This window comes from Pinus tabuliformis, chromosome 8 (genome assembly GCF_031772625.1).
Source record: "Pinus tabuliformis cultivar Carrire ecotype Pingquan chromosome 8, CPIR1, whole genome shotgun sequence".
Classification (NCBI taxonomy): Eukaryota; Viridiplantae; Streptophyta; class Pinopsida; order Pinales; family Pinaceae; genus Pinus; species Pinus tabuliformis.
Window position 1 is genome coordinate 2,037,224,363 of NC_142294.1, and position 72,089 is coordinate 2,037,296,451.

Below are 72,089 nucleotides of genomic sequence, written 5' to 3' on the forward strand. Positions count from 1 at the left end.
CTGCCCCATCGCTCAAAGTTGTTGGACTCAGATTGTCAGCCCAATGAAAATTGAAGAGACTTTTGATCAGCTATCCTCCCTTCAAAAAAACTGGGCAAAATGTTACCCCTATCCTAAGAAAGGTAAAAACATTATCACCCGTATGTGGAAATGCATCCCAGCTACCCTTAGTAGGCAAATCTGCTTAGCTAGGAAAAACTGTATTTTTAATGACAAGAAGCCCAACCTTGTCCGCATATTGGCAAAAACAATAGCGCTCATATCTGAAACAATAAGTGCAAACTTGGTAGCTCCTCCAGACCAATCAAGATGGCACAAAGAAGAGATGGAATGGTATAACAAATTCAGCATCAATCATAGCAAAAATCATCTAGCACACCCCAAAGCTAGCACGAGAAGAATAACCTGGAAGCTCAGAGGCACAAGGGAAGAAGTAAGTCAATGGATCCTTGATCAGAATCGCCCTACTTTGCATTTCGACAAGGCCTCCAAAAATAACCCGAGAGAAGCTGGAGCAGGGGGCATCATAAAGGACAGCCACGGCAAAACTCTGGTAAGCTATGAATGGGGTTTGGGCCAAATGTCCAATAACCTGGCTGAAGCCTACAGCCTCTACCTAGGTACCCTCATTCTGAACCGGCTGAGAATCAGGAATCCAATAATAGTGGGAGATTCAGCCATCGTCATTGCAGCCATGGTGGCGGGAACAAAATTTAAAAAAGAGGCTCTTAATAATGTAAAGCTCAGGACTGAGGATAATGTCAAAGAAATGGGAGACACGACTTTCAAACATGTTCTAAGAGACAACAACACTGAAGTAGACCATTACGCCACTAAGGCAACCAACAGATAGATCGGCCAAGTCAAAGAAAATGATCTCATATATGAAAATCCTGTTCCGTAGCTGGCTTAGTTGCCTCTCAAAATCTCCGACCAGTCATTCCAGCACCCTTTCGACCTCCTGTCTTATCACTCCCCACCCTCATTCTTGTGATCTCTGGCCTCAATCAGTCCCGTCGCACGCTGCTCGTCAGGCATTGAATTTCGATCCTCCCTTCTTCACTCCCACCACTCAACCTTCTTGGTCAGATCACAGGATCTTGAATCCCCAGCTCTCTCGTGACTATCCCATGCAGATTATAGGTAGAAGTCTTTTCATGATCTCCTTAGACTGCTGCAAAGATTTTAAGCTGGTGGCTAATCCTAGCCAAACCACAGAGCCTATGTTGCATCCTCGGCCCACTCATCCTCCCTCCGTGCTATATATATTCACCTACCCTCCCCTTTTCGAGCACATCATAAACTCGTTTCATTCTTCGCAGGAGAGTAATGGTTCTTTTCCAGGAATTCAACTCAGGAAGGTTAGCATCAAGAGAGGCCGCTATCAGTGCAGACTGGCTATGAGATCGTTCTCAAAAGCTCCGGGGACGTCAGCAATCCCAAAGATCGGAACTTTGCCTTCAGTTTAGCTGCTCCTTTCCTCCTCGACCGTTTGGTAAATCTCTGTGACTGGCTCCCTTCTTTATCAGTGTTTTCTTCCTTGCTCTGTTTCTCCTTCGTGGCATTTTACCTCAGTCGCGCAGGTCTCCTTCCTCTTTACCCCAGCTCCTTTTCCCTGTTCCCGCTCAGCATCCATATCAGTTCCCTCGAAATGGCAGAGACCCCAAAAAACAGAGAGCATACAGAGGCACAGGAAAACCGTGAGTTGCCCGAGAATCCTCTGGACAGAGTGCTTGGAAACGCCAACTGCACGTTGTGTAAAGCTCATTGCTTTATGATTGCAAGGTTTGTCAAACATTTCAACGAGCTCAAAGAGGACTTTCAGGCTGATAGCAGATCAAAGAGAAAGAAACTGGAAAAACACAAGGCAGAGATAGAAATCCTAAAGGAAAAATGCAAACACATGGAGGAGGCGGTCGCCCACATCAAAGCCATCACTCAAAGTATGCAAGCCGAGACTTCAACCAGAGCAAGCGTCAAGAAAGAACCCCAGATCGATGACTCTGTCAATCAGCTCTAGTAATCTAACTAATGACTAGCAAATTTTGTCTTCTCGCAGGTCTGTTTGTAAGGCTATATAGCCGTTTTCTCTTCCAATCTACACTACTCAAGTTTGTCTATAAGAAGTCAGGGTCTGCGAACCCATTTTGGACTTCTCTTTACCTACTTCCATCCACTTATGTAACTGGATTTGGCTTCAAGCAATTTTATAATATATAAGTATCCGATCATGTTAAAAAAAAAACAATCGTTCCTTGGGATAAGTTATGGAAGAGGCTAGAAGATATAATGGTTCATCTCGAGTTGAGGGTTGTTGTGATTAGGCTATACAAGAATGTTATTTCCAAGCTTGGTTGGTCAGAATAAATTACATGCAATATTGGAGTTAAGCAAGGATGCCCCTTATCCCCTACCTTTTTTGGCATTTACATTGATAAGATAGAAGAGTGTTTGGAAGCTGCAGGATGTGACAACCACAGGCTCACTAGTATGATCATTACTTTTCTCCTTTATGATGATGACATCGTTCTTTTAGCTAGGAGCCAAGAAAATATCGACAAGTAGCTCAGAATCCTCTAAGATTATTGCTCCAAGATGGGCATGGTTGTTAATACTAGCAACACTGAAGTCATGATAATTAAATCCAAAAAGATCAATTATGATAATTTCATTTATGATAATAAATACTCGGAGAAAGTTTCTTCATACAAATATTTGGGAATTGACATTCATCATCAGCTCAGTTGGAATTATAACATTGAGAAAAGGATTATTGGAGGTTGGAAAGTTTATTCTGGGCTTGAAAACAATTGTACATCAACAAATCTTTAGGCATGAAGTAAAAAGAAGTTCCTCATTGAGACTCTCGTCACCCATGTTATTTTATATGCATGTGAGATTTGGGGTTGCAGTATATCTAGAGAATCGTAGAGGAAGATTGAGCTTATTCAAAAGCAATTTATAACTGACAACCTCAAGATTAAAGAAAATACTCCCTACCCTATCCTTTTGATTGAAGCTAGCATTTCCCCCATTGAAAGTATGGCTACAACTAGGTATCTCATATATAAGAAGAAGCCATACAACATGGAAGTCAAGAGGTTTCCTAAAAGTGTTTCTAACTCTAGCCAAAATCCCCACCTCTAGCTCAAGCGAGGTTGTCATAAGGATGCTTAGTCTTGGCTAGACCATTGAGGGGTAAGGAGGAGATAATATTGAAGAATAAGGATAACATTAAAAATATTATTACTTCCAAATTTAAGGATAAATTGTGGGATGATAAGGAGTTAAAGGAAAAAAGAAGCTAGGGTATTATAAGGAGGTGATAAACCCCAATCTCGAAAACCTAACTTATCTTTATGTCTTTATCAATGCTAAGAAGAAAATGAATATTGTCAAGATAAGAACTAATTCTCACAAGCTTCAAAATGATATTGGGCGTTGGTCAATTCTCAAAACTCCTTGGGACAAAAGACTCTATCACCTTTGTGATACTAAGAGAGTTGAAGATGAAAAACATCTTCTCTTGGATTGCCTAGCTCTTACTCACGTCCATTCTAATTTTCCAAATCTTTGCCACTACCAACCTTCTTGACTTGTTAAGTCAGCAAAACCACGATGATCGAGGAATGATCCTCTCCTTTCTTTTTGATAATAGAAATTAAATGTTAAAGAATCTCAGTTAATCTTTTACTATCTTAAGATTAGATAAACCATATTAGTCTTATTAAATGTTAGTCATCATCATCATTTAAGTTCATCTTATATATTAGATACTTAATGATATCCATATTTTGAATATGGAAAAAAACTTTTTTAGATGAAGAAAATTAAATAAGATAGAATAGTAATATTTCAAAATTCATCATAAAATTATTCTTAAACTTAAATTTTATAAAATAAATAAATAAATATAACTCTATATTTCTTAAAAAAAATTAATTTCAATTATCCAAACTAAATTTAATTGACAAAAATATATTCAAAATTTTTAACAAATCTATTTTAATATTAAAAAGACTCAACTAATCTATATAATTATTAAAATTTATTAATCTACTGAATTGTTATGATTTCCATATTGGAACATAATATTAACCTTTCATTTATTATAAAATCGTTTATAAATTACGATTTCCATATTGGAAAATGATATTAAAATAAGTTTTAAATTTAAATTTTATATAAGAGTTTTCTTTTTTTTCTAAAGCAAGAGACTTTCCTTCTATTTCAAAAATCCAAAAGTAAATTTACAATAAGTACAAAAGGCCTAAAAAACTCAAGGCCTACGAAACCGAGGAGACCAAACAATCAAGGAAGTAACCCTCTAAACCAAAAAAGGAACAAACTAACAGATCAAAATGTCCCTGCGATTACAGTTTAACCCAAAGTCAAAGTCTGACAAACCCCCCATCCAAAACTCTCAAAGATTGAACAAGCTTGCTCCCTGCTCAAAGAATGAACAAGCCCGACCAGATCTAACCGTCAGTTGCCCCCGCCAAAAAGGATGGCGCAGAGAGATATCGAAGCGCCAAGATGCAAGGTATTTAAGTCACGATGAAGGGTGGTAAGGCAACCCCCCTGCCACGTGTTGAGAGCTGAGTGGAATCGCTCTCAACGGGCCAAAACCACTTACCGTTTGTGAGCCTAGCGATCAAAAGAAAACCGCTTAACACCTGGTTTTCTGAACCGCAAGTAATGTGCCGTGGAATTTCCTTTGGGGGATCACTCCAGCCTTTCAAACTGTTGACCCTGATAATGGAGCTCGCCGCCGAGGCATTCTGAAACTGTAAATGTAACCTTGAGTCGCCATACCTGACACAAAGGAGATAAGTTCCCTTACCCCAAAGGAAGTTATCGCCAAGCAGAGAAAGCCCTGTTTCAAAGAACCTACCATCGAAAAGAGAAAGAACAGTCATAAGAGAGCTTTAAACATGTCCTGCCTCTCGTGCCCAAAAGTCAAAAATTTCCTTGTCCTCTACGCCTTGAGCATCGTAGAGAGCTTTTAGCCTGCTTGGAGGCATATCCTGCCAATTCATTTCGATCCTGCAGTCTGGATTAATCACTCCCAGGTTGGCCAGTAGATCTGCAAGTTTGTTGGCCTTCCGCCGAACATGATTGAAGCTAACTGTTCGAATATTCTGGAGATGTTTTTGGATTCTCTGGTACACTTGTATAAGTCTCCAATGATTTGAGACCCTTTCAGGCGTTGTTCCAAAGATGATTTTCTTAACAGCATTTATAGAAATCTCGGAATCTGCTTCGATGAGAACATTTGAGCTGTGATTGAGTTTAAGAAGCTCCAGACATTGTTCCAGAGCCATTAACTCAGCCATGTTGTTGGTAGTTTTTCCTAAGTGACAGTGGAAAATGAAAATTATTTTCCCCTCTTCATCTCTTAACACCCCTCCATAACTTGCAGTCCCCGGGTTGCTTTTTGAAGCCCCATCAATGTTGCATTTCAAAAAACCTTTTGGTGGAGGATGCCGATACTCCTTTTCCCTTTCCAACACTCTTTCTTTTTTACTAAGACCCTTGAGGATGATCTCATGCATACCCAGCTGCTTGAGAGCTCTCAATTCAAGCGTAGAGGGAGGATTCGAGGGATAGTTGTGCACCGTGGTGGAGACAGTTTCCTTAATCTACCTTAAGATCAATTCCATCAGGCCGAGAGGAGTAGTTTTTCCATCCTTGAAAATCCTCTTATTCCTTTCCTTCCAAACATTCCAGATAATGAAGCTCAGTGCCAAGGTCTAGGCTAAATTAAGGATCTCATGCTCTGAAAAGCTTTTTCTCCACTTGTTCAGGGTGTTAATGATGCTTCCTTTGTCTCTGTCTGTTTGTTGAAAAATGATGTTGAAAGAATCCCATAACTAGGTGGTATAGGTGCAGCTGTTGAGAATATGCTCCATTGTCTCCTCTTGAGCCTCACATAATTGACATCTAGAAGGCCCGATCACCCCCCTCTTCTGAATGTTCTCCCAAGTTAATATTTTCTTGTGAAGAACTAACCACATAAACAGTTTGATCTTCATCCATCCTTGGTGGCTCCAAAGTTTATGCCAGGACTTAGCCAAAACGCAGGGTTCTAGGTTAAGGGTAATTCTTTTTGCTTCTTTGATATTAAAGATGCCTTCGTTGTTTTGGCCCCATCTTAACTGATCCTGCCCCTCTGTAGCCAAGATCTTCCTCTATTCTAATATTTTCATGACTTCTTCTGTTTTTGTTCTTATGGGGTTGTCCCCTCTGCATACTATTTTCCTCCAGCTTCTCCATTTCTCAGTGTCATGGGGGAGATTCCAGAAATCCCTAACTTTTATTAAACCATGGAAATTAGTTTCCTGCTTGATGCTCATAAAGTCCTCCCTTAACAATATTGGTTCTTGTTGCCATTTATCTTCCCAGAAGAGAGCTTGTTCTCCTGCTCTGATTTCCCAGAAGCTATTGTTTTGTACTAGGCTCCTGTTATCCCAGGCTTTATTCCAGATGTGAGAGCCTCTTATGTTTCCTGACATTCTGATAAGATCACTCATTTGCCAGGAGCTTGCATATTTTTCTTTCCAAGTTTTAGCCCAATGCGCCCCTGGTTCTTTAACCCATCTCCACCAGAGTTTGGCTCCTAAAACATTACTTAGAATCTCCTGATCGTCTAAGCCTAGGCCTCCATGACTTTTGGGTTTACAGATTTTATCCCAAGAAACCAGGGCCCATTTCTTTTTGGTTTCCTCCTTGCCCCAGAGAAAGTCGCTTTGAATGTTCCTGAATCGCTGTAAGACCCCTTTGGGAGCTGGCAGGGCTGATAAAAGGAAAATGGGGGTAGATTGAAGAACTGTCTTCATCAAAACCAGTCTACCAGCAAGGTTCAACGCTCTAAAGGTCCATATTTTAATCTTGTCTTGCATCTTGTTGAGCATCGGTTCCCAAATACTTTTGTGCATTGGTTTATCCGTAAGGGGGATTCCCAAATACTTAGAAGGGAGGACCTCCCTTTGGAATCCCAGAATTCTGGAGATGTTCCTTTGAATAGCAATGTAAGTGTTAAAGAAAAAAAAAATTGATTTGGAGAGGTTAATTTCCATACCTGAAGCCGAGGCAAAGTCATTTAAGATTTTTTTGTATGTTGTAGCTTCCTTGACTGTGGGGATACCCTGCAACATGGTGTCATCCACAAATTGTTGATGAGTCAAGGTTTGACTGTTCTCCGTTAGTTGAAGGCCCTTGATCTTTCCTGAGAATTTAGCATTATTAATGGTTCGACCCAATCCTTCCATCATGAGTATAAACAGAAAGTGAGAGAGTGGGTCTCCCTGCCTGAGGCCTCTGGAAGGAGTGAAGATCTCCGAGGGTGAGCCATTCACCAGAATTGAAAATCTGGTTGAAGTAACCAAAGCCATAACCCACCTGATCCAGTCATGGTAAAATCAAAAGCGGAAAGGACCTTTTTGATATAGATCCAGTTCACCTTGTCATACGCTTTTGCAATGTCTAGTTGCATGATCATGTCGGCCTACTTTTTTCTAGTGAGAGAGTGAACAACCTCATGGGCCTGAATAATATAATCTAGGATTTGCCTTCCTTCCACATAACCAGACTATTCCCCAGAAATCGGAGAAGGAAGAAGAGGTTTGAGTCTATTGGCCAACATCTTAGAAATAATTCTGTAAACAACATTGCATAAAGCAATGGGTCTGAACTTATCAGGAGTTAGGGCTGAGTCCTGTTTGGGGTTTAGGGAGATGAAGGAGGTGTTGAGGGCTTTCAGAATGGATCTACTTCTTCTAGAGTCCTCTACCACCTCCAAAATGTCTTGTTTGACAACATTCCAGCATGCTTTGAAAAAGTCCACATTAAAACCATCTGGACCAGGAGCTTGTTGGAAATAATACTGAGAGGGGGGGTGAATCAGTATTATCAAATTCTTTTCAATATACCATCCAGATTTATACTTTAAATTATTCTTCAAATATTGATGATTAACTTGTATGTCAATACCATTTAATAATGAGCAAGGACAATAAAAACAGATAGTCACACCAAAGAACACCGAATATAAGGTGGAAACCCAATGTGGGTGAAAACCACCTGCTGCAATATGTCTCTATCTTCTTTCAATTAGAAACTTCTTTTACAAGGATTTTGTACTGGCGCGGTCCTTTACCAGTACGTAGGCTGCAACCTGCAGAGAGCTATAACTCTCTCTCATTTTCCAGTCTCTCCTGGAAGGGAGCTACAACCCCCTTAGCTCTTTTACTTCTTTAAGGACCACGTTTCATTAATTTTCAGACTGGATCCAAGAAGGTCATATAATCATCAAGTACATGCAAAACACCCAATCTCCTTATATAATCAACCAATGAATCACCGAACTTCTCATAATGTTGTAAACAGAAAAGTAATACCAGAAATCTAAACCCAAAACTCTGCAGCAATAGATAAAGGAAAAACAACAAATGTTTCAAGATAGGTCCGCAACTTCACCAATAGAGGCCTGCGAATATCCGCAGCTCTTCTGTGTCCAAACTGCGTAGATCCGCACCTAGTCGGTCTACTACTATGCGTATCTCCGCACCACTCATTCTGCTGCCCTGCCTACCTCTGCTCAGATCTACACCTGCACTGCCCGCCTGACAGCGTACCTCCGCGACTTGTTCTTCTGTTTCCCTGCGTACCTCCGCACTGCACCTTCGCCTGCGCTGCGTACCTCGCACTGCGCCTTCTGCTGCACTGCGTACCCCCGCACTGCGCCTTCTCCTGCGTTGCGTACCCCCGCACTCACGCCGCGGATCACCTGCGAGCCTCTGATTAGGGCCAAATTAACAATCCTCCAATGTGCCACAGTCAGTCAGATCCACAGATCTGATCATGCGCCCGAGAGATCACGACTTATCAATAGATTCGCCTTAAATTTTCTCCTTGATTTATATCTAGCTTTTAAAACCAATCACCCAAACTTTCAGATCTTAAGATATTCAAATTTCACCAATGTATAGCCAAGTGATCTCCTCTCCTTTTTATAGGCAAGCCCTTATTCACACCATGGGAGAAAACCATCGAAAACCAATACAAGGGATCCAAACCGGGGTTCAATAATTTAGATCTTATACCACGGGCTAAAACCATAGGATCATGAACGAAGGGCTAAATACCAAGGGCCAAACATAAGAAACCCCACGCGAGTGCGCTTCTCTGCATTGGAGTGAGTGAACTGGGGGACCGCACCTTCTGAACGGATAACCTGCGGGTATGTCCGCACTTCCTGAACAGCGAACTTGCGGGTCCGCACCTTTTGAACGATGCACCTACGAACCTCTTATTTTCCATCATTTTGAGGGCCTAAACAGAGTTTTGCCACTTGAGTGAGTTGCCATCAAGTACAACACCTGTACCATAGAGCCAAACCAGAATCATAATGCTAACAATCTCCCCCTTTGGACTTGATGGAAACCTCAACGTCATTCTCCCCCTTTGACATCAAGGGCAAAGGGTTATGCTCCCCCTGAGAACATGCTTAGGCTTTTGCTTTGCTGATCATGCTCCCCCTGACTATAGATCAGATCTGCAAAAGAAAAATTTCTTCAAGAAGAACCATAATCCATCATACACCATAAATGACCGAGAAAGAGATAGAGACATATTGCAGCAAAATTCAGATCAGCATCCATGTTCTCCTTCTGTACTTCCTCCAAGATCTTCTACCGTAATGCCAACAATGCATTATTAGAAGAATATATGCTCCCCCTGAACCTGTGCCATTCGATCTTCGACCAATCCGCAACCCAGCAAATGTACGCGTATACCCCATATGAAACATGTGTACAACCAACAATCTCTGAAACAGATGAGATTCAACAACAAGATGATGCATCAACAACCCCCAGCTTTTGCCTGAGGTATTCAAAGGTCTCCCTGGGCAATGGTTTGGTGAGTATATCAGCAACTTGTTCCTTAGAAGGAACATACTCCAACTTGACCTTTTGTTCAAGCACTTGTTCCCTGAGAAAGTGATACTTGATCGGTATGTGCTTGGTCTTTGAATGCATGACTGGGTTCTTTGAAATGCTGATTGCACTTGTATTATCACATAATATGGAGATAGGTGGTGTACAAGTGATTTGAAAATCCTGCAAGGTCTGCATCATCCAAAGGAGTTGAGTGCAGCAAGATGCAGCAGCCACATATTCTGCTTCAGCTGTAGATAAAGCAATCAAACTCTGTTTCTTGCTGAACCAAGATACTAATCTGGAACCCATAAAGAATGCACCACCACTTGTGCTCTTCCTGTCATCCACGCTCCAGCCCAATCTGCATCTGTATAAGCATGAAGTGTGAGATCTGTATCTCTAGGATACCATAAGCCATAGTTTTGAGTTCCTTGAAGGTACTTGAAAATTCTCTTCACTGCCTGAAGATGAGTTTCCTTTGGATTTGCCTGAAATCTTCCAACTATTCCCACTGCATGCATGATATATGGTCGGGTACCTGTCAAATAAAGTAGACTTCCAATCATAGATCTGTAGGTTGGTTGATGCATTGCTGCTGATTCATCATTTGCACTGAGGCTACATCCTGTGACCATGGGGGTACATACACGTTTTGCATCTTCCATGCCATATTTCTTCAAAATCTGCTTGAGATACTTGGTTTGAGACAAGAAGATCCCGCCTTCATTTTGTTGGATTTGCAATCCAAGAAAATATGTCAGTTCTCCAAGAAAAGACATTTCAAATTCTTTCTGCATCACCAAGGCAAAGCTTTGACTCATAGCTTCTTCATTGCTGCCAAAGATAATATCATCCACATACACAACAAGTATTAGCAATTTTTCATTTTCAATTTTTATATAAAGATTGCTATCTGTTGATCCCTTTGAGAAACCTTGTTGATGAAGATATTTGTCCAAACGGTAGTACCAAGCCCTTGGAGCCTGTTTAAGACCATAGAGAGCCTTTTTTAGTCTGCATAGAAGATTTGGATCATTCCCAAGGATGAAACCATCTAGTTGCTCAATGTACACTTCTTCTTCTAAGTCTCCATTCAGAAAATCTGATTTTATGTCCATTTGAAATACTTTGAACTTTTGAAAGCTTGAGAGAGCAAGGAACATTTGGATGGCCTCAATTCTAGCAACGGGAGCAAATGTTTCTTCAAAGTCTATTCCTTCTTGTTGAGCATACCCTTTACACACAAGTCTGGCCTTGTTTCTAATTACTTCCCCATTCTCATTCAACTTATTTTTGAAGATCCATTTTGTCCCTATGACATTCTTATCTTTTGGTCTAGGAACCAACTCCCAAGTGTTGTTCTTTTCGATCTGCTCAAGTTCTTCATCCATTGCCTTGACCCAGCATTCATCTTTGCATGCCTCTCTTACATTTTTTGGTTCAGTGGAGGAGAGTAATGCCAAATAGCTCGAGGCTTCTGCAATTGTTCTTCTTGTTTGTACACCTGCCTCTTTCTGCCCCAAAATCTGAGATTTTGGATGATTCTTCTGAACGTACCTGGATGAAGTCTTCTCTTCTATCCTTATCTGTTCCTCTGGTGCCTCTTGAGGTTCTTCTTCATCATCAATCTGATTTGGAGAGTAGTCTTCATCTTCTTCGATATTTTCATAATTTACTTGCCTAGGAATGTATCCTTTTTCATCAACCACTACATCAATGCTGCCAACAATTCTTCCAAGTCTTTTATTGTAACACTTATATGCTTTGCTGTGGGGAGAATAACCAAGGAGAATTCCTTCATCTGCTCTAAGCTCAATTTTTCCAAGTTGTTCGTCATTATTCTTAATATAGCATTTGCTTCCAAAAATTTTGAAATGCTTTACTGAAGGAGTCTCACCATACCAGAGCTCATGAGGAGTTTGGGTGTTGTTCACTCAGACATTTGTTTTGTTGAGAATAACAACCGCAACAAAAGAAGCTTCACCCCAGAAGGTTGCGGGAGTCCCAGACTCATCAAGCATAGCACGAGCCATTTGTTGGACCGTTCTGTTCATCCTTTCCACCACTCCATTCTGCTGAGGAGTCCTAGCTGTAGATAATTCCCTTCTTATTCCATGTTCTTCACAGAAATCGAAAAATTCATTTGAGGTAAACTCCCCACCTCTGTCGGACCTGAGGCACTTAATTTTATGATCTGATTCGTTTTCAGCCAAGGCTTTGAAAGATTTGAAATTTTCGAATGCTTCGTCCTTGTGTTTCATAAGTCCCAACCAAACCATCCTGGAGAAGTCGTCAATGAATAATATAAAGTATTCTTCTCCTTGAGGTGACCTTGTCCTAAATGGACCACATACATCTGTATGGACTAGTTCAAGAGGCCTGCTGGCTGATCCTTCCTTCTCAGGGAAGTTAGTTCTGGTTTGCTTACCAAACTGACATGATTTGCATATGGTGTTGTCTGGAATTTTGATATCTGGAAGACCACGAACTGCCTGGTATTTGCATGCTTTCCTTATTTGTGAAAAGCTTAGATGCCCCAACCTCCGGTGCCATAACCAATGTTCATCATCTTTGCTCAAATAGCATTGTTTCTGTCCTTCTTCAAATATGTATAGATTATTTGGAGTTCTTCTGCCTTTGATCATTGTTTTTCCTGTATCAAGATCACGAACACTACATCCATTTGATCGAAATATTACCTCTATTCCTTAATCGCACATCTGATTGACACTTAGTAGATTATGCTTCAAGCCATCAACATACAATACATTTCCAACTTTGAACTTTCCTTTCAACTGAGCAATGCCTTTTCCTTTTATGGCTGCAGGGGTATCATTTCCATAAGAAACTTTCTTTCCCTTTTCTAAAGCAGTATATGATTCAAGTTTTTCTTTATCACCTGTCATATGCTTCGAACATCCGTTGTCGATGTACCATTGATTTTCCTGTCCTTCTGCATAAAAAGCTATCCCACATCTTTCTGGTTGTGGTTCCTTTATTCTCCATGTTCTGGTACTTGAGGCTTGTTCCTTTGTCTGCCAAAACCTGCTCCTGCATTCAGAATCTTCATGACCAAAGTTATTACAAATAGAACATTCAATTTCATTTTCAAGGGCCGAAAAGTTGTTATAAGTCCTTTTCATGATCCCATTCATATTTCTTTGTCTTTGAGCTTCTATAATCATGATTGTTTTATAGGCAACACATTGAGCTGCTTTGTGGCCAAATTTATGGCAAGAGAAACATTGGCCATTGAAGAAACTTCTATGATTATCAAATCTACCTGCCAAATGATTGTAGTTTCTATTGTCATCCATTCTTGAGGTAAATTGAGGAGATTTTACCTGTGGCTGGTTGTAGCTTTTGTTCATCCTTAAGGTGGATTTCCCCTTATTTACCTGGTAGTCTTTGTTTATTCTTGATGTAATTTGTCCCTGTTTTACCTGGTGATCTCCATTGGGCTTTTGCTCATTTCTCCTTGCTGCATCGAGATAACTCTTTGAGGTGGATGCTTGAGATGTTTCTCCATTATACCCCAGACCTGTCTTGATTAGTGGAGAATGTTGTACATTGATAATCTCATCCAAAGTTTCAGATCCTTTAACAAACTTAAGATTAAGAGCCTTTGTTTTCTCAATTTCTTTTCTAAGGCCAACAATTGCACATTCTAATTTTTCAAGAAATTTTTCTTTTTCATCAAGTTGAAATTGCAGAGTATCAATGATCACATTCTTTTCTTCTAAACATGTCTTGAGTCTAGAAATCTCTTCATAAAAGCTATCCACATCTATAGCATCCATGTAATCATCATCTTCAAAAGCCATTAAAAGTTTATAGTGATTACCTCGTTCATCTTCATCACTATTTGATAGACCATCACTATCTTCATGAGTGTAATAGCTTTTCTTATTTGCATTCCGTTTCTTGTTCCATCTAACAGGTTCCCTCCCTTTGTCAATCTTATCCTTATGAGGACATTTGGCAGCATAGTGACCTACTCTTCCACAGGCAAAACATTTGAAAGGTAACTTTCCTCTGAATCTTCCAGTACCCCGTTGAAGATTTCTGACAAAATTTGATTCTTCTTCTTCTTCTGACACGTGTCCTGACTCATAGTACTCTCCTTTGCCTGAAGCCTTGAAGATAGCTTCTCTCCTGTCTGATGGACCTCCTTTCCTCATTTCATAAGAAGTTAGAATTCCGTGCAGCGGTGACATTTTAAGGTTTTGTAGATTCTCCTTTTCTTCTATTGCAAAAACTTTAGATTCAAACCTAGGGGACAAAGATCTTAGAACTTTTTCAACCACAACAGCTTCTCTTATTTCTTCACCCAAATTTTTCATACAATTAACAATCTCATCTACACTCAGAAAATAGTTAGCCACACTTTCATCATTGTACATTTTGAGATTTTCATACTGAATTCTGAGGGTTTGAAGTTTTGCTCGTTTTACCTGATCATCTCCTTCATATCTCATAACAATCTTGTCCCATATTTCTTTTGCAGATTTATACTGCATAACTTTCACGAATTCTGATTGAGATAGACTGTTATGCTCTTAACCTGCAAAATGATACCCAAATACAGAATATGCGAAGAAAAGATACCTAGAACACAGAATAGCAATGATTTTATTATTCAGAGAGTAATGTTCACTTGCCTCTTCGAGGGGGCAACCTCCAATAGAGCAGAGCTCGACTACAAAATAAGACACGATGCTTCTCGCAGGGAGTCTCTATCCTTTATATATGACTCATACATGTAATACCACGGGCCAATACCGTGGGTTTTATTAATACCATCTATCTAATACTACGACCCATTTGCAACTAATAGTGGTTCCGGCATTAATTGCGGATTAACCACTTACAATTATTAATATGGGCTTTATTGACTCTTGACTATGACGTGATCCCATTACATAAATAAGGGGGTTAGGGTGGGACCCTAACATAGACATCCTAGAAGAGTATTGACCGCCTTTACATTTGTTTCATATTTCTTCTTCTCAGCTGGATCTGTAGGAGTGGCTGATGGAAAAGTATACCCTGTTTCTATGATGTCCCAGACTTCTGTACCCAAAGATTGAAGATAGGCAGTAACTCTTACCTTCCAATATACGAAGTTTGTCTCATCAAAAATCGGTGGCCTGATTGATGCTTCCCTCTCGTAGTTGCTCATGATGATAGATCTTCCTTCAAGCGATCAAGCTTCTTCAGAAGGACCTGCTCTGATACCAATTGTTGGAAATAATACTGAGAGGGGGGGTGAATCAGTATTACCAAATTCTTTTCAATATACCATCCAGATTTATACTTTAAATTATTCTTCAAATATTGATGATTAACTTGTATGTCAATACCATTTAATAATGAGCAAGGACAATAAAAACAGATAGTCACACCAAAGAACACCAGATATAAGGTGTGTTAGAGTCGGTCCTTACAGCCCTCCGTCAGAGATCTTTTCGCTTTTGCATATCATTTTTAGGTGTCTCGCTCGTTCCACTTCGTTGCATTTCGCTAGGTGTTATAGGGAAAAGTGTCTATATAGAACTGCTCTATCCCACTAAGTGTGACAGCTGCCTTAGAAACAAACAGATAAAAACTACTTTTGTTTTTCCTTTATGAATTATAGATAGAGAGGAACAGAAAGACCAACCTTTGTCTTGCGCTAATCTCCTGATTTGATCCCTCTCTTCTTTGATAGTCCTCAGCTACCTTCTCCCTTGCACGCCCAGCTTCACAAAGTACCTATAAGATCACAGAAGCATAGCACTATACAAAGACATGGATCTATAATCATAAACAATCTAGGATCATATGTAAATTGACCATACAAATGTAACAAGCATCAATGACACAAAAGCATGGAGAAAAACTCAAATAGCTTTTATTGATAAACAAGAAAAGAGCCGAGAGGAGTTACAACCAGTTGTTCTGACCCAGCATCAACCTCCCAGCAAAGAAGCCCCTCTTCACCTCAAACAAAGCTTAGATCACCCAACAATCTGATGTTTGTCTCAAGAAACCAACAACAATTCCTTACAATATGCAAAATTCCAGCCTTCAGATCTCTGGGATGAGGGATCCATATATAGATATCTGTAAGGGGGATGAGTCATCTTATGATTTGATTAGTGTCTTCTCTCTGATAGTTCTTGCTTCCACTTGGAGACTGGTGGCCTCTTACTCATCCTTGGTCGAATTCAGTGAGGCAAGTGTCACAAGAGAAGATTCTGGAAGCTTCCATTGCCTCTCCACCTCGCGGAATGACACTGCCATTTGTCATTTCTCGCCCATCGCACCCCACAGAAGGGAATTTTGAAATGCAACGCACCCTCACAGTGTATTTGGGTGAGATGCAACGCACTTAGCCAGTGGAGCAGCTGCAATGATCCTGTTTTGACCAATTCTGAGCAGTTTCTCATGGAGAACTTCTGGGAGAAGCTGTAATCTATTGACCTTGTTCCTTTAGGGGTTATAACAACACTTTTAGGGACTTAGGAGCCCTTGGTTTATGGACATTTCATGCTTGGGGTTGTAGGGCCCAAAAATGTCTATAACACTAGGGGCATGCCATTGACTGACGAGGGGGTCTGGTTGTCTTGTGTTTCCTCATGCTTGTCCCTGCAGGGTTAGTCAAAAATTTCTCAAAAATCACCAAAGTATATGATCATTGCATTCATCGTCATAAAAGGTTAGTTTCGTTAAAAAGTCTTTAGTCCTAGAGTCTAGGGTTTTCAGTCCTTTGCATACACATAATAAAAGCCCGCAGGCCATGAGGTTGGTTTCAAAAGATTCTCATTTAATATTTTTCTCAGAAAGCATTTAAAAACATTTTTAGTCCAAAACTCTGTTTTGGAACTAAAAATTGTTATTGTAAATAATTGTATTTGTTTTATCTCAAAAAAGTTTCAGAGCAAGCCTCTGATCTTCTCCAAAGCCAAAATGTCGGATCCCTGCAAAAATCAACAAAGTATTATCAGTCCAAACCTCAGAAAAAGCAAGAGAAAGTCAAAGAGCAGTATTGTATTAAAAGACCAAATGTCAAAGTGCCAAACATTATAAAAGTGGGTTAGCAAACAAATTTAAATCAAATCTGATTTGGTGGGATATTTTCTTCACATATAAAAGGGGCAAACAAGTTCATTTGTTCAAAAATCCCAAGGCAAAAATCGTGTTTGAGCTTTTGGAAGGCCAAAGCCGTGTTTGCATACCCGTGGACAGCGTTTGGAGGCATGCGCTACCCATACAGGCTGTGCGCTACGCATAGAGTGCGCGCTACGCATAGAGTGCGCGCTACGCACTGGGCCTCACTGGCCAGTGTAAAAAACCACAGGCGCTACGCACACAGCGTGCGCTACGCGTTGGGTTCAAGCGCTACACACTCAGTTACAGCACCCAGAAATTTTTGTTAATGCGACTAGATCTTGCCAAATCGACTCCAAAGCTTGCAAGTAGGTTTTCAATGGCTGCTCAGTCAATTTTAAAATGTTTGTAGTGTGTTTAAGGTGGGAAATTTGATGTGTTGGGTGTAGAAAAATGAAACCCTATGCTCATACCAAAATCATTCCTTAAGGGTTTTTAAAGGCATGTGGGTGGCTTTGTGAAGATTTTCCCATTCTCCATTGGTGAAATACAGTCCCATACTCATTTGTCAAGTTTTAGCCAACATTGCAAATGGTGCGCATTACACTTTGTTCATTTGTCAAAATTGTCCTTGTGATCAAAACAGTGACTGTTTTATGCCAATACACTGAAACAGAGTTATTACCATTATGGTTTGGTTCTTATGATGCTTTGGTAAACATATTTGGGTTTTGAGTATGCATTAAATTGTGATTTCACCACACCTATATCAACATACATATTGCAGACATCATGTTTTCAAAGCCATGTTAGACACAGATTCAGTTTATGAGCAGCAGTATGACAGTGATTCCACAACAGAAGGTAATGTGCCACGGAGGCCTCGCAGAGGTGGCAAAGATGGTAAGCATCTCAAGGAAGAGCCTACTTCTTTGGTTCAATTGCAGGCTTGCCCGCTTGCAATGGATTGTTTTCGTCATCAGTCATGCTATCACTATTGTGAGTTAATTTCACAAATCCAGCATCATCGTGAACTAGCTCGTTTGTTTGTTCTACATTTACATGATGGCCATGTAAACCTCGCCGAAGTTGATTTCATTTTGTCACCAGAGATTATTGCAGAGGCCACTGGGATACCAAATATTGGAGAAAAATGGAATAAGCGTCTGTAGTTAGAGAAATCCTACTATGAGCCATACATCAAACCTGGATATATGAGGCACCTGAGCAGGGTTTTTCCTTTCCAATACCTAAGTGATCAGTTTGCACCTTTGATGAAACTCATCATTCGGCATTTCAGTTGTGAGGGCAGATTTTCGCGTCTTTATGCATACCATGTCCGTTTGTTGATGCATTTTACAAGGGTACGTATGATGAACATTCCATACTTCATGTATCGCAACATAGAGAGGATGGTTGTTTTGGTACAAAAGAAGACCCCAGCACAGCAGCACAGAAGTATTTATCATTACGCGCTGATCAAGATTGTAGTGGTTCATCAGTTGGCACAACAGGGCATTACTTGGGAGGATTTTATTTCTCGTGACTTTTTCACAGCGCCACAGCCACCTCCAGAGATAGTTCATGATGAGGGAGAGCCTTCACATCAGTTTGACATTCCTGAGACTGAGCATGTCAATGCTCCAGTATATGTGACATATCAGCGAGGCCACAGGGCCTTATTTGCAACTACACGACGAGTACTATCTCCACATGGCGTGGAAGGGGTCTCGCCTTCTTCTTCAGTATAGGTACAGGTTCAGGACAGAGGCAAGAGGTCAATATATGAGGAGGGCCATTCAGGTGGTCATGATGTTGATGTTACATTGAGTGATGTGGATAGGAGCCCTCCTAGCTCGAAGTTGAAAGAGATCATCCAAGAGAAAAAGACTGAGATTGACAGCTTGAATGAGAAGTTATTGAAGGCAGAATGTCTAATCAAATATTTGGAGCAGCGCAATAAGCAGCTAGAGGATGAGCATACACTTATAGAGCTGCGATAGATCCGTGAAGACCGAAGGTTGGCCAGAAAAAGACCTGGTGATTTGACACCTGGTGATTTGACACCTGTTGAGCGGGAATTTTGGCTTGAGAAAGTCAATCGACATCTGGAAGAGTTGTTGGCAAAGGCCAATAGAGACAAAGACATGCTCCGTCACATGAAAAAACATTATTGGGCTCGCATGCATGTCGGCAAAGCAAAAATGAAGATTTTGAAAAGGAGGTTGAGCAAAGCACTAAAACGGCGAAAGAGGCTAAATCCACTCCGAGTTTTGGTCGAGGCTTCGCTGTCTGAGCATGACACATGATAGAGGGTCTTCGCTCCGAATTTGAGCAAATTTGGAGAAATTTTGTCATTTTGAAATTTTTGGTCCCAAAAACAGTTTTTTCAGCTGTACGAGTAGTGGCTCGCTTTTGATTGGGACACTTGTTGGAGGAAAACTTTGTATTTTTAGGTTTGTCATGGTAATTTATGCATGCTCAGTTATTTCCGAAGCATTTCATCAAGTTCTGGATGATCAAAAGGCCCAAAAACACCCTGAAAACCACCTTACTGCCACCTTTTGCAACAGCAGAAAGTACTTCTAGAAGAATGAAATTTTGAGGGGGCAAATGAGCTCAAAATTGGGAAATTCCACATGGGCTGGATAGTAGACATCCAGAGCTTTCCAACCAGCTACTGTGAGCTTGATTTCGATGTTGGGAAGTGCCCCAAAAATAGGCTGAAAGGTGCACTACGCATAGGGATCAGGGCACTACGCATAGAGGTTTTTGGTCAAGTTTTCATCCTCCAGCTTAGGAATTCGGCTAGTTTTCACCAGTTTCACTCCTTGATGTGATTTTTGACCTAGCATGATGTATTTTGATGTGTGTGAGGTAACTTGGCACTTATTTACCTTATTCTAGATGATTCATTCACAAAATAGCAAAAAATTAATGTAATGAATCAATTTCCTTCTTTTTAGAGGCAGGTTGTTTTGGTCACCTAGATTCTTGCTCCATGTTTAGAATTTGTTCAAACTGCTCCTAGAAGGAGGAGATCGACCCCTAGAGGTTAGGGAATGGGTTGGCTTGATCTATATATGTAAATTTTGAGTGAGTAGCACAAGTTGGACTCTTGGGAAGATTTTGGCACACTATTGTACATATTTTTCATATTTTGGCTAAGGAAAGATCAGAGGTTTTGCAGCACCTGTTGGGATTCTTGTGGCTTTCAGTTCTTGATGGTGTTATCTCTCAGTTATTGTAAGTTTATTCATGTTTATATATATGCCATTCCCTTCTTATGCTTCTAAAACTAAATGAATGAGTAAATGAGGTTGAATTCATTGTTTACATTGCTCTTCCTTTAAATTGTTTAGTTTTACATGTTTTCGCCAGTTTGGAGAGGATCCATGTTCTCCCTTGCCCTCTTCAGCTCCTTGTCATTCTGATCCATCCATACACCTGATCAAAGACATCAAGACTACTGCCTACCTTGCCCCAACTCGAAATCTGCAAAGATCTGGCCTTATCCCCGGACCCAAAATTGGTTTTCCCATTTCTCCAACAAAAAACTCAAAAATCTAAATCAAACTTTCATATCTATTTACTAGCCTAAGATCAGCATTCACTATAGGTCATCTTAGCCCTTTTGAAGACCTTTTGCCGAGATAGACCCGGAGAGAGCCCTCTCCTATCCTCATAGGGCTAGCTACGAGGCTGAGCGTGGTTTGATGTGGCCTCGAGTTTTGCCTTTCTCAGCTTGAGGCAGATTTGAGCGCTAACAAGGTGGAAACCCAATGTGGGTGAAAACCACCTGCTGCAATATGTCTCTATCTTCTTTCAATTAGAAACTTCTTTTACAAGGATTTTGTACTGGTGCAGTCCTTTACCAGTACGCAGGCTGCAACCTGCAGAGAGCTATAACTCTCTCTCGTTTTCTAGTCTCTTCTGGAAGGGAGCTACAACACCCTTAGCTCTTTTACTTCTTTAAGGACCACGTTTCATTAATTTTCAGACTAGATCCAAGAAGGTCACATAATCATCAAGTACATGCAAAACACCCAATCTCCTTATACAATCAACCAATGAATCACCCAACTTCTCAGAATGTTGTAAACAGAAAAGTAATACTAGAAATCTAAACCCAGAACTCTGCAGCAATAGATAAAGGACAGCCAACAAATGTTTCAAGATAGGTCCGCAACTTCACCAATAGAGGCCTGCGAATATCCGCAGCTCTTCTGTGTCCAAACTGCGTAGATCCGCACCTGGTCGGTCTACTGCTCTGCGTATCTCCGCACCACTCGTTCTGTTGCCTTGCATACCTCTACTTAGATCCGCACCTGCACTGCCCGCCTGACAGCGTACCTCTGCGACTTGTTCTTCTATTTCCCTGCGTACCTCCGCACTGCGGCTTCGCCTGCGCTGCGTACCTCACACTGCGCCTTCTGCTGCGTTGCATACCCTCGCATTGCGCCTTCTCCTGCGCTGCGTACCCCCGCACTCACGCCGCAGATTGCCTGCATGTAATGCCCCACTTAAAATCTTATCCTACAAATTTTGTTAATGTTTACATTATCTGAAAATATTGAGAAATATTGGTCTAATATAAAATTCATGATTTCCATTTCCCCGCTTACCTTCTCAAATTGAATATTAGGTAGGATATGGTCTCCTTCCATTATTTCAAAATATATGTATTCATTTCACATTACCCAATGTACCCTCACATTTACTTGGGAGAAGACATAGTCCTCTCCATCTTATTATCAATATATATATATATATATATATATATATATATATATATTCATTTCACATTCCCCAATGTACCCTCACATTTACTTGGGAGAAGACATAGTCCTCTCCATTTAATTATCAATATATATATTCACCTCACATTCCCAAATGTACTTTTCAAATTTACTTGGGAGAAGACATGATCCTTTCCCATTAAATTCTCAATTTTATATTCATGTCACATTTCCAAATGTACTCCTAGCTTACTTGGGAGAAGAGAAGTCAATTGTAAGGATGGATGAGAAGTTAATGACATTAATGAGAGGTGGTTGAGATGGAGAAGGGAAGGAGGGTATAAAAAGGGGAGGTTGGGGGGGGGTCTTGCTTATGATTGTGGGGGGGTTGGTTGTGATTGTTTGGACTTGTTATGATTTTGGGAGACCTTGGAAACCTATGGAGGTTTCTTGGGTTTGAGAGGAGGAAAGTATTATTATCTGGTTTTGCACATTCTTCTTGAGGACACACTATATCTGGTTGGACTTGGGCATGGAGGGCTAGGGAACCTGTGGAGGTTTCCTGGGCTAGGAATTTATTTCCTAGTTGGCTGGGAGGTAAATCCAGTTGGGTCGGTGATAAGGAGCATTCAGCTAGAGCTATAAGACAAAGGTATCATCATCAACCACCAGAACAGGTATTTTTCCATGGACTACTCTTGTTAAGTTGATATCAATGGAATGATCGCCTTAATTTATGTTGCTTATGATAAAGTGATAAGATGTTAAATGTTTAAAGCTATGTAAGAAGGTCAGTCAGCTCATCTTATTACTTTTAAATCAGCAGGAAAATAGATCTGTTAGTGTATAATAGATTGAGGCTCTAATAATAGGAATCAGGCCCTTACACTGCGAACCTCTGATTAGGGCCAAATTAACAGTCCTCCAATGTGCCACAGTCAGTCAAATCCACAGATTTGATCATGCGCCCGAGATATCACGACTTATCAATAGATTCGCCTTAAATTTTCTCCTTGATTTAGATCTAGCTTTTAAAACCAATCACCCAAACTTTTAGATCTTAAGATATTCAAATTTCACCAGTGTATAGCCAAGTGATCTCCTCTCCTTTTTATAGGCAAGCCCTTATTCACACCATGGGACAAAACCATCAAAAACCAATACAAGGGATCCAAACCGGGGTTCAATAAATTAGATCCTATACCACGGGCTAAAACCATAGGATCATGAACGACGGGATAAATACCAAGGGCCAAACATAAGAAACCCCACGTGAGCGCGCTTCTCTGCATTGGAGTGAGTGAACTGGGGAACCGCACCTTCTAAACGGATAACCTGCGGGTATGTTCGCACTTCCTGAACAACGAACCTGTGGGTCTGCACCTTTTGAACGATGCACCTGCGAACCTCTTATTTTCCATCATTTTGAGGGTCTGAACATAGTTTTGCCACTTGAGTGAGTTGCCATCAAGTACAACACCTATATCATAGAGCCAAACCAGAATCATAATGCCAACAGAGCTTTGCCATTCTGCATGTCTTTGATCACCGTGCTGACCTCTGCTTCAGTTATTGGTTTGTTCAGGTTAAAGTTATCTTCTCTAGACACCATCCTAGGAATATTCTTTATAATCTCCTTGATGTGTTGGTCTCTAACTAGATTATTTTCATTTGTGATGTCTCTGAAATGTTGAACCATCACAGCTTCAATATTCTTGTGAGTGTTCTGAAGCTCCCCATCTTTATTCAAAATTGAAGAGATTCTATTATGCGTCCTATTGACTATGGTGGAACGATGGAAAAAACGAGTGTTTCGTTCACCTTCTTTGAGCCATTGAACTCTAGACTTTTGTCTCCAAAAGATTTCCTCCTGTTTGCATAAATTCTCCCAATCAAGGTTGTATCTTTCAGCTTGCTCACTTTTTGTTTTATCAAAACCATCTGTGATCATTGCTTGATTGAGTTCCTGCATTTTGATCTCTACTGATTTTTTGTTTACAAAAATGTTACCAAAATCCTTCTTGTTCCATTCTTTGAGCTTGATTTTTATGTGCTTTAGTCTCTTGTGGAGGAGGAACATTTTGGAGCCCTGAACTTGTAGATCTTCGGACCACCATTTTTCAATGTTGCTGATGAAATTTGGGTGGGAGAGCCAGATATTCTCAAATCTGAAGGGTCTGTTCCTGGGAGCATCAATTCCCTTGATTTCTAATTGAATCGGCTAGTGGTCAGAGCCTCCAAAAGGGAGAACACTAGCAGATATTTATGTGTTTGTGAGCATCAACTTCTCAGAGATTAAAAATTGGTCTAACTTGGAGGCAACCTGAGCATTACCTCCTCTTTTGTTGTTCCAAGTGAAAAGACCATTATGCATTTCAGAGTCCACCATTTTCATGTCTTCAGTGAAAGAATGGAATTCTACTGAATCTCTACTAAGGATTCTGGTGCCTCCTTTTTTTCCGAAAGAGATTTAATCATGTTAAAGTCTCCTCCAATAACCCATGGGATTTCTTTGTGTCTGCTTCTGAGATCTTCCAGAGAGTTCATAAATCTAATCTTCTCATCTATTCTCTGAGGACCATAGAAATTCGTAACCAGGAAGGACTCAGACATCCCCATTGGTTGAATGATAGCTGATAAGTAATTTCTCGTTGCCTCCGCATCTATAATGTTGACCTTTTGGGGGTTCCAAAGGGTAAGTATGCCACTTGCTGTGTTCTCTTCTTTGACTTCTAGAAACTCAAATTTACTGAGCCATTTCTTATGAATTTGTTTTATTTTCTGAATGGAGCATTTTTTTCTTGAATGAAGATTATGTCTGGCATTGCTAGTTTCATTCTATTACTTAACAATCTTTGTTTTCTTTTACTACCTAGACCTCTGATATTCCAGGATATAAACTTCATAATTAAATATTTGTAAATGAGTAACTGGCTAGATCTTTCATCTTACCTGAATCTATCATTAGCTTTCCACACTCCATCATGAGCTCATTTTTCTTTTTTCTGCCTCTCTTCTTTCCTAGATTTCTGGTGGCTAATCCTGGAGTTAGTTTCATTGTTTTCACTCCTCTGTGCTCCTGTTTGTGGATGCTTTTACCTTTCTCCATTCCTCGTTCCTGTGTTTTCCATAAAAACAATTGTTGTATTCTGTTGCACTCTTCTTGAGGTAGAGAATCTATTCCTCCTTTGGTTCCTTGCATCAGAAATCCTTCCAGATCCAAGTTTTCCTTGTCGAGTATTTCTTGTAGTTCATGGTCTTCCAGATCCGTTTCGCTTTGGATCATTTCCTGGTCCATTTCCATTTTTGTTTCACTTCTCATGGTTTCTTTTTGGGAGTCAATGTCCGGGGAAAACTCTGTGTCCTCTTTTTTTTCTTTTTCTTTAGCATCTACCTCCTGATCTTGACTCTCTCTTGTGATTTCTTCCGGCTCTTCTAGAACTTGAAACTTGTTCTGACTACCCTTTTGCCCCTCAGTATGTTGTTTCTTTGATCCCTTTTTTCCTCCCCTTCCTCTGCTAGCCACTTTCTGAAAGCTTTCAGTATCCTTCGTAGTATTAAGTTTTTCTTTGTTATTTTCTTTGCTGAGAGGGCAGTCTCTTAACAGATGCCCATGTTCGTGGCACCTTCGGCATCTGAAGGGGATATGTTCATAGTCTACCATCTACACCCACTCCTCATCAAACACTTCCAGGATGATTTCATCCAGAAGTGCTCCTGATAGATCCATTTCCACACAGATCCTAGCAAAGGAGGTATATTTTCCCCTTCTTGTGGCTTCAGAAGCTTTGACATAGCGTCCTAGTTTATTGCCAATAGCAGCCAACGATTCAGTTTGCCAATAATCAAGAGGTAGAGAGTAGAGCCTTACCCACACAGGAACTGAAGAGAAGGTCTCCCTCTCGGGGACAAAGTTCATTCTCCAAGGTCTCATATAGAGACCAACAGTAGCAAAAAAATAGGGTCCTCCTTCGAATATTCTATCTTTGTCTTCGATGTTAGAGAACACTAATGTGAAGACTCCTTTTGACCCAAGATGTAGATCAGTGCTTCCTTTTGGCTTCCAATGATACTCGATCCACGTCTGTAAAGCCTTTTCAGTGGGCCATAGTCCCATGAATTTACAGATAATGGCGTAGGTTCCCATATGTTCCCTGTATTCCTGCAGAGCAGGATCATTTAATATTACTCGAGGGGTGATATCTGCTTTTGGTTTGCAAGGTCCTTTTTGTTTTTGTCTCTTGACCCTAGACTTTTGTCTTCTTCCTCTTTGTCCTTTGTGTTGCTGTTCTCTTTTGTTCTGGTCTCATCTGTTTCTTTTTCATTGTCCCTGTTTCTGTAGTTCATACCGTCTTTACTATTTCCAGTTAGTGATTTACTTTTGCTGGACACTGCATCTTTGTAGGAGGGAGCCAAGCTCCCTCCCCTGCCACTCTCCATTAGGATCGGACTCTGCTCGTTGTGGAAACCCTAGCCGCTATGTTTCTCCTGCTGTCGCTCTGTCACGTTTTTCGATCGAATGCAGCTTCTAATATCATCAGGAAGTGAATGTTCTATTAAGTGATCTTTTTATATACGAGTTTTCATTTATAAATAAGTTTTAAATTTAAATTTTATATAACAGTTTTCAAATAAGCAAGATTTTATTTTAATTATTTTAATTAAATTAAATAATAAATATACTTTAAAAAAATCTAATTAATTTATATAATTATTAAAAAAAATTCAACTAATCTACTTAATTGTTAAAAAAGTAAACTTAAATTTTTTAAAAATGACCGAAATTTAATATTAACATAATTATGTTTAAGCTTAAATTTTATATAATGTTTTTAAAATAAGTGTAAAAATTGAAATTAATTTTTCCCATTATTAAAAATTTTAATTATCTCAATTAAATTTAATTAACAAATATATTAAAAAAAATCAACTAATTTACCTAATTATTAAAAAAATTCAATTAATCTAATTTATTTGCTATAATTTAATATTTCAAAATGGATAATAAAATTATTTTTATATCCCACCTAAATTTAATTAACAAATATATATTCTGAAATTAATGTTTTAAAAAAAAGAATATATGAATAGAATATTGATAAAATTCTGTACAACATTCTGTTCAGTTTGCAGAGCGTGGAGGTGCCAATGACTTGCCAGTCAGTGATGAGATGTCCACGTGTGCAAATTGATCTCATTGTTGGTGAATGGCCTCCCATGAATAGCCATAGAGAAGAAAAACCAATATACCATTCATAAAACTGGGATATTTACATAATTTTGCATGTGCTGTAGAGCCAACAGTGAAGTAAGAGACAGAGACACGAGGCAATTCACAGTTTGAAGGGAGAGTGAACTGGTGAGGACAGACAAGAGGTTTAGTTTTTACACGTGGAAGATTCATACCACGTGGTCGAATTCATACTCATCTGTCTATCATCTCAAACCTACGAAGCGTCAGGTACTTCTCCAAACACATTACTGTAACTGTATTGTAGCATAGCAGGAACCCACAGGGGAAAATACACAGATTAATGTGCAGACTGTAAGTAGTTTTTTGTTTTTGTTTTTTTTATAATTCTGGTTTGGCTAGATTGGAATTCTTATATTGATAGTGGTATCCACAAATAACAGTAAATCCCATTGAAAGATCTCTCTATTTTATAGATCATTCTTGTGAGTATATGTGTGGTCTATTTTATAGATCATTCTTGGAGTATGTGTCTTGTGTATACTGTTCCGAGATGTGAATATATCATCATCCTATTGCTCTATAAAGGTTATTAGATTTTTGCATGCCATTGGGTTTGTGAGTTGAAGCAAGGTGGTGGTCAGGATGTGTGAGGCTGTAAATCATCTGTCTTGTGTATAAAGCATCCATTCCTGCGTACTGTATATTTTGTGTGTATATAACATCATGGGTTGTGAATATATAATCCCTTGGCTGTGTTTATGTAATCAGGTTATTGCATGCATTTGTGTTTGTGGGTTGAAGCAAGGTGATGGCCATGATGGGTGGGCTGAATTTGGGAGGAACCTGCTTGGCGAGGCATGGGCAGAGCTCAATCTTCAGTTCAAAGACCCACCAGATCATGTCCAGATACAGGCCAATTGCGCCAAAGCCCGCTACAAATCCAGGTGAGGGCAATTCTAATTCAATTGTTGTGAATTCTCAGTCTGAAAAAAAGGTTAATGGCGCCGAGGGCATTGCTCGCCATACTAGAACTCGCAAGAGAACCTCAGATTCTTCTCATGGGCAGAAAAGGGCAAGGGGTTCTAGCAATCCCAGTGGGTTAGGTTCTGAGAGAATCGGGGATATAGTAGCTGATAGGAATAGGCCTCATACTGCGTATTCAATAGACATGTCTTTGAGTATGGAAGCATTGAATGGAAATGGCCTTATGGCGGTTGAGAAGGATTCAGGGTTTATGGAAAGAGCAGCAGCCAGTGGGGTTCATGCACTCAGCGAGGAGTCTGTGGGTCTTGGAGAGGTTACTGTGAATAGGGGTAAAATTGGGTCTGTTAATAGCATGGATGCTGTGCATATACAAGCAATGCGTGGCCCTTCAGACATGCAATGCAGTTCTGGGACTGGGAAATCCATGGTTTTCTCAAGCGTGGGTGCTATGCACCAGGAGGTTAGGTCTCAAAAAGAGGAGGAAAACTGGAAAAATCTGGTTACCCTTCCATTGCTTCCAGAGACACCATCATCAAAAATTTCAGCTTATCAGGAATCTGGCGATGAAGCCCAATCAAGATTGTTTGGCAGAGATTTGGGTCAGAAAGAGGAAGGACACTGCCAAATCGGCAACGGTGACTGGAGCCCGAAGCCTGCAACTGGTGTGCAAAGTGTCGATCTCTCGGTTTGGGATCTGATGTATTCAGGCTCCCCTGATCCTGTTATGCTATTGTTGGACAATGGCCCTCAGGCTGTTTTGTGGTCTAATCCAGCATATAAGAAGATGGCTAAGGCTTCTGGTTCCAATGTACAGCATTCCCATGTCTTGAATCCCACACCTCTTGCCTGTTTTGGTTGCAAGTCACCATATCCGGGCATGGTTAACTCCAATGGTACCCTGTGGGGTTTTACCTGTCCTCCAATGATAAAGACATCCAAACATGAATTTGGGGACAATGGATGCAAATTTATGAAAATACCACTGAATGATGCAATAACAAGCTCAAGCACAATCAAGAAAGGTGTTATAATCCCACAGCCAGTCAGGCCAGTGGGTTCTAGTGTTACCATTGAATATATCAAGGACACCAATCTACAAGCTTCTCCTGTTTGCAAAAGTATAGATCAGACTGAAGAAGAGATAGAGAGAGAAACCCTGCCAGCCCTTATATCTGATTCTAAAAACAGAGTAAAACGGGCCAATGCTGCATACAGGGAAATGGTGGGCCAACCAGAGTGCTCATGGCTGGAATCAACAGCTTGCCATTGTAGTAGATCACAAGGGCACTCAAATTCATTTCCATCTGCAGGAAACAGGATCAATGGAAAAGTTGTACTAATAAACCAAGTACCCCACTTGGCAACTTCATATTCGTGCGGCGTCAAGATACAGTGGACCAGCAACAATGGAGAGAAGAATACGATCAAGACACTCTGCGATATTGTCAAATTTGTATCCTCTGATCCCAAGGACTATGTCCATGTTTGGAAGTTTCATATTTCTAAAGCCTCGAGTCTCAATAATAGTTCTTGAGGTCTAAGGGCAATAATAGTTCTTGAGGCCTGCAGCCCTCAGTATCTTGAGGCTCTGAAAGAGTGTAATATCATCTACAGCCAGGGGCAGATGGAACAAAAAAGAGTTTAGAGTCTAGGGTTTTGGGTTTAGGTTTATATGTGAGGATAGTTGGCAGAACTAATGACCTTCTTTCTTCTTTTTAGTTTTGCCCTTTTCCTTTTTCCCCGTGTTTTGTTAACTTCTTTCCAGAGGGAAAGACTGGGCTTTTACATAATATGTAAATGCATGTATACAGTGATCTATGCTGATGACCAGGATGATCGGAAACTCTCATAGCTAAATTGCATCATAGTTAGGGTAAATACGAATCTGTTAATTACGGAGGTACGGCAGTTGAAACTATATTTTTGCACAGGGCAGTCTTCCATATTGTAATTAAAATTGTTGATTATAATCCTTGTATGCTTTTTTGAAAGCAGATATGGCAGTTGAAACTATCTATTTGCAGGAGGCAGTCTTTCATACTGTAATTAAAATTGTTGATTATAATCCTGGTATTCTTTTTTGAAATTTCTTATTTTTTGCCATGCTAGCATTATAACGTAATGCCGTTGTCTCTCCTCTGATATCCAGTCCTATTTTAGTGTGGACCTCCCAACCAGTCAAGCCATGGTGAAAATTTGCAGGTCTTCCAACCTCTCAATCCGTGGTGATAACCACAACGTGTTAATTTGATAAAGTACAATAAGCTTCCATAACACTGATAAGCACAGTGCCCAAGAAAGTACTAGTATTAACCTCGTAATTTGATAAGCACATTAAGCTTCACTAATATTATTCAATGAAGTAAAGTATTATTATTAAAGCTTAGGCTAAAAAATGCACAAATTAGCCTAGAAAATAATGGAAATTTTTGAAAAAACTCACAAATTAGCCCCCGAAAATAATAGAAATAATAGAAATTCTAGCGAATTCCTGAAAAACCTCACAAATTAGTCCCGAAAATAATGGAAATTTGGAAAATAATGAAAATTCTGGCAAGATTATGACAAATTCCCGCATAAAATACTAGTATTACGGAAAATAATGGAAATTCCGGTAAGATTGTGACAAATTCCAAATTCCGCCACGAAAGTACTAGTATTAACGTCGTAATTTGATAAGCACATTAAGCTGCACTAATATTATTAAAAACAAATTCCAAATTCCGCCACGAAAGTACTAGTATTAACGTCGTAATTTGATAAGCACATTAACCTGCACTAATATTATTAAAAACAAAATGAAGTAAAGTATTAATATTAAAGCTTCGTCTAAAAACGCACAAATTAGCCTCCAAAATAATGGAAATTTGAAAACACTCACAAATTACCCCCGAAAATAATGGAAATTTTGGCAAGATTGTGACAAATTCCAGCACTAAAGTACTAGTATTAACCTTGTAATTTGACAAGCACATTAAGCTTCACTAATATTATTCAAAAACAAAATGAAGTAAAGTATTAATATTAAAGCTTAGTCTAAAAATCGCACAAATTATAATGGAAATTCTGGAAAAAACTCACAAATTAGCCTCGAAAATAATGGAAATTTCCATAAGATTGTGACAAATTCCGGAAAATAATGGAAATTCCCACAAGATTGTGATAAAATTGGGTAGAAATTTTTGAAAATTTGTCAAACAGTGATCAAACATCAGGATTTGGTTTAACATGATTTTGAGTGCGATGATGATCAAACAACCATCAAATGTCATGATGATTTGGGTGTTGTCAAACACTGGTCAAACATCGGGATTTTGGTTTAACATGATTTTGGGTGCAATGACGATCAAACAACGATCAAATGTCATGACGATTTGGGTGTTGTCAAACACTGGTCAAACATCGGGATTTTGGGTGCTCCGGGATGATTTTGGGTGTTGTCAAACACTCGTCAAACATCAAGATTTTGGGTGCTCCGAGATTTTGGGCCCTCCAGGGTTTAGTGGTCAAATATCATGATGATTTTGGGTTTGACATGATTTTGGGTGTTGTCAAATGCTGGTCAAATATCAGAATTTTGGGTGCTCTAGGATTTTGGTTGTTCCAGAGTTATTAATGGTGCTGAATTCATTTCCACCATAAAAGAACTATTCAAACACTCTAGCGTTTTGATTTTTTGAATTGTTTTTTACCGGATTCCGGCGAGAAAACTACCATATGAGCGAATTGGTAGAGAAAACTACCATCCAAGCGAATTGGTAGCATTCTGATTTTTTGAATTGATTTTTCGAATTGTTTTTTACCGGATTCCAACGAGAAAACTACCATCCAAACGAATTTATGAATTTGTCAGTAGACAACAACTTAATATTAATCACAAAGCCATTATGTCTAAGTATTAAGGCTAGGTACAAAGTCATTATGATCCGAATTTAAACAAGAACGCAACAACTTACAGATACAATCATATACAGAGAGATGCAGCAAAAAACACTTCATTTCATTAATATAAAAATATTGAACTATGCTTACAAACAGAATGGAAACAAGATAGCTCAGGCGATGGTAGCTTATCTCTGAGAAGAGATATGACAGCTACATGCCCCTGAATTGAGTTACAATGAGGCTCAAGGGCCTTTTTATTATTGAACAATAAAGGGAAAACCCTAAACAACCAAAACCCTAACCCGAGGAGATGTAACACCAAGAGTTTATGGGCCTCGTTGGGGTTAGTTGGGCAGCCAACTTTCAGGGGTCGTAACTTGGTCATATTATCTCTGTTTGACGCGTATGATACCTCGTTGGAAATATCTCTCTGAGGGCTACAACTATTAATATGATTGCAATAACAATCCTTCGATGAATTTTGCCAAAAAAAAAGTCTTTTAGGGACTCAAAATGGCTCCGGAAGTTCAGGACCCAAAAATCTGCCAAAAATAGTAAATTGTGCCACAATTAAGGAAACAGATGAAACTGACTAGGGGGTTTAGGTGGAATAGGCGGGTGGCCACCAATATCCACCTAGATCATTTCTCCCCCCTTAGGAAGAAATGGTCCCCATTGCGTGGAAAGCCTCCATGAGGTGAGGAAATTTTTGTTGAACCTGGTCCCTAGTGAACCACTTTCCCTGGTGAGGGAGTTGGCCTGCTTTGACAACTCGATATAGTTGTATTCTCTGTTGCCGAGTGTTCTTGATCTGTGTGTCCATGATCTGATCAGTTGTGGCATGTTCCATGCAGTCCGGGTTGAGCTCTATTGGCGTGAGTTGTTTTATAATGTGAGATGTGTCCAACAATGGTGAGAAGTATGGCCGAAGGTGATCTACATTGAACACTGGGTGCAAACCAAGGAACGGTGGGATGCTGAGCTCGAAGGCATTGTCATCAAAAGCCTTGGTGATGGTGTATGGCCCATATCGGAGCGAGCGAAGCTTGTGGTGGGGTCCATCAAGGCGCTCTTTCTGCAAATGAAGCCAAACTTTGTCGCTCACTTGGAACTTGTGCAACACTCGACGCTGATCATGGCGTTGCTTGTACTTAGCATTGGATTTTTCCAATATATCATGGACTTGTTGGCAGATGTGTTGAATGCGCTCAACGAAGTTGTTAGCCCTTTTAGCTTCAAACTGCACGTGAGCCGAATTTACCTGAGTGGATGCAAATAGTATGGCCACATCAATGGGGCATAATCATTGAAATCCCAACCCTACCTGAAAGGGATTGTGCCATGTTGAGTTGTGGAGAACTCTGTTGTAGCTGTGTTGGACATAGGGGAGACTTTCATCCCATGTGCGTAGATGTGTCGAGTTGTACACGCACATAATGTGTACGATCATCATGTTGACAACCTCTATTTGGCCATCAGTTTGGGGATGGAAAGTTGTGGACTTAGTGAGTTTTATATCTAGCATCAACCAGATACTTGACCAAAATGCACTCAGGACTCTGTTGTCCTAATCTGAGATAATGGACTGTGGGATCCCAAAGTGTACCCACACTCGTTGAAAGAAGAGCTTAGTAGCGAACTCTGCTGTGATACTCTTCTTGTAGGCCGCCATGATGGCCATCTTAAAGAATCTGTCAACGACCATGAAAATGCAATCGTTTTCATGCTTAGTAGAAGGAATGCCTAACATATAATCCATGGATGCAGATTACCAAGGCCGACTAGGAGTAGGTAGAGGAGTATATAGGCCTTGCTTCTTGATGGTTGGTTTGGTAATGGCGCAAGCAGTGCAGGATCTAATATACTTCCCAACATCCTAACGAAGTTTCGGCCAATAAAAATACTTCTACAATACCGCTACTGTTTTCTCTACTCCAAAATGTCCAGTGAACCGACTGTAGTGTGCCTCCCAAATCATCTTGGCATGCTCACTTGAAGGAACACATATGTGTCCCAAGTGGCATAACAATGCATCCTGAAGGTGAAAATTTGGAGCTTTCTTCCCTTCTAGGAGTGTTTGGTATATGCTGTCGAATTCCAGATCGCTCTTGTAAAGATGCGTCCACTCCGATGTCGCGTGCCCACAAGAGTCGAGCACAATGATTAACGCCATGACCAGTGTTCAGTTGAGGCAATCAATGAAATTATTGGTGCTTCCCTTCTTATACTTAATGTTCAAATGGAACTGTTGTAGATAGGTGGACCATTTCTGATGGCGATTGTTCTGTAACTTCCCTTGTGTCTGTATGAACTATAGAGGCCGGTGGTCTGTGTGGATGACCATTTCCTTCCCTAGAATGTAATGCCTTTATTGATTGCAGGCCCGCATAATGGAATACATTTATTTGTCTTAAGTGGGGTACCTTCAGACTGTGTATGAAAGTGTCTCATTGTGGTAAGCCACTAGATGCCCATGTTGAGTAAGAACTACACCAATAGCATAGTCGGAGGCATCTGTTTCAATTTCAAATGGTTGTTACAGGTCTGGTAATGTGGGAACTGGTGCAAAACATAGGCGATTCTTCAACTCGGAGAACGCACGTTGTTGGGTTTCCGACCAAAAGAACTTTTCTTTCACTCTGCCCTTGGTGACTTGACTTAAAGGCTAAGTGATATGAGAGAACTCTAACACGAACCTATGGTAGAAATTAGCAAGACCAAAATAACTGCGGAACTCTGTTAGAGTGGTTGGGGTTGGCCAATCCCGCATGACTTGTATCTTAGATGGGTCCACATGTACACCTTGCTCATCAATGATGTACCCCAGATATTGAACCTGGGTTAGGGCAAAGGTGCATTTCTTCAAGTTAGCACACAACTTGTGTTGTCAAAGGGTTTGAAGGACCTATCGAATATGGTGGAGGTGCTCTTCCCAACTCTGGCTGAAGATCAAGATGTCATCTAAATAAACCACAACGAATGCATTGGTGAAGGGCTGCAAGATGTCTTCCATCAGTGTCATGAAGGTTGCAGGGGTGTTCATCAATCTGAATGGCATGACCAACCACTCGAAAAGGCCCTCAGATTTGAAGGCAGTCTTCCACGCATCTGAGGGTTCAATAAGCACCTAGTGATAGCTTAACTTCAAGTCAATCTTGTTGAAATATTTGGTCCCCTTGATCTGGTCCAGAAGGTCATCAATTTGTGGGATTGGGTACCTATTCCAGACAATGATCTTGTTCAACGCCCAATCGTCAATATAGAGCTTCCAGATCTTGTCCATCTTCTGTACCAATACAATCAGGCTCCCACAGGGTGATGAGCTTGGCCTAATGTTCCCTTTCTATAGTAGTTCCTGAATCTACCTCTTGATCTCAATGTTCTCCAGAACAGAGTGTCGATAGATCGGTCCATTTGGCAGCGGCGCACCCGGGGTTAGATTGATGGAGTGCTTGACCTAACAATGCAGGGGTACCCCTGTAGGTGAGGCAAAAATGTCCCTGTACTCCTCCACAACCTTGTCCATCTGTTGCTGATGTGCAGAGGAGCCCTGCCTGGAAGCCGTGGCCACAAACTTCTTCTTTCCTTAGGGGTGAATCATAAGGAAAACGAATTTCCTAGTCTGGGAAATGATCTTACTGCATTGCTTTGCAGTGATCAAAGAGATAGCGGTAGGTGGGGCTACCTCCAATATCCTGTACAACTTATTAGCCAAAGTAATAATCAGAGAGCAAGGTCTAGACTCATATACAACATGTCGTTTCCACAAGTATGGTTGTCCTAACAATACATCATAAACTTCAATAGGAGCAACGTCACACAGTACCTCATCCATGAAGGGCTTGATGTTGTAGGGAAGGCGACACTATTGGCTGACACGAAGATCTCGTCCTTGGTGAAGCCACCAAATGGTGTATGACTGTGGATGTGTTGTAGTCTTTAGGCCCAGGTGCTTCACGACTTCTGCTAAAATGAGGTTCTTTTGGCTCTCGCTGTCGACAATGAACTGCGACGGAGAACCCTTCACCCACATCTGTGAGTGGAAGAGGCATTCCCCCTCCTCTGGATCTTCAGGCTCAATTTTCTGGATCTTTGTGGTGGCCACGGTGGCACTGGGCTCCGCATCAATGATCTTCTTCCCTTTGTTAGTCCCCTTATCGAGTTTTGATTCAGAGTCGAAACCTACGTCTGGTTCAAAATCCTTCAACTCGACCACCAGTGACTGCTTGCTTGACACTCACTGGTATTATGTGTGGAGCTCTTATGGAACTCACACCATTTTCCTGTATCCTTCTTCGTCTTCATGGTGTTGTTATTTGCTTGTGGCTTCGATGGGTTGTCCTTGGTAGCCTCACCCTGGCTTGGTCCCTTGTTTTTTGGTTTGGGGGCGCTTTTTCCTTACTTTGGATTCATAGATCCAAAGTCTTGCTTCTTTTGTTTAAACTTCTGCTCAATCTTTACAATGTACCGATACGCCATGATGAGCGAGGAAATTTCCAGGAACTCCATCTCGTCTTGGATGTACTTATGTACAGAGTTGTGGTACTTGAGCACCAAATGCCCCTCAGTATCCTTGACACCCAGCTTCATGCGAAGGGTATGGAAATTATTTGTGAACTTCGACATATCTTGGTCCCTTCCCCGTCGTAGCGTGGTCCACTTTATATATTTATCTTCATAGCTCCCAACATGGTAATATTGTTCCTTGATGGCGTCTCGGAAAGAATTCCAAGTGGGTGCAGTTGAAAACAGTGAGGGTTCACTCTCGTCCTTTTGTTCACAATAGGTTTCCCATGAGTCCTTGACGTGTGGGGCGGCTTTGAGAAGTGCAAACATAATCTTTTCTCGATTGGAAAAGTCATGAACTGAAATCCTTCCAATAGATTTAACCATTTATCTACGACGTCTACATCTATCAGGGCTTCGAATATGGGAATATTGAAGTTAATTGTACCTTAAAAGGAGTGGTGCCTCTAGAGTGGCTGCTGGATGAAGATGCATCCCTTGTGGGTAGCGGTCGAAGGATCTGGGCAAAGTTATCCATCGTCGCATCCCTCTATCACTCAAGGGCTTCTTCAAGCAACATTTTCAAAGGATCTCCTGCCCCCTCGTCTTTTTTTTCTTCTGCCATGGGAGGTTGTCGAGTTTTGCGAGGCTGATCCTGCAATGGTTCAACCAGATCGAGCCCTAAATCCTTATACCCTAACCTCGTTGGGGACATGCAAAGAAAAACAAAGAAAGAGCAGACCGCTCTGATACCACTGATCCGAACTTAAATAGGAACGCAACAACTTACAGATATAATCATAAACACAGAGATGCTGCAGAAAAACACTTCATTTCATTAATAGAAAATTATTGAGCTATGCTTACAAATAGAATGGAAATAAGATAGCTCGAGCGATGGTAGCTTATCTCTGAGAAGAGATATGACGGCTACATGCCCCTGAACTAAGTTACAATGAGGCTCAAGTGCCTTTTTATTATTAAACAATAAGGGGAAAACTCTAAGCAACCAAAACCCTCACCCAATAAGATGTAACACAAAGAGTTTATGGGCCCCATTGGGGTTAGTTGGGCAGCTAATTTCTCGGGGTCGTAACTTGGTCATATTAAGTTTAGGAGAAATTCTTCGGCGTAAATCACAAGATAAATCATTTGTCAATGCGTTTCGAACCAACTAGTGTGGTTCATCGTCAGGACAAGTTGAAGAAACAGATCCAGCTTAGCATGTTAAATAGTCTGAGCAGAGCCTCCAACGACGATCTTGACTAACGGCTAATTTTGCCTTTAGGACTAGAGTCATAAAATTACTATAATTTAATGGAACTAAGTTATAATAGGTGACCAATAAAATAATTTAAAAGGTGTTAAAGGTTAATTAAAAAGGTATTTAAAAATTATAAGCTATTTAGTATTTAAATGGGAATTAGTTAAATAGAGGACCTTTTATTATAATATATGTATAAATTATATGTATATATATAAATAAAATAATATACATAAAAATTAGTTTGAATTAATAAAAATATTGGAACGGGAGAAAAGAAATAAATAAATAAAAATTAAAAATTAAAAAAAATAATATATATATAGTTTAATTAAGAAAGTTATAAAAAGTACTAATATTGAAATAAATAGATAAATAAATAAAATAAAATTAATTAATTAATTAAAAATAAATAAAATAAAATTAATTAAAATGAATAAATAAATAAATAGTAATAATACTAATAATAATAATAATATATATAAATATAATATTAACTAATTAGGAGAAAATAATAATAATAATAATAATAATAATAGAAAAAAAAAAAAAAATAGAAGAAAATAAAATAAAATAAATAAAAAAATCGAGCGACACAATCTAAAAAGAAGAAGGATAAGAACAGGATCAAAAGAAAACTCCAGAGTCAAAAGGAGAAACCCTAGGAGGAAGGACAAGACAAGTCTCCAACGAAAAAGATCCGCTAAACTAAGGGAAACAACGAAAGCAAGAAAAAACAAGACTAAGAAGAAAGGGCCGGGATCCAGCAGCTACTGATCTTCCAGCCATCATCTCTATTGAGATTGCTCGGCCTTCTTTCAATTTCAATAGCTTCCCTGAATTTACGGTGATGGAACTGCGCAACCTTGGCCTCCTCAATACACACCTGATGCTTGGTCTTTTCCGCATGCTCTGCTAATACTGAAGACTTGGTTCTCCCATGTCTTAAGTCAGCTGCATGTTCGCTGATCCTTTGATGGATGGAGCGCCCTGTTTCCCCGATATAGGGGGTCCCACAAGAACAAGGGATCAAGTAGACACCCTTCATATCCTTAGGGTCAATGGGATCTTTCACCGATCGGAGGGATTTGCGAATAGTGTTGAGGGGCCTGAAGAGATGCAGAGACTCCTCCATCATCCCTGTCTTTGCCCAGATCAAACATCGCCTACACTCTGCCCAGCACAATCAAATTTTTCTTAAGGCGAGTTTGGCTTTGGTTCGAGCAGAAATCAACAGGGTCAGAAGATCCCTTAATCTAGTTTCTCGTTCTCTTTTAAGTTTGCATCTGGAGCTTGCGAACTTGTTTTCAGCCTCCCTTTGGGCGAAAATAGATGCCTGTTCAGCCTTGAAGTCCATTCGATTGGAGGAAATTCGGAAGCAGAATCAAATGTCTAAGTTTCAGAGATTAGCTGGGAACTCATCGTCTTCTGGAAGAGCTGCGAGTGGGGTTTCTCAGAGCCGTATCTCTTCTGATCAAATTACAGCGATCAGAGATTGGTTAACTGGTAGCTCGGAAGGTGAGTTTGCTGCCCTCGCGTCCTGCAGTTCGGAGCATGCTTCCGCCAGTCCGGATCCAGCATTGAACAATCGGTCTTTTCTCTACTCCGAGGGATTTTCTTCACCTGTTCTACTATCCTCTCCCATGAGCAATGAACGGTCTTCTTTGCTCTGCGCAGAATGGGATCTCAGTTTCCTATCACCCGGCAATTTGGAGCATGATAACGCTAGACCTGGTCGTACCCTCGCAGAGAATGATCTCACCACGTCTCTTCCTGTGAGCACAGTTGCGGACCCCTGTGTGCAACCGTTGTTTAACGGTACCCTGGCCGTGGGCAGATCTGGCTCTGTGCGGAAGCTCGGTTTACCAGTCGTGCATTCCAGTCCAGCGATAAACGCTTCGTCCTCATTACGTGTTCTCAGCGTGAAGCCATCCGTTCGTCATATGAGCCCGTTAGCTGATATTCAATCTCTTAAGAATCTACCTGATAAGAATATCAATATTAATAATTTTATTAATAATGATTTTAATAATAAAAATAATAATTTATTTAACCATAATAATAACAATAATAAAAATATCAATATTAATAGTTTTATTAGTAATGAGTTTAATAATAAAAATAATGACTTTAATAATAAAAATAATAATTCATTTAACCATAATATAATAATATTATTATTAGTGATAATTTATTTAATAATAATAATTTATTTAAAGATATTAATGATAATAATAATAATAATATTTTATTTAATGGCTATAATATTAATAATGATATTAATAGTAATAATAGTAATAGTAGTATAGTCGGAATTAGTAATAAAGATAATATTAAGGGTACTTTGTTTAGTAAGGTAAATAACTCTAATTTGGTAGGTAATAAGATATTAAATTTTAATAACAATTGTTCTAGTAAAATTCCCCCTCCTTCTCTTGGTAATAATAAGGTTATTAACCTTTCTAGTTTCTTTTTCCACCCCTTCAGTTTTTAAAGTTTTGGGTAAAGGATTAAATTTTGCCTTAGCCCCTAATAAGATTCCTGTTGATGATATCATCTGTGATGTTGAGTTTGGGATCAGAGGTTTACCTGATAAGATCAAGGACACTATCAGGCAAGATTGTGCGGTTGTCTTGAGAAAGGCTAAACCCCCTCAGAAGAACCTCAGCAATGAGGAATTCATTGCCCTTAAATCCTTAAACCAGAACAATGATATCGTCGTTCTGAAGGCTGACAAAGGAGGGGCTACGGTCATCCTTAACAAGGATGATTACTGCAAGAAGATGTTAGATCATCTTTACAATAGTGGCAGTTATAAAAAATTGCCCAAGAACCCTCTTAAGAAAATTTCTAGGACGGTGGCTCTCGCCATCAAGTCCAGTAGCTCTGCGAGTTCCCTTTACCATAAACTCGTTGAGAGTAGTCCAATTACCCCTAGGATTTATGGGCTGCCTAAGATTCACAAAGAAGGGGCCCCCCTGAGGCCTATCGTCAACACCATTGGTGGTCCGACCTACCTTCTAGCCAAGTTCCTTGCCCTTAAGCTCAAACCCCTGGTTGGCCGTACAAAGTCCTTCGTAAAAGACTTTGCTTCCTTCGTTAAAGAGCTTAAAGACATAAAACTTGACCCTGAGGACCTTCTCGTGAGCTTTGATGTGGTCTCCCTTTATACTTGTATCCCTATAAAAGAAGCCATGGAAGTGATCTATTGCCTAACAGATCCTGATACCGCGCATCTCGTTGAGATCTGTCTCACTTCCACTTTCTTCTGTTTCGAGGGTGAGTTCTTTGAATAGACCTGTGGTGTGGCCATGGGCTCACCCCTATCCCCTATTGTTGCGAATCTGTTTATGGAAGACTTCAAAACCAAAGCTTTAGCCTCGGCTCGTCTCCTTCCCAAGCTATGGAAAAGGTATGTAGATGACACTAATGTCATCTGGTCCCATGGCCAAAAGGAGTTGGATCTCTTCTTCAACCACCTCAACTGTCAGTCCTCTGCCATTAAGTTCACTATGGAAAAAGAGGTCAATGGTTGCCTCCCTTTCTTGGATATTCTTATATCGAAGAATAAGGATGGTTCTCTCTCCCACTCAGTATTCCGGAAGAAAACGCATACTGAGCAGTATCTTCATGCCGATTCCCATCATTTCCCTGCTCAAAAGTTGGGTGTTCTTAACACCCTCGCTACTCGTGCCCTGAGGATTTCTGATAGGGAGAGCTTCGATAAGGAGAAATCCCATCTCCTTAATGTCTTTGTGGAGAATGGCTATAGTAGGCGCCTAGGTCAGAAGGCTTTCCTTAAAGCCTCTAAAAACTCGTTAATCAAAAAAGAACCTAAAGAGCGCTGGCTAGGTGTCCATCTTCCCTATATCCAGGGAACCACAGACAAGATTGCTCGGATTCTTAAGAAGTATGATATTCCCTCAACCTTTAGGCCCCTCAACACTATTCGCAAATCCCTCCGATCGGTGAAAGATCCCATTGACCCTAAGGATATGAAGGGTGTCTACTTGATCCCTTGTTCTTGTGGGACCCCCTATATCGAGGAAACAGGGCGCTCCATCCATCAAAGGATCAACAAACATGCAGCTGACCTAAGACATGGGAGAACCAAGTCTTCAGCATTAGCAGAGCATGCGGAAAAGACCGAGCATCAGGTGTATATTGAGGAGGCCAAGGTTATTGCCAAGGTTGCGCAGTTCCATCACCGTAAATTCAGGGAAGCTATTGAAATTGAAAGAAGCAGAGCAATCTCAATAGAGATGATGGCTGGAAGATCAGTAGCTGCTGGATCCCAACCCTTTCTTCTTAGTCTTGTTTTTTCTTGCTTTCGTTGTTTCCCTAAGTTTGGCGGATTTTTTTCGTTGGAGACTTGTCTTGTCCTTCCTCCTAGGGTTTCTCCTTTTGACTCTAGAGTTTCCTTTGATCCTGTTCTTATCCTTCTTCTTTTTAGATTGTGCCGCTCGATTTATTTATTTATTTTATTTTATTTTATTTTTATTTTTTATTTTTTATTTTATTTTTTTTCTATTATTATTATTATTATTTATTTATTATTTTTTTTCTCCTCGTTAGTTAATTATTATATATATATATATATATTTATTTAACATTCGGTTGCTATATTAATCTCTGAAAAAAAAAAAAAAAGAGGGAGTCAGGACTCCTGAAATACAATAGATGCAGAAGAAATTCAGGATCTGAGGAGTTACATAGCAGAAAGTTCTCCTTAATCCTGCTTGCTCTTGTTTTAAGAAATTCTCGATAGGAGTAAATTCTTACAAATTGGAACAACATAAATTGACATTGACAAATCATTTCTGATCTATGCTAATGTGGTTGTGATGATGTGCTGTATATTCCTCCAGCTTTTCTTCACATTCCTTATGACTGGCGCTTGAGGGATTTGAGATTTCGCTGTTGGAGATATTCTTCATAAATTTCAGGGTCGCTTTGAGCTCTTTAGCCTGGCTGCCTCTTATGGACCGATGATCGAGCTGATGAGGGAGGGGAAGGATCCCGTGCTGGATAAGATAGAAGGCATTGGTTGACTGCCTATGAGTGTTAACAAACAAGGATACAAATAAAACCTCTCGGCCACCAGAATTCAGCGAAATAGCAATCAAATGGTTTAATAGAACTGAATAGGGCGCTGAGTGGTAACGATGAGAAGGGCAGGATGGTCGAAAGTCGACCTTGGGGGAAGAGAGGGGATCCGGATAGGGGCAAAAGATGACATGAAGACTTTTCATAAAATTCGTATAGGCAAAGGTATGACGAAAGAAGGTGGAGATAGAACGAAATAGGAACAGAGCTTTGGGAAAATCGGGTCTGCACCAATTCCTGTTGCATTTAAGGTAATTGATCGATGTCTAGAAAAGTTGAGACCACTTCTTAGTTTTAGGACAGAATGGATTGATGCAAGTTAAAAAGAATCGGTTCATGGCAGAGGTTGATGACTCACCACAGCATTGCAACATAAGCTGCCATAATACTTTCGCAGGCCTTATTTGCATGCCAATCAGCATTCTTATTGAGTTTAAAGAGAATGTGATGGTACTGCAGGTTGCCCAATGTTTGATTCAAGAGCTGGCATCTCTGGATGACCTGCTGAAGGAGGATGTTGGGAGACTTTTTTTGATGGATCATAAGGCTTATGACCACCGAGGAGTCTCCAAAAATCTTTGTTGTTCTTATTCCAAGCCTGATGAGCTGCGTTAATCCCTGATAAAGAGCCAACGCTTCTGCCCGATTGTTGGATAAGTTCCCAAGACCCCATTCGTAATAGAGAACGCATTCCCCATTAGCATTAAGGATCAGGCCTCCTGCTCCAGCTATTCCTGGGTTTGACTTAGATGCTCCGTCAAAGAACAGGTAGTAGCTGTTGCAGTTCTGTAACCAGTTGGCAAACTCCTCCTCTTTTAGCCTGATTTTCCATGGATGGATTTCCTGATTGCGCTGGACTTTCTCTGTCTTACCTTTCTGAATGTTGTTGTTTTTATCCAGGATGTAACTGATGAAGCTTCTTTCCTCAACGTTGTACTTTGTTACATCGATGTTGCTATGTGTTTTGACTGAAATGGTTTCGAGAGCAAGATTCTTTGCCTTGTTGCTGACAATTCTTGATGCCGTATTTTTATCCTTAAAAATTCTCCGGTTTCTTGCTAGCCAGATACTCCACAGCATGGTGTAGGGGAGGGTATTCCATACTCTCTTCACTAGGTTGCTTCCCTTATTTCCCCAGGGACAGCTCTTTTTCCAGGCAAGGATCACTTCCCCTATTGATTGCTGGGAAGTCCATGGTAACTTATCAACGAGGTCTAAGTTTTTCCAACAGTCCATAGCATAGGTACAGTCGACAAAAAGATGATGCATGGTTTCTTCAGCGCCACAGCAGTTGGGACAACGAGATGGTCCATTAATACCCCTCTTCTGCAGGTTCTCTGCTGTTAAGATTTTCCCTTTAAGAAGGGTCCATGTAAAGAATTTGTTTTTAGGCAGCGCCTCAAATTTCCAAACGATTCTCCATTGATTCCATAATGTCATGTGGAAGGTGTTGTAGCTGATATGCTGATGTCCTGCTTGAATAGAGTAATCCGATCCTGAGGGGTCCCATTGGAAGCCGTCCTTCTCATTTTTTTGATAGGTGCTTTACCATGGAGTAGAGACAAAAGAGCAGATAAGATGTAATTAATATCACTAGGGATAGCAGGAAACGTCCATCTAAGCCAAATGTGAGACAAAGGGTACCATCTAGAAATTTGATCAAGATAAAAAATCCCTCTGTTGTTGAGGAAAGTCAAAATAGGAATAGCTTCATTATGCCTATTTATTGGTTGTTGTCCCAAGATTTTATCAGCCCCAATGTTTATGCTAGATCCTCCCCTAGGGACTTTGGAAATATTCTGAGTCATCATAGGAATGGTTTTTTTGCACAGTCGCCAAATTTTTGAGGAGTCCTTATTGGGGATATCAGAGTCTAGGAGCTGCTGCCTGGGGAAGTTTAGATATTTGCTTTCCAGGGCCTTTTTCCACCATGTCGGAGGACCAGTGATGAGCCTCCAAACTATCTTCCCTCCGAAGGCAAGATTAGTGAAAGTGGGTGACCTAACACCGAGACCCCCTCTGTCTTGAGCTTGAATGACTTGTTTCCAATTGACAAGGTTGAATTTCTTCTTGTCATTTTTCCCCCCTTGCCAGAGAAAATGTCATAGGACAACATCCATTTTGTGAAGGAAAGAGGCAGGGGCTTGGAAGAGAGAAAAGCGATAGAGGGGTAGAGAGGAAATACCTAATTTCAGAAGGGTGAGCCAGCCTGCTGGGTTGAGCCACATTGAACCCCATTGCTGAAATTTCCTCTTCATCTTGTCAATGATGCTGTCCCAGGTTCTTGCTTTCAAAGGTCCTAGGCTCACTGGCATGCCCAGGTAAGAGAAATGAGTCCAGTCTAGATTGCAAGAGACTCCAAAAATATTTGCAATGTTGTGAATGACCTGATTAGAAGCGTTCCATCCATAGATACAACTTTTTTGCTGGTTGATCAGGCCTCCAGAGTACTCCATAAATCTGTCAAGAAGAGACTTGAACCTTCGTGCTATGGTGGTGGAGGCTCCTCCAATGAGCAAGGTGTCGTCCGCGAACTGTGAGTGGTTGATATTCTTAGCTCCATTTCCAAATTTTATGCCTGAAATGAGACCCACTCTTCTGTTGTGGTTCAGAGCTTGGCTGAAGGATTCTGCCATGAGAATGAAGAGATAAGGGGAGAGGGGGCAGCCCTGTCTGAGACCCCTAGAAGATTGAAAGGCATCACCCGACCTTCCATTGACGAGAGGGGAAATCCAAGGTCCAGAGATGCAAGCAGAAATAAGACTGAGGAAGGGCGACTCAAACCCCATCTTTCTTAAAACAACAAAGAGGAAGGAGTGTCTAACTCTATCAAATGCGTTGGCCAGGTCAAGTTTGAGGATGAATCCTTTCTCCTTCCTGGATAGACTCGAGTGAATGGCTTCCTGCACAAGCAGAATAGAGTCAGTAATTTGTCTGTTGGGCAAGAACCCTCCTTGATTTTCAGAAATCAAAGAGGGGAGGAGAGGTTTGAGTTGAGATGCCAGGATTTTGGACAAGATTTTATAAGAAGAATTGCAGAGGGATATGGGTCTAAACCGAGAGAAGGAAGAAGGTCGATTTTCTTTAGGGATGAGGGCAAGGAATGTTGCATTAGTATAACCACCTATCTTGCCCTTCCGCTGAATCCACCTGATCATCTTGATTAGATCCTTTTTTATTAAACCCCAGAATGCCCTGTAGAAACATATGGGGAATCCGTCAGGCCCGGGTGCCTTATCAGGATTCAGAGTCCAAATCACACTTCTTATTTCCTCCTCTTCGATTTCTTTATTCAGGCTATCATTCATGTCCTTGGTGAGACCTTTAGGGAGGTGTTGAAGAAGATCATCATAATCCTCTTCTCCTTTGGTTTCAGTGAGCAGATCTCTATAGAATTCTGTGGCAACGTTTCTAATGGCCTCTTGAGTGTTTTGCTGATTGCCCTCCTTATCCAAGATTGAACAAACATTGTTCCTGAGTTTTCGAGCTGTGGCCTGCTTATGAAAAAATGCATTATTTTTATCTCCTCCTTAGAGCCAGAGTTGCCTAGATTTTAGCCGGCATTTGGATTCTTCTTCCCTGCTTATATGACTCAGTTGAGAGTAGAGGTTCCTTTCTTGTTCCATACTCTGTTGGGAGAGTCCTTGTTCTTCTATCATTCTCTGGATTTTCTCTAGCTCACCCTTAACTTTCTTTTTGGTCTCCTCAGGTTCCTTATAGTTAACTCTTGCCCATTCTTTGACAGCCTGCTTGACTTTTCTTTGCTTGGTCTCCCAAATGAAACCTGGCGACCCTTCTACATGCTGATTCCACGTTCTCTGGACTATTTCTCTAACAATAGGAATCTCATTCCACAGAGGGCTATATTTAAATGGAATGGGCCCAAGGGGGCAATGAGATTCCAGCGTGAGGGTAATGGGATAATGATCAGAGGTAGATGAGGAGAGAACGGTGGCATATCCCACGTAGAAAGAGGAAAGGAAAGAGATGTTGATGAGAAACCTGTCCAGTCGTTCCATAATGTTGCCCGAGCCAAGTCTGCGGTTGCTCCAAGTGTACCTACGATTCTTTGGGGCCACGTCCATTAGATCGTGGTCTTGAATGATAGCCTCCAGCCAGCCTCTGAAGGGATCTGGAGAAAAGGTGTCGCCCCTTTTTTCATTAGCATGCAGTATGAGATTGAAATCACCTGCCACTATGATATTTGAGTTTAGCTCACCATCGATACTAGCCTGAAGATCGCCCCAGCATGTTTCCTTTTCTCTGTAATGATTGGGCGCATACACATTGTAGATGATTACTGTTTGGTTATTCGTTCTGCTATCGAACGCTGTTATGATCCAATGCTGCTGTAGATTTACTGAGACGCAGTTCCACTTGTTGTGATCCCAGAGGGTGGCTATGCCTCCTGAAGCTCCTCTTGCATCGCTTACGCACCCTTTGTATTGATTCTGCTGGTCTATAATGCTTCTCATTGCTTGCTGATCCTGTTTTGTTTCCTGAATCAGTAAGATTTCTGGCTTTTCACTGTGGATTAAATCTCTGAGGGCGGAGATTTTGGAGGGGTGCCCTAACCCCCTACTGTTCCAAGACAATATTTTCATCATTGGATACTTGGCGTGTGGATAGGTGCTCGCCTCTCTTGCTCTTTGTGGTTTATTTCCTTTTCTTGATGTCCCTGAATGAAAGACTCTATTGCGGTTTGAGTTCCCATGGCTATATCTTTCTGAGCGTTCTCGTCCCTATGTTTCTTTGCTGATTTTCTGCCTGGTCCAGGTTTCTTATGGGTGTCGCTGGCAGTTCCATGTTCTTTAGTGCTGCTTCTGGTATGTCTAGGAAAGGAGGGTTCAAGAGAAGCTTGCGAAGAGGTGATCAGAAAGGGAGGGGGATCAGAGGACTCAGAAAGGTTCAGGGGGGGCTGAGGAGGATCTATAGAGGATGGATCAAGGGAGGATAAGACAAGGAAGGGGTTAGAGGAAGAGGGGATCGGAGGATCAGGAGAGGGGTGGACAGATGAAGGAGGGGAGGATGAAGATGGCCGAGAGGTAGAGGGAGCTGGAGGAACAGATTCCTGGGAGGGTTTCGGAGGAGGGGCAGACTTCTTCTTTTTGACCGATTCCCATTGGCCCTCTTGGTCACCACTTTCTGCATCAACGAGTTTAGGGCATCTATTGGCGAAGTGTCCATATTCGTGGCATACCTTGCATTTAAAAGGTATCTGCTCATAATCCAGCTGCTGGATATGGCTCCATTCGTCCACTTTCAGTTTTATTGCTTTTGGTAGACCTTTGCCAAGATCCACTTCGACACAGATCCTTGCGCAGGCCTGCATGTTATCTTTTGGCTCACTGCGATCGATGTATTTGCCCACAGCATTCCCGATGGCACGGACAGACTCATCTCCCCAGCAATGGAGGGGGAGATGAGGGAGACAGACCCAAACCGGGACAGCGCTGGGAACGTCCAGTTCAGGATCAAAGTCTGGAGTCCATTTGTTGAGGTAGAGGCCCCTGGAGTCCATAAAATAGGTTCCATTTCTAAATATTAAGTCCTTATCCTCTTTGGATTCAAAGTGGAAAGTGAAGTACCCTTTCCCACAGAACCTGATGGAGATTTTCCCTTGGATCTTATCGGCCCAGTTTCTTTCGACCCATCTTTGTACAGTTCTTGGAGAAGGCCAGAGGCCTGTGAATTGTCCTATGAGTCCTTTTTCAGCGAGAGACAAGGCCGCCATGCGTGGCAAGACCGGAGGCAGCTGAACTTCCTGAAGCACATCTAGCTTCTTGACAAATCTTGTTAAGGCGGGCCTGGGGCGCTGAGGGGGCAGGGATTTCACCAGTTCGGAAAAAGCTTTCTGAGAGTCGACCCCCTCCAGAGGCGGATCCGAGGGGGCCATGGCCGGTGGCCTGCGCCCAGGCAGGCGCAGTGAACGCAGGGTGCAGCAGGGGGCTCGCGCGCGCAGCAGAGGAGCACCGAAAAAAAAAAATTCTACTTTTATATATATTATTATTATTAATATTTATTTATTCATTTTAATTAATTAAATTAAATTTTATTTTACTTTACTTTATTTATTTTTTTCCAATATTAGTACTTTTTATAACTTTCTTAATTAAACCATATATATTATTTTTATTTATTTATTTATTTTTTAATTTTTTGAATTTTGAATTTTGAATTTTTATTTATTTATTTATTTATCTCTCGTTCCAATATTTTTATTAATTCAAACTAACTTTTATGTATATTATTTTATTTATATATATATACATATAATTTATACATATATTATAATAAAAGGTCCTCTATTTCACTAATTCCCATTTAAATACTAAATAGCTTATAATTTTTAAATACCTTTTTAACTAACCTTTAACACCTTTTAAATTATTTTATTGGTCACCTATTATAACTTAGTTCCATTAAATTATAATAATTTTATGACTCTGGTCCTAAAGTCAAAATTAGCCGTTAGTCAAGATAGCCGTTGGAGGCTCTGCTCAGACTATTTAACATGCTAAGCTGGATCTGTTTCTTCAACTTGTCCTGACGATGAACCACACTAGTTGGTTCGAAACGCGTCGACAAATGATTTATCTTGTGATTTACGCCGAAGAATTTCTCTTAAACTTAATATGGATCACAGAAGCCTCAATTCAACAATTGGTCATATTATCTCTGTTTGACATGTATGATACCTTATTGCAAAGATTTCTCCAAGGACTATCGTTGCTGACATGATTACCATAGCTATTGCCAGAGGAATTTTACCAAAAAACGTCGTTTAGGACCTCAAAACGGCTCCGGAAGTTCAAGACCTGAAAAACTGCCAAAAATAATAAACTATGCTACAATTAAAAAAACATATAAAACTAACTAAAGAGACTAGGTGGAATAGGCGGGTGACCACCAATATCCACTTAAATCACATTAAATATTAATACAAATACAAAAATATTAAGAATCATTTATATTAAGCATAAAGTCATTCTAACTTAAGATCTATATGCTTAATATTAAACATAAAGTCATTTAGCATGCCATACAAACCTATACATAAGATGAATAATATTGTACTATTAAATATTAATAATAAGCAAGTAAGCTAGACAAATCTATATATAGCAGCAATTATCAATAATAAGCCTAAAATAAACCTATCAAAATATTAGGCACGCACTAACAACATTAAGCACAAAATGTAACATAAAGGACAAAGTAAGCACAAAGAGAGTAAGCATAATAAATAATATGAACACAAGGAAGAAAAGTGTAAGTATAAAAAATAATACTAAACACAAAGAAGAAGAGAGTGTAATAAGTAACATTAAGGGCAAAGTAAAATAAACATTTTTATTAATAAATAGAAAAATCAAATAAACGTAAATATTAATACTACTCTTAAACAAAGTAAAATAGATATAAGTGCGATAAAGTAATTACAAAAAATATAATGGGTAATATTCAATTTAAAGGAAGTGAGTTAAATTTATTGCTAATAAAATAAGCATAAATATCAATACTACTTACAAGAATAAGTAATGGGTAAAATAAATACAAGGGAGTTGTCTATAATGCGACTTTTTGAGATTCCGGTGACGGAATCCGGCGGAAGAAATTGATATGAAATCATGTTTTGTTGCAGTTAAAATGGTTTTTTAACTGCATATTCGGATTCAGCACCCTGAAAAACCCCTGGGACACTTTCATTGTGCAGAAACTAGCTATCAAACTTGGATTCCAATAAATTACTGCCGGATTTTCACCGGAAAAAACAGCCGGAAAGGCTTTCAAAAAGTCGCGTTAAAGACTACTGCAAATACAAATACACAACTAAATAAAGATGGAATAAAAAGTAAAATAAATATATTAAAAAACTAAATAACATTGAATGAAAAGTAAAATAAATATATTAAAAAGGAAAAAAATACAAATAATATTAAAAAAAGGAAGTGAGGTCAATAATATAAATTTATATAACAATAATTATTAGTACTAAAGATGTAGTTTAATTATGGGATATTTTGGTTTTTGGGATTAAAATATGATAATATAATTTTTGGTGTGATAAATTTATATAATAATAATATTAATAATAAAAAAATAAAGTTGAATTATTATTTTGACTATTAAAAATAATAAAGTAAATAATGATAAATAATAATTTAGGATTAGAATACGATAATATAGTTTTTGGTGTGATAAATTTATATAATAATAATATTAATAATAAAAAATAATAATAATTATATTACGATTTTATTAATTAAAATAAATATCATCTATATTATAATAGGAATTAATATCAATAATAAATTAATTATATATATATATATATATAGACAGCAATGATTAGAACGAATTCTCATGAGCTCCATAGTGAAACAGGGTGTTGGGTAGTTCCTAAAATGCCATGCATGGAAATGATCTGCCATATATGTGAGAATAGGAACATCGAGGATGAAAACCACTTCCTCTTAGAGTGCCCCGCTTACAACCACATTAGATCTTAGTTTCACAATCTTTGTTACAATACTGACCTTCCTAGCCTTTTACAATGTCAAAATTATAGTGAGCTCGGGAGGCTTCTCTCCAAGCTTTTTGAGCATAGGAATAAAATCTTAAATCAAAATAAATAATTTGTTTCTTTAGGTCCAATAGACCAATGTTTGGTCTCAACGGACGTTAACCATCATCATCATCATCATATACTTATTTATTTATTTATATTATATTTATTTATTTATTGAATAAATATTAATAATAATTAATAAATAATAATTTTAATAAAAATTAAAATTATTTTTATTAATAGTTAATAAATAATAATTAAAATAAATAAATAAATAAATAAATAATTTCAGTCAAACTAGTTGTTTTTTCTAACGGTTAGTTAGTTGCTCTCTTTCTCTATTTATTTCAAATCCTGGATTTGATTCATCATCTAGTCCTGAAGATGAACCACACTGGTTGGTTTGAAACGCGTCGACAAAATTGCGTCTATGTGGTTGTTTTCGAAAGAAATTTTTTTAAGATTAATATGGATCACAGAATTCTAAATTCTGAAAATAAAAAAATAAAGTTGAATTATTATTTTTACCATTAATAATAATAAGGTCAATAATTATAAATAATAATAAAGGTATAGTGTGATTATGTGATATCAATTTTTTTTTTTTTTTTTTTTTTTTTTAAATTTTTAAGTTAAATTTTCTTATTTTGTATTAATAAAAAAAATTATTATATAATTTAGTTGTTCATTTTTGTCAGATTTTATGATAAATGGTTTCAATTTGTTTCGTGAGAAATTAAGTATTTTTGACCATTTGTTGATATAGTAGCAAGACCAAAATTGCAAAAGTACAACAATTGCAACGTCACTAGAGAGTCTATCAGAGCATCATGCCATAAAAACTAATAAAAAAAATCTAACAGCTAGGAATCAAAGAAATCTATTAGTGTCAGATCTTATGCATTGGAGCATGGAGTGACTAATGAGGTAGTAATGCAAGGGATTTGGCGTTCGATCTAAGTCATGCAAGTGTCCATCTTTTCCATATGAAATATCATATTATGTTGCTCTCTTTTCACGTCCATGAGGTGAGCAAAGACACTATATTGATCCACTTACAACTTTCCATTAAGATTATGCCCATTAAAGTTTTCATTTTTCAGTAAAGAAATAAGGCATGGAGGTACTGCTTCTTGCGGCCCCTAGTGTGGTAAGGGTCTAAAATTAGTTGTCTAATCTCCTCTAACTACTCTAAATCAGACATAGCGTGCTGATATTTAATAGCCAAGTTTTCAAGATTATGCAATTCATTTGGAATGTCATCAGAGATGGCCAAGTTGAAAGCTTCAAAAACCTCCTATGCTTGCTAGTTATCACAATTTTAGCGCTATCGGCTTTGACCACCCCCCTCCCTCCCTCTACAATTTCTCATGCCTTTCCTCTACATGGTGGCAAGCTATCGAGGTTGTAACCAAACAATAGCTGCGCAAAATATACCGGTGACAAAGCACCAAACCCACAACCACAACAAATCTCTCAATACTGAAGTGGTGAGTAAGGTCTACCAACAAAATCTGCAAATAAAACTGAAAATCACAACAATTAGACCTGAAAACTTTTAATAACCAAATAATACCAGGGTGTAGAAGGATGACCACAGTCAAAATTTCCTCACTGGAGTCGTGAGTGCAATTTCACAGCCCAAACCATAAATAAAACTAAAGCCCACAACAAGACCACAAATAAAACTAGAGCCCACAACAATTAAACAAAAGTACACCTTGAGACCAAGTTCAATAGGCAAAGACCCTCCCCAAAGCCATGGCAACGACACTAAAAAACCACGGATACCACAATACATACTGAAGATCCAAGCTATGAGCCAACTGATGCTAGCATCACTAAGGATACAAATCCATCACACAAGCCATGCATTTAAGCAAAACAAAATTAGTAAACCAAGAGGCTTGAAAGAGTTCAAAATTAGCGAGTGAGAGGCATCGTCTAATGAAATGCAGGTGAGGTAGGCAATGATAATCCTCCACCTCAAAATCTTGACTGATGCTCCAAAATTCCTCTCCAAGCCGACAGATCTAGACTTCTTAGCGAGCCAACAAGCCTGCAAACATTTCTTCCTTTCCAGATACAAATCAACTCCCGTCTCTTTGCTCTGATATGCTCAAGTATAAAAAATGGTTTTCTAGAACTTATGAGGAGTCAGGGCTTTCCTAGGCAAAAGCTTTGCCAGTGTATACTCACCCTTCCTTGATTAAACTCGTCCCACCTCACATCTTTCCAAATCTCGATGTGTCCCATGCCATTGCATGCACGACGGTGGCCACTTTAATGCCCTGCATTAAGTCTTGTGCCAGGGTGGTGGGCACTATCAGCCCTATCAACGCCATCCTTAATCCTCACCCCCATCGGAGAGTGAGATCAACAATTATTTAATAATGACATAGTTTAAATCTGATATTTTGATTAATTTAATTATGTTATATTTTAAGTTTATTAGAAGTAACTCAATTGATAATGATTTTGTTATTAATTATTGTGTAAATTATGAGATTCAAGGTTCAAATCCCCTTTAGTCAAACCATTAACTATGTTATATTTTAAATTATCCAATTATATGCTATTTTGATATTTTTAGATTAAAATTTGATAATATAAATAATATAATTTTTGCCAAAACAAATCTATATGATAATAGTTATTAATAATAAAGACATAATATAATTACTCATTTTTTATTTTTTTAAATAATATAAATAATTTTTTTGTTATTTAAAATTTTTTTGGAATTAGAATACATTTAAAACTAACATAAAAATCAATACTAAACATTAAAAAAATAAGTGTGATAAGCAATATGGTATTAAATCAATAATAAATAGGAAATAATTATTAATGTTAAACATAAAACCATTACTAATAAAAATAATATTAATAATAAGTATAATAAAAATAAAATTATAATGATGGTTATAAATATAATAAAATAAACACAAATAATAAGTATAAGAAATATTTATAATTAAAATACAATTATAATCATGGTTATAAATATAATAAAATAAACACAATAAATATCAATTTTAAATACAAAATCATATCAACAATAACCAATAACAAATAGAGTAAGTGCATGGAGAATCAATACAATGCATAAAGTAATAAGCATAAGTACAAACTATTAAATATTATTTTTTCCATGTTGGTAGCATTGGCAAGCCTACTTGAAGGGGTTTATTAATATACTCTACCAAGTTGAGCCTAACCCAGATGGACCCAAGGAGAATTAAACCCACACTTCATGACAAAGGGCCAAATGACTTGGCGGGGCTTCAACAAATCGAGCTACCCATGGAGACTATAAAGCAACAAACTTGAGTAATGTCTATAAAGTAAGAAACCATACTAGAAACAATACACATTAATAATACATAAAGTAAACATAATGACAATCAATAATAAATTTAAATTAAGCAAAATAAATATTAATATCAAATACAAAGTAAATACGATAATATCAATATTAAACACAAAGTTATTAACTATTAATAATAATAAGTCAATAGTACACAAAATAAATATTAATAATATGTACAAAACAAACGCAAAGTAGCTATAATAAACATAAAAAAAATAAGCACAAAGAAAACACAACAAACATCACTAATATGCACAAATTAAATATAGTAAACCTCAGTGATAAATAAGCCTTTACAAGGCTTATTTAGCACAATAAACATGAATATTGTTAAACACAATAAGTCCAAATATTAAACACAAAGTAAAAATATGTTGGAAATACTAAGGGGGTGAATTAATAATTCATTTTTCTTTATAATTTAATATCAAAAGCATTAACCAATAACATAATATTAGAAAATTGATCTGAAATGAGGGTTTAACATCTTGTTATACTTACACAAATCTCCCACTCCAAAGCTTAACAAATATATGATCTAGCCTATGTTGGCAATTGCGGAATTAAGTACTTGAAACATGTGTATGTCTTTGTTTTAACTGTTTAAGTGCTTATTTCCGCAATTGTCAACATAAGCTAGATCATATATTTGTTAAGCTTTGGAGTGTGAGGTTCGTGTAAGTATAACAAGATGTTAAACCCTCATTTCAGATCAGGTGGTATTAGAGCTAGCTGCTTGATTGACAGAGCATAGTTGCTTGAATGACAGAGCAATAGATTGCTTGTTTGACTTGATAGGTGTTTAAACAATACAAAGGATTTCACTATTTGATTGTTTGTAAACTGACTATTGCTTGAGTTTGCAAAGGTGAAGGGAAAGCTACTGATAGCTAAGTCCAGGAGAGGACAAGAAGGAAGAAGGGTTGAAGGCATTCTCCTTACCCCAAGGACCTCAAGGCAATCCTTGAAACACAAGAAGGTTTGTTTGCAAAAGGCTACTTGAATAAGCTCTTTGTGAATTTTGTTGAAGTTCTTTTGTTCATTTCTATAATGACAACTTCTACAAGTGAGTTCTCAAAATCTTCCTCCTTCACAAGATTCTTCGATGAAGACATGAAGCAAGACTTGTTCATCATGATGGATATGGTGAGAGAAATGTATGAGGATGAAAGGAAGAGCACCAAACTTCGAGAGCAGTTGAATTCCATGAAGGAAGAGAAGCAGTTGCTTTCTGACAAATTGCAGGAAATGGAGAGCCAACTTCATATTGAAAATATGAGCCTAGAAAGGATGCATGAGATGGAGACACAACTCCTTGTTGCCAAAGAAGCCTTAGTCAAGTATCAACTTGAAGAAGAGGTAAACAATCCTAGTTTGTCTTCAATTTCCTCTAAGAATGTTTATGTTGGTTCTTTTGAAAAACATACAAGAGGCATAGGGTCCAAGTTGATGTCAAAAATGGGCTATGAAGGAAAAGGATTGGGCAAACATGCACAAGGCATTATTGAGCCAATAATGGTTGAGGAAAGGCCTAAGTATTTGGGTCTTGGCTATGGACAATCTTATAGAGAAAGTTCCAAAGCAGTGATGAAGGCAAGTGAAACAGTTCCTAGAAGGAGTTTATGTTAAACAAATACATGGCAACAACAAAAGATGAATGATAAGCATGAGAGTACATCTATTATTTAACAATGATATACATTTATAGTACATTCACGTGACCGTTGGGTTCCACATCCCAAGGTCTCTTGGACTCTCATGGTTGTTCACATTCTACACCAACCCATAGAGGATTAGGTGTCCAACATTCCCCTCCCTTAATCCGGAGGGTTATGTATGAGTCCAAGAAGAGAGTTGTAATACAAAATGTGCAAAAATGCATGGCAACACTTAGGCTGAATGTGCTCTCTGAAATGTTGGTAAAAAGGGAGGTGGTTTAAGGATGACCACCAACACTGGAATGCTTAGTGTAGTTCCCTGAACTCTTCCAAGTCTGGCATGAAGCTCAGGTATTTTGCTAGATGAAGTGCTCTTGATGTTTTGAAGAGGGAAACCTTCAACCATGAAAGGGAGGTCTCACCCCACATAAAAGGGAGAACCTCAACCTGAAAAGGGAGGTCTCAACCTGTGATGGTTTAAGTAGACCAACAACTTTGGAATGCTTAATGCAATTCCTGGAACCCTTCCAAAACTGGGAAGAAGCTGAAGTCTTCTGCTAGAGGAAGTGTCCCCAACTCTTTGAAGAGGTATTCCCGACTGAAGGCATGCTCAAGGGGCATATTTGTCTCTGGCTACAACTCTGAATCTGGTATGGCAGGTTGTGGCTCAGACTTGCTTGATGTGGCTTTGAAGCTTGTGGATGACCATCATTTCCCCCCTATCAGATACAAGGTGAGAAGATGAAGAAATCTCAACTGCAAAAGTTTTCAATATTCGAGAACAAATCCTATTGTATGAGCGAAATATCTTCTTGGCTCTTGAAGCTCATTGCCAAGAAGTGATCCATCCAAGATGAATCTTTGTTCTTGCAGGAGGTTTGTTTCTAAAGCATATGTTTGAAGAATGATTGGTTTTATGACAGTGCTTACATGGATGAAGATCAAAACAGTGATCTTTCATATGGCCAGCTCGGTCACAGTGTTGGCATTTCAAAATCTGATGCTGTTGCTGTGGAAGAGGGGCAGAATTTGAAACAGCTGAAGATGAACTGTCATGAAGAAATCTAGCACTCTAAAACTGGATGGGCTTTGAGTAATCTGGAATATGAAAGGACACGTCCTTGTCATATCCAAGACCAGTTCTATGCTTGTTGTGGACAAGCTCTTCCCAAGGTCTGATGATGGGCATGGGAAGTGCAGACTGAACTTCTGCATCTGCATGTGACTTTGCTGCTTCATTTGGCACTGGATCTGAATTTGTAACATTATTGACTTGCTATTTATGGGAGTCTGTTTCATTGTTCTGAATAGAAACATGTTCAGAATGATGACTCCATTGTTGTAATTATGCTTGCTGTAGCTGAGATTTAAGCTACAAAAATTCAATCTTGTCTTGTGCATTTTGCAGACATATTTTAATGTCGAAAAGGTTTTCCTTGGTGATGTTTACCATCTCATCTATAGTGGAATGTATCAAGGTATTTAATAAACCTAATACATCACCAATTAGAGCCATTTTCACTTACAACAAAAGAGTATTGAAGTAGCTTTGCTTTTTGTTAGCTAGAAAAATAGAAATTAATAGAGTGGTTTGGATAATAGTCTCTAGATTGTCAAAATCTGCAGCAATGTCTTTGTAAAAGGACCAAATGATCATATAACTTGTTTGCAGTTATTTTCAAAATAACTAAAAAAACAATGTTGGAATAAAGCTTCAATACAACAACCCATATATGTAGGACTGCTGAATATATAAGCAATGACAATTTTGTTATTAGAATATTAATGCACAAACTTCAATGCATTTAGGACTCCATGCATTGAAGAGCTTGTCATTGATGAATCAAGTTGGGGTCGTGGTGATATCAATATACATGCGTAATATCATATTCGATATGCAGAGCCTGATATTCTTGATTGGCGAGGTTGGTCACCACTACCTGCGCCTTCTCCTGAGGAAAGGTCCTAGGAAACTCTTCATGAAAGCAGAGAATATGGTGCTCTGATGTCAAAACAACAGGAGTCTGGTTATCAGTTTTCTCGTCAGGAACAATTATTTGGATTGGAACCTTCCTCTACCTCGCAAATTTCGTCAAATACATGAATTGATTCGCTGAAAAAGTTACCTCTTTTTACAGGTCCATACGATTCCAATGCAGATTGGAAAAATGGTGTCCACGCTTCCTTTCTTCAAATCAATTAGATTCCTTAGGTTGAGGAGTCCCCGGGTCATATAAATGGTACACAATCGATTTCAGAAATAAACTAGCGCACTGAGATTTAATGCATAGAGACGTTCAACCTCCCAAGATTCAATCAACGCACAATTCAGTCAATCAACACACACGTATACCAAACTCATAACATCCAACCTTTTCCTTTTGCTTCTGGATTGTGTGGAACTCTTAAATGTATTGCATGGAAGAGTATGAGTAGGCTTCCAGAATTGTATACAGCCAAACATACATCCATAATTGCAGAACTGATAGTTATACATAGAATCAGATGTTATACATAGAACAATTGTGCAGAGTATCAAATCAAGGCAGCAACAGTGGTAATTAGATGGGACATACCATGGCTAGATCCGCCAAGAAGCGCAAGGGAAATAGTGAAGAAGGCAAGGATAAGAAGCTATCGCCATACTTCAATTTCTGCAACCTCAATAGAGAAAAGGTCAAGAAATCGCACCCTAACATCCCCGCAAAAAGCTCTCTCAGCTACGGAAATCCCTCAAAAATGCATAGAAGGCATAATATAATCAACCTCATCCCCATCTGGAGCCCTCAAAAGAGGATAAGCAGTTACAATGGAAATAAGAGCAGGAATCTCATTCAGTAGGAGCAGATTCCCCACAAAATGGTGATACCCAAAAGGAGAACGAAGATGAAGAGGCCACGGAGGAGGGTAATGAAAATTAAAATGCAAATGCACTACCATTTCCTCTGGCTCGATTAAAGCGAATCATAAAGTTGGATAGAGATGTTCGTCAAGTAACTTGATGAGAGCGATTATGAGGTCTTAGCCATTTCCTCTTATACCAGAGCAATGTATTGGGGCCTTAGGGGAACTTGATGAGCACTTCCTTTCGGTGTCCGAGAGCGATTATGAAGTGATACCCAAATTAGTTAATAGATAAAGATGCAAAAGGATCTTGAGCAGTCCAATAACTTGGTTTCACACAAGGCTAGGTGTTCCAGATATCATCCTTACAATGAGCAACATCTTATCTCTGGAGAAAACTCATTGAAAGATGAAGAAATCAATGCTTAGAAGAAAGTGTGGGATGATACAGTGTGCCTAGTTTGTATGGAGCATCCAAATAATGCTGTGCTTCTCTTGTGTAGTCATACCACCATTGGAATCGAAAACTCTGCTGCAAACACTGTGTTCTTCGCTCTAATCACTCTATACGCTAATACTCTCCACCGACAATCTTAGAACTAGTAAACACCGAAGCAACGTCTGTTCTAGCATCAAGTTCACTTTCGTAGGTTTCATCGCCGTGGTTGCCAGTCTATGCGATTAACACGATGATGGAAACACATGGGATGGTTTCCAGAAAATTTGATACATTATAGACATAATTAGATGTGACAAACCCGAATGCTATCTCGTTGTTAAGGATCTCGAACGTGAGATACAGCTAAGGATGGCCGAGTGATCTAAGGCGCCAGACTCAAGTTTTGGTCCTCGATTGAGGGCGTTATGCTTGTAGGAAATCAGCTGGTATGGGTGGCAGCGTACCAGTCAAAGGAGCATTCAAAGAGCAGTGTATTGGGGCCAACAAGTAGATTGTGCATAGGGAGCCATCATTCAACCAACCCCACTAATTATTAAAGACACCATTCAATAAAACTAACGCAGAGGATAGAAAATATGGCAGAGAAATCTGACAGGAGTTACACTATATAAAACTAATTTGAGACTTGCGCTTTGACCAGTGCAGATAGATTCTGGAATATTTTAGACAACGCTCAAGTCCGACAAACACACAGAGAAAGACCACAAAAAATAGTGGCTCAAATATGAGCAAGGCAGGATATCGTCTGCTCTAATACCATGTTAAAAACATACATGGAAACAACAGAAGATGAATGATAAGTAGGAGAGTGCATCTATTATTTGAAAATGATATACATTTATAGTACATTCCTGTGACCGTTGGGTTCCACATCCCAAGGTCTCTTGGACTCTCATCGCTGTTCACATTCTACACCAACCCATAGAGGATTAGGTGTCCAACAGTTTCATTTCAGGTTCTCTACCTCAAGTTTGTAAATATTGTATTCATGGGGAATGCAATAGTTTGAAACATACTTTGCAAGAAGAAGGTGTTCATAAGCATGCACTCGAACAAGAGAGTTGTGAAAGCTCTAAAACCATTGAAGATATTGATGGTGTTCCAAAGGGAGCCACTTCTTCATTCGATTCACCTCCTCATGAAGGCAACAAAGGTGAAAGAGAAAGGTATAAATATGATTTCAATCATATTTCTTTTGATTATGTAAAGCATGATAAATTTCCACATAAGCATTGGAAAAAAATTGCATGTTCCTTTTGTGGTTTGGATAACCATAGTGTTTCTAGATGTTGGAAGAGAATGGCCACATACAGGAAACTTTTGAAGAAAAGGAGGCAAGAAGCCAAAGGTCCATTGGACAAGGCAAATCATGTTGTTAAGAAGATGCACATGTGTTGCACTTACTGCCATAAGCAAGGACATATTGCTACAAAGTGTTGGACTCTGAATCCAACAATGCTTCCACAAAATTTGAAGAAGGTGGGAAGAGAAAATGGCAAGAATGGAAAGGAAGTTTCCATAATTGATGTGCTGCAGGATGATTCACATGTTGATGTCAATGTGCAGACAAAGGAAGCACCTTTGATATGGATTGGTAAGAAATGGTTAGAGTTCTTATCCAATTAAGGTTGCATGTCTTTTGATTTGATGCATTTCTTTGCTAATGGAATGCAAGTTGCAGGGTTTTACCAAAAAGGTGAATGGAAAAAGTTGAGTATGAGACTCGCTTTATTGCAGCAAAATTATATTCATTTCAGCTTTGTAAGTACATGTACATATGATTGAGGATCTTGTACTATTGATTGTGCTTAAGAGAAAGTTGAAGAATGGAATACATACATGAGAATATCCCACTCCAAAGCTTAACAAATATATGGGATATTCTGCCATGCTTTATTCTTGTGTGTTGGTATTATCAAGAATTATGAGAATGAGATTTATCTAAGAAGAAGGAAAATTTATAATTAGACTTTAACAAAGGAGCACTGAAATTAGTATACAAAAGTAGATTGTATGTACAAATAGAACTGCATATATTTCAAAACTATAACTACAAATTATGGATATAATGAAAAACCGTATAGAGGGAATTGTAGGAGAAAGTGAGTATTAATATTTATTGAGTAGGAAGATAAATTACTCAACAAAGGAGAACATACTCTTGTAAATATTCAGATAAGATCAATAGCTATGTCTTCCTATTCACATACAGTCAATAATAATTAGTGGTCATATATAAACACATTCATAATTATGCTTACAATTGTTTGTGGGAACTGTGCTACAAAAGTAAACTATTTTTTTAAGTATCATAATATGAACACTGGGAGAAAAGAAAAACAAATTATTGTGACTTCGATTATCTATAGATTTATAGATATTGTCAATAAAAGAGGAAAGATCTCGTTGTAGAGATTGTTATATTAACTAAAATGATGAAATAGTTGTAGGTATATATGCAACAATATATCATAAAATTATAATGAAATCCTAAAAAATAATCTTCTTTACAATATTTACTCAAATATCATAGAGTATTTTCTATTGAAATAAAATAGTAACATTGTTAAGTTAAAATAATAAATTACAAGCATAAAACGCTAAGAGATATCTAGTACATGAATAATCTTTAAGATATAATAAATTATCTTTACAAACCATTACAGGTATGAAATAGACACGACAGTCGTCTTAAAACAATAATTTCCCTTAGGAAATTGCAATTTCTGGTAAGTGAGAAGATACATCTATGAAATTAGAGTTATGGGAATCTAGATAAAACCTTCAATAGTTAGTAACATGTCTCGAAATAGTTCATGAAGATTATACCTGTTACAAAAGCATAAAAATAATGCAAGCTATGGGTTGGGAAACAATATGAGCAAGTTAAGAAATTGACAGACGGGGTTTTATTCCAACTAGTGGAAAAACATTTTAACTTGCATGATCATCAAGACTTTGTGGAAGATACCTTTGCATAGAAAAGAGGAGAAATCAATCAACATCAACCCAAATAAATATACAAATATAACAAAGTAATTAAATAACAAAAAACTATGAAAGTTGAGATAACCTATTATGGTACATAGATAACTAACCTGGAGCCCTATGGATAAATGGAACACATTACGGGGTGGAAAAAGAAATGAAGTCCCACACAAAAAAATCCATATAGCTCAGAAAATTCGAGAAAGATAAGTATTAACAGAGTAGACTAATTAATAAAGTCCAGTATCCTTACTATATAATTTTTTACATTGGAATTATAAATGAAAAATAACTCTTCATGAAGTATAACACCCTAGTGTACCAAAGGGAATGAAAAACCCTTTTGATAACCATAGCCATTACATGAGTATTCCGTAAACTATGAGCTAGATGATTCAGAACAAAATAAATATATCTGCCTCGTCATTTTATAAGTAAGAATGAGTTTTCTTTTCCTCAAAAAATAATTTATTTATTTAATAACTTACCTAGTTCTGAACCCCAATTTGTATTGGAAGAGAGCCAGTTCATAGTTCCTCTTGGAAATACAAATAATTTTGCTGCTCCAATTAAAAACAAAAACTCCCAAAAAACCCTTACCTCCAGTTCGTAGGGAATGGTACTATATACCTACAAAAGGAAATAAAAATGAGTATCAAGTCAAGCAATTGTTTGTCTTTAAAAACAAATAATATATTTCCAAACCAATAATGGAAGCCATAATAGAGAAAGAGGTCAAATATAAAAAATCCTAGCTCTAGTGCGACCATTAACATGTTCCACGCAGAAATCATAAAAACTTGACAGACAATAAGTCAAATACCATTGAACAACAGATGGAGTTTAGCATGTCAAAGTAGAACTAGTTAAAATACATTTGGAAGGTGTGAACCAATGATAATGGTGGATTACTGTTGAGAAAGAAATCCTAGCTACAAAGTGGTGCCACAAGGAAATACAAGTTAGAATTGATTCATCAAAATCCTAACAAGTTCAAAATACAATGAACGGAACCTTAAGGCCAACCTGGCCATTGATATCATCATCATTAAATCTATGTAGATTTTTGTTGTAGATTCAAACTGCAGATTGTGATATGCTAAAACAATTAACTTGAATCTACTCTATTCATCAGCGTAAACAAAAATTGATCGATGAAATCATGAAGCAGAAAAGGAAAAATTTCAATCACACATAACACAATAATTTTATGGGGAAAGCCTTAGCTAAAAACCCCTGCTATCAGTATATTGCATTAACCAGAAGATCTGAGAAGAAAATACAATGTTTTTTCAGCCCGAAAAATCTCTGCACAAGTACAATCTATCTCAATGCTTAACAAACCAACTCAAGGCAATAGTTAGCCAAATTTGTTGCCTACCAAGCCCCTACTTCCTTGCATTGTTCCCTTGGGAATTAACCCATATTTACTTATGAAATTCCTCACTAATAATTATGCAGTCCATCCATATTCCTTTCTCTAATTGCATGCACCATCAATTTAATGATTTTAAAACTTATAGTACATTGTCTCTGAACTCTAATATCAACTGGGTCTTCCTCTAAACTGACATGCATGAGTTATTTTTGAGTGAATTATCAATTATCTGATTGATCACTGCATGTGAATTAAATCGAATTTAATTCACTTGACCACTCACTAGTTCCTCCAACAGTTAGAACTAGTTTAACTAAATTAAATAATTACAACTCAATAATAACTCAACCTAGGCCCCTAAAATTTAGGGATCACTCTACATGACTCTTGATAGACTTCCAACTTGAATTTACTGAGCCAACTAATTCAACTTAACTTAGTTAAATGTTACAAGTTGCTATGAAAATAGAATTACAATTTAATTCCTAATTTAATTCAAGGAAAAATTAAATTAGGATTTTCTTGTTGCTATTTTTAACACTCCCTCTCAACAAGAAAGGGATTATCTACTACCCCAATCTTGCCTTTGTGAAACTTGAATTTGCATCTTGAAAATGCCTTTATCAAAATTCTGCATCCTGCTCCTCTGCAGGAATGTACTTCAGCAACATGATTATCCTCTACACACAGTCTCGTAGATGGTGATATTGGATGTCAATAAGCTTGGACTGATCAAGAAAAACTGGATTCTCAAAGAGTTTTATACAACTATGATTTTCACAATAAACCACATTTGGATCCAATACTAACCAAACAACCCAACAAGGATCTTCCTCATCCAGATAGCCTCACAAGATGCTTGACTATCAACCATGTACTCTGCTTCTGCTAAACTGAGCACAACTGATCTATGCTTCTTACTATACCAAGAAACTGTTGTTGACCCAATACTGAATATTCCCCCTGATGTGCTCTTCCTGTCGGATGGACTCCCTGCCCAATCTGCATCTGTGAAGCCTTGAAGCTTCACTCCCTCTATTTGTCTGTACCAAATACCAAACTGAGTGGTTCTTCTTAGGTATCTCAACACATGTTTAGTTGTCTTCCAATACAGTTTGGTTGGCTTAACCATGGCTTGACTAAGTTGGTTAACTGCAAAACACATGTTCGGTCGTGTGTTCACCAAATACATAATTGAACCCAAAAGATGTCTATACATAGTAACCTCCACTACTTCACCTGAAGTAGCATCCTCCTTCCTCTAATTACATGTTAGAGGAGTCCCCATGGGTTTGCTTCTCTCCATGTGGAACTTATTCAGTATCTCGTTGGCATACTTGCCCTAAGAGACAAACAATTCCTCATTTCCTTTGCATACTTCCATACCAATAAAATAATGCATGAGCCCCAAGTCCTTCATCTCTAACTCTCTTGCAAGATTTTATAACATTCTCATCACCTGTCAGAATCAAATCATCGAACATATAATACTATAATCAACAATTTACCTTCAACCACAATATAGTAAAGGTTTGCATCTGCTGCACTTTTGGTGTAACACCCCCTCCTCCCTTGTCTACCCAAGCAACCGACCAACTGGGTAAACATGTGATGAGAGAGACTACTATAAGGGTTTCAACCTCCTTAGTGACCTTAAGGAAATGGAATCGATAGAACACCTTAAACAAACCCATCCACATCAGCAACAACACCCTCAGAAGACATGTCAACCACTCAAACATTTTGTCCCTGAGTCTCACTAATGATTTAAGCCTTTTAACCCCTGGTCACTCTCATGCTATAGGCAAGACAACGTCCATAATCCAAAGTCGCTCTCACAGGCCTATGTGCTATTAGGATATTTCGACACATAGGAAATAATTAAGTATAACTTGGTCTAGTGTATAGTTTGTGTTTCTTTAGTATGTACTTTTTGTAACTTATAATCCGACGGTCACGATATGTTCTAGACATGAAGTGATCTGACTGTTCATTCTCTCCTCGGTATTACTGAAACTTGATCCATGGCTTAACGCCCGACTGGTCCATGATCTCTATTTAAAGAGCATGGAGGGTCATTTCTTAGGTGACTGTTCATGAGAGAACTTAGCTTATGTAAATTTTCTTTCGTTTACATTAGTAAACTGTGTGAAGTGGCTGCGTTGGTTCAGGTCGTGGACTGTTTCCCTCTTTGAGAGTTTTAACCACATCGAGAATAATGGTGTATTGATTTGTGATTTGTTTGTGAGCGATGTCCTTTGGTGTTATATCTAAGGAACTCACCCTATAAATTCCTATATGGTATCAGAGCTATTCGAGGGCCACATCCATTGGTGATCCAAATCCGAAGCTGGTACAATTGCATCCGACTATTGTTTCCTAGATCTACTATTTCTGACCACTTTCGGGCTGAGAGGAATGCTCTATTGTGTTAGGATCATCTGTTCCAGTGAGGAACCCCTTTCGTTTCACGCGAAAAGGTTTCCGGTAGCCCTAGCTACGTCATTTTTAAGATATGGAGGTATATAGTCTTTATTTGCAGTTATAGTTATTTATCTCTCTGTTTATTTTGGTTTATGGTCCTCTATAAAAAAATTTATTACCAGATCTATACCTTTCATTTCTGTGTATGCTCTTAGCCCCATAACTCTGTGCGATCTGGACAAACCAGAAACAGAAAGAATGGATTTTTCTCATGTGTATGTTCTTTTCCGCAGCTCCATAGTGTGATCTCGGAAAATCAGAAACATTGAGGAAAATATTTAGTTTTCGGCCAATTCTAACTTTAAGTCGTAAGGCTTGGATACTTTTTCTTGTTCGTTTGGTTTGTGTGGTTATTTTTTTGTTTTGTAGGCAAAAAAAGGTTTTTCAAGTAAGAACGCACCCCAAAGCTTCAGCAAGCAAAAAAAAAAACTCCTTCCTCCTTTCCAAAAATTACTAACCTTTTAAACTAGCTCACTTGGTCTAAAGTTACTTTATGAGAACAAAGGTCTTGGGTTCAAGTCTTTCTTTTTTATGAGTTACTTTTTCAAAAAGCACTTGTAGCTTATGTTTTAAAGTTAATTTATGTAAAAGCGTTCTCACCATTATAAAAAGTGAGTCACTTATAATTCTAAAGTCACTTTATCATTTATTTAAGTTACAATTTAGTGGGTCCTTCATAAACCACCATTGTAAAAGTGACTTTCACTTATTTATAAAAGTGGGTCACATAAAGTATTTTTTTTTTAAAAAGTGAGCTAATTAGATTAAGTTTGGAAGAGGGGAGGAGGGGGGGCAGGGTTTAAATATAACATTATCATCAACTTCCAAACATTCACGTAGTTCATTGGCACCTTCAACAACCTTTCTTCAAAAAACCATAACTTCCTTATCCGGAAGAAGTTTTCAGAGCCGTTTTCTTTTAATCGGCCTAATTTTTCGAGATCTTAATACTTAGTTTCAGCATATACATCTTTAATTTCTTTTAAAATAAATATTACATGCCTATTTATTCTTGATAGCACCAACTACTTCCAATGGCTATCCTACATGGTGGATTTACTTAGAAGTAAAGATATTTATAGAATAGCCTCAGGGCACGAGTCTAAACCTCAAGATGAAGATAAGCAAGCCAAATGAGAAATAAGCAAGATAAAGCATGTGGGTTGATAGGGATATCTATTTCTCTAGACCTTAGATTCCATATCGCAGAAATTGATACCCCCGATGAAGCAATGAGAAAGCTCAATAAAGTTTTTGGAATTGAAAATGAAATTAGAGCCTATCAACTCGAAAATGAGTTACTTACATTGGACCCCAATAATTTTTCTTTCATTGAATTTTTTTTGTCCAAGTTCAAAACCCTTAGAATTCTCTTGGAAGGTGTTAAGGTTAAGAAAGAAGATGGTAGCCTTATCTATTCTATTCTTACTAAGTTAGGACCAACCTACTCTGTGTTTTTTTCCACCTTCCATTCTACTAGAGAAGCCTTTATTTCTCAAGGACAAGACTACAAGTCCCCCTCTTTTGATTCCTTTTGTGATTCTGTAATAAGAGAGCAAGAAAAACTCTTACATCTTAGTCTTCTTAATACTGGAAACTCTTCTAAGAAAGTCTTAGCAGCCCAACAGCAACCAAGTTCAAAGAATCCTAAGAAGAAATATCCTAAAAATAATGGTCCTAAATCAAAGAAGGGTCCTAAGCAATTTCAGTCTCACAATGAAAAATCAACTTAAAAAAATGATAAGGCAACTAAAAACAAAGGGAAGAAGATTGATAGACATTGCAACTTTGTAATCATGATGACCACTTAGAATCCAAATGCTTTATGAAGATGGAAGCCTTGGAAGTAACAATGAAGAAGCATAACATCCATTTGGAGCACTCTTCAAATTCAACTTCATCTTCAAGAATAAAAATTTCTACATGTGGTTGTCAAGCATCTTGGTCTTGTTATGCACTAAATGTATCTTCTTCTTCTCTTTATCATAAGTGGATCATTGATTTTGGAGCTTCTTATCACATGGCCAAAAACAAAACCATTTTTTCTTCTTTAAATGATTGTAACACTAAAAATATATATGTTGGTGATGATAGATCTCTTACTGTTGTAGGGACTAGAACTATTCATCTAGACAATGGTAAATTTAATGATGTATTATGTGTTCCTACCTTATCTTGCAACCTTCTATCTGTATATCAGATAACTCATTTAGGTGAAGGTAAAACTGTTGAATTTTCACCTCATGATGTTGTAATTAAGGACCTAAGAGATCCTAGACAAATTTTAGCTACTGATATTGCTGATGATTCTACAAGGTTGTATAAGTTTAACAACTTTCGGTCATCAAATCTTCCCTCAGTATTTGTTGCTCATAATGATGAAGTGAGTAAACTTTGACATGAGCGATTTCGTCACTTAAACTATCGCTCCCTTCAATATCTATGTAAAGAAAATATGGTGACAGGTCTTCCTATGGTATCTTGCAGAGATGGTGTTTGTTCCACATGTGTACTCGGAAAACATCATTAGGATATTTTTGAAAAACGTGCCTCTTGGCACGCCTCAACCCCTTTACAACTTGTGCATAGTGATTTATGTGGTTCACTTCCAATTTTTTCATTCTCTGGCTACAAGTATTTCTTAAATTTCATTGATAATTTCTCCAGATGCACTTGGGTATACTTCTTAAAACTCAAGAGTGAAGTCTTTAACATGTTCTTGGCCTTTAAGGCCTTTGCTGAGAAGCAACCTGGACATCAAATTCTTAAGCTAAGATCTGATAATGGCAGAGAATATGTTAACTAAAAATTCATCAACTTTTACACTGGGCATGGAATTCAATTGCAACATATTGTTCCATATACTCCACAACAAAATGGTGTAGCTGAAAGGAAGAATCACACCTTAAAGGAAATGGCTAATTGTATGCTTCAATCTAAAGGACTTAGTCTTAATTTTTTTGCAGAAGCAATTAACTGTGCAAATTACATAGTAAATCACACTCCTACTAAGGTTTTAAAGAATATCACTCCAAAAGAAGCATAGAGCTCAATTAAACTAGATGCAAGTCACTTTCGTGTTTTTGGAAGTGAAGCATGGGCCCATATTCTAGATGAGAAACATAAAGCCTTAGAACCTAAAAGTGAAAAATGTATTTTTTTTGGATATGCTTAAGATGTCTAAGGATATAGAATTATTCAACCTAAATCCAAAAACGTTATCATGAGAAGAGATGTAAAGTTTAATGAAAATATATTGGCCTACAAGCCCAGTTTGACGGATGTGCCACCTCTCTCTATCCCTTCTACTTCTGAAAATATTCATTCTTCAGATGATGGCAGTGAGGATGAAAATCCTCCCCCACCTTCTTTAGATCCTCCTTCAACTCCTCAGCTTCCAAAATGGGCCCGTGCACGTTCAACATCGTACACGTTCTCAGTTTGATATAACCTTTTATTTACTGGTTTAAGCTTCAACAGATTATGATCCTGACACCCTTTCAGAAGCTTCAGGCCATCTAGATTGGAACATAGCTATCAATGAATAATATCATTCATTATTGGCAAATGATACGTGGGACCTTGTTCCTCTTCCAAAGGAACAAAAACTTGTTAGATGAAAATGGGTTTACAGAACCAAGTTTGGACCAGATGGAAAAGTTGATGAACATAAAAATCGTCTTGTTTCTAAGGGTTTTTCACAAGTTGAAAGAATTGACTATACTGAAACCTTCTCCTCTATTTCCAAAATGAACTCTATCCGCCTTGTTCTTTTCCTTGTTTCCTCTTTCAAATGGGAAGTCCATCAAATGGATGTTAAATTTGCCTTCTTTCATGGGGACTTGCATGAAGAAATCTATATGGAACAACCTCCTATCTTTATACAAACAGAATCCAACCTTGTATGTCAGCTTAAGAAATCCCTTTATGGTCTCAAGCAAGACCCTCAGGCTTGGTATGCCAAAATGGATAACTTTCTTTTAGATATTGGCTTTTCTAGGTGTCATTCTGACAATACTGTCTACACCAGGAAAGTGGGTAAGTCTCTTATCATTATTGTTCTTTATGTTGATGATATTATCCTTACTGGTAGTGATCCCAACCTTATAAACCATGTGAAGTCCAACCTTAAAAAGTAGTTTGAAATGATAGACTTAGGACACTTGCATTATTTTCTTGGTCTTCAAGTCTTGCAATCCAAAGAAGGTGTTTCCATTTCCCAGTCCAAGTATGCATGTGACCTTCTATGCCACTTTCACATGGAAGACTATAAGCCAACCCCTTCTCCCTTTTAGTCTAGAACCAAACTTTAAGTCACTTGTACTTCCCTTGAAGTGGATGCTACCTTATACCATCATCTTGTTGGAAAAAAATTGTATCTGACCCATACCCGTCCTAACCTTTCCATTTTTGTTGGCCTTGTTGCTCAGTTTATGCAAAACCCACATGAAATTCCTTGGAAAGAAGCTAAAAGAATACTTCATTATGTTTGAGATACAGTTCAGTTTAGGATTCATTACAGTGCAGAAGCAACTCCTCTATTGGTTGGTTTCACTGGTTCTGATTGGGTTGGTGACCCTGATGATCAGAAGTCCACTGCAGGTTATGTCTTCACTCTTGGTTCTAGACCTATTACATGGGATTGCAAGAAACAAAGTTCCATTTCTCTTTATTCAGCAGAAGCAGAGTATCGTGGCACTGTTGAAGCTAGTAAGGAAGCCCTGTGGCTTCATCAGATCCTGTCAGAGTTTGGTTTCCAACAGCAGCATCCGACTACACTTTAGTGTGATAATCAAAGTGCCATTCAACTATGCAAAGATCCAGTCCAACATCAGTGCAACAAACACATTGAACTGCACCTGCACTTCATCAGAACTCTCATTCATGACCATGTTCTTGAAGTGCAATACTGTTCAACCGATGATCAAGTTGCAGACATCTTTACAAAGGCTCTCACAGAGGCGAAGTTTATTAAAATTCGATTTATATTTGGAGTTCAAGAAGTTTTCACTAAGGGAAGATAGGCTCTAATGCCTCCTTCCTTCTCCTATTGTGTCATCTTTGTACATCCTTCAATCCTATCCCAAGTTGTTCTTAAGGGGGGGTGTTAGGATATTCTGACACATAGGAAATAATTAAGTATAACTTGGTCTAGTGTATAGTTAGTTAAAGCATGTTTCTTTAGTATGTACTTTTTGTAACTTACAATCCGACGATCACGATATGTTCTAGACATGAAGTGATATGATGGTTCATTATCTCCTCGGTATTATCGATGCTTGATCCATGACTTAACGCCCGATCGGTCCATGATCCCTATTTAAAGGGCATGGAGGGTCATATTTTAGGTGATCGTTCATGAGAGAAGCTTATGTAATTTTCTTTCTTTTACATTAATAAATTGCCTAAAGTGGATGTGTTGGCTTAGACCATCGTCTGTTTCCCTCTTTGAGGATTTTAACCACGTCAAGAATACTGGTGTACTGATCTGTGATCTGTTTATGAGAGATGTCCTTTGGTGTTCTATCTAAGGAACTTACCTTGTAAATTCCTACATGTGCCAGCATCCATGGAATCTTTTTCGTAGACCTATGCCAGCGTCCCCGGGATTTGAGCCACTT

At 38.6% G+C, this 72,089-nt stretch overlaps 2 protein-coding genes across 3 annotated transcripts; one reads left to right on the forward strand and one right to left on the reverse strand.

Moving 5' to 3' along the window:
* Nucleotides 1-27,092: 27,092 nt before the first annotated feature.
* LOC149244621 (uncharacterized) lies at nucleotides 27,093-29,573 on the forward strand. 2 transcript variants are annotated; one of them, XM_089374919.1, is made up of 2 exons: nucleotides 27,093-27,233; nucleotides 27,735-29,573. In XM_089374919.1, exon 2 carries the CDS (start codon nucleotides 27,775-27,777, stop codon nucleotides 29,482-29,484), a length of 1,710 nt encoding a protein of 569 aa, XP_089231045.1. In that variant the 5' UTR covers nucleotides 27,093-27,233; nucleotides 27,735-27,774; the 3' UTR covers nucleotides 29,485-29,573. The 2 variants fall into 2 exon arrangements, with proteins under 2 accessions (XP_089231045.1, XP_089231044.1); XM_089374918.1 differs by lacking the exon at nucleotides 27,093-27,233 and adding an exon at nucleotides 27,234-27,317.
* Nucleotides 29,574-46,241: 16,668 nt separating this feature from the next.
* Nucleotides 46,242-47,186, reverse strand: LOC149244622 (uncharacterized). The gene has a single exon (XM_089371609.1). It carries the CDS (start codon nucleotides 47,184-47,186, stop codon nucleotides 46,242-46,244), a length of 945 nt encoding a protein of 314 aa, XP_089227735.1.
* Between the last annotated feature and the right edge of the window lie 24,903 nt (nucleotides 47,187-72,089).

Coding starts and splice junctions, on each gene's coding strand:
- LOC149244621 (XM_089374919.1), top strand. CDS start 27,775: ATGGCCATGATGGGTGGGCTGAATTTGGGAGGAACCTGCTTGGCGAGG.
- LOC149244622 (XM_089371609.1), bottom strand. CDS start 47,186: ATGAGAAGCATTATAGACCAGCAGAATCAATACAAAGGGTGCGTAAGC.